The sequence below is a fragment of the Homo sapiens genome, chromosome 2, assembly GCF_000001405.40.
Source record: "Homo sapiens chromosome 2, GRCh38.p14 Primary Assembly".
Lineage (NCBI taxonomy): Eukaryota > Metazoa > Chordata > Mammalia > Primates > Hominidae > Homo > Homo sapiens.
The window spans coordinates 231,873,603-231,934,656 of record NC_000002.12 but is presented as its reverse complement, the minus strand read 5'-3'; the positions used below and the strand labels follow the sequence as shown (position 1 = coordinate 231,934,656).

General features: G+C 50.0%; 1 protein-coding gene and 1 non-coding gene across 3 annotated transcripts, besides 6 other annotated features; both read left to right on the top strand.

The window, feature by feature from the left end:
- Positions 6,917 to 7,571: an enhancer, noted in NCBI's record as "H3K4me1 hESC enhancer chr2:232791796-232792450 (GRCh37/hg19 assembly coordinates)". NCBI's record gives its function as "activates a minimal SCP1, AML or CMV promoter by ChIP-STARR-seq in naive H9 embryonic stem cells {active_cell/tissue: H9 hESC(naive)}" and the evidence as "EXISTENCE:reporter gene assay evidence [ECO:0000049][PMID:30033119]".
- Positions 7,973 to 8,192: a silencer, noted in NCBI's record as "silent region_12453". NCBI's record gives its function as "represses an Ori minimal core promoter by ATAC-STARR-seq in GM12878 lymphoblastoid cells {active_cell/tissue: GM12878}" and the evidence as "EXISTENCE:reporter gene assay evidence [ECO:0000049][PMID:35858748]".
- NPPC (natriuretic peptide C) lies at positions 8,261 to 12,848 on the top strand. 2 transcript variants are annotated; one of them, NM_024409.4, is made up of 3 exons: positions 8,261 to 8,497; positions 8,942 to 9,252; positions 12,342 to 12,848. In NM_024409.4, the coding sequence occupies exons 1-2, from the start codon at positions 8,408 to 8,410 to the stop codon at positions 9,230 to 9,232; spliced, it is 381 nt and encodes a 126-aa protein (NP_077720.1). In that variant the 5' UTR covers positions 8,261 to 8,407; the 3' UTR covers positions 9,233 to 9,252; positions 12,342 to 12,848. The 2 variants fall into 2 exon arrangements, with proteins under 2 accessions (NP_077720.1, XP_011509547.1); XM_011511245.4 differs by having other exon boundaries at positions 10,192 to 12,848.
- Positions 9,148 to 9,197: a silencer, noted in NCBI's record as "silent region_12452". NCBI's record gives its function as "represses an Ori minimal core promoter by ATAC-STARR-seq in GM12878 lymphoblastoid cells {active_cell/tissue: GM12878}" and the evidence as "EXISTENCE:reporter gene assay evidence [ECO:0000049][PMID:35858748]".
- Positions 9,278 to 9,367: a silencer, noted in NCBI's record as "silent region_12451". NCBI's record gives its function as "represses an Ori minimal core promoter by ATAC-STARR-seq in GM12878 lymphoblastoid cells {active_cell/tissue: GM12878}" and the evidence as "EXISTENCE:reporter gene assay evidence [ECO:0000049][PMID:35858748]".
- Positions 28,291 to 28,908: an enhancer, noted in NCBI's record as "H3K27ac hESC enhancer chr2:232770459-232771076 (GRCh37/hg19 assembly coordinates)". NCBI's record gives its function as "activates a minimal SCP1, AML or CMV promoter by ChIP-STARR-seq in naive H9 embryonic stem cells {active_cell/tissue: H9 hESC(naive)}" and the evidence as "EXISTENCE:reporter gene assay evidence [ECO:0000049][PMID:30033119]".
- Positions 28,909 to 29,527: an enhancer, noted in NCBI's record as "H3K27ac-H3K4me1 hESC enhancer chr2:232769840-232770458 (GRCh37/hg19 assembly coordinates)". NCBI's record gives its function as "activates a minimal SCP1, AML or CMV promoter by ChIP-STARR-seq in primed H9 embryonic stem cells {active_cell/tissue: H9 hESC(primed)}" and the evidence as "EXISTENCE:reporter gene assay evidence [ECO:0000049][PMID:30033119]".
- On the top strand, positions 42,359 to 42,415 carry MIR1471 (microRNA 1471). The gene has a single exon (NR_031717.1). It is a non-coding gene; the product is annotated as a microRNA 1471 (primary transcript).
- The last annotated feature ends 18,639 nt before the right edge of the window (positions 42,416 to 61,054 follow it).

Below are 61,054 nucleotides of genomic sequence, written 5' to 3'. Positions count from 1 at the left end.
CCACCTCCTGTGCTCTGGCCTCAGACCACTACACACTGGCCACCGAGAGAGCTGGTGTTCTGAAACTAGAGCTCTTGCCTTCCCAAAACTTCCAGCCACAACATTCCCAATCAGTCTGGCCTCGTCCTTTCCAGACTTCCCAGAACTTAAAGGGAAAGAATGGGAAAAAGGGACAATGAGGTCCCAGAGAAATGGCCACTGACAGATATGGCAGAGGCCCCAGGGCTCTGAACCGCCCCCCAACCCCGAAAACGGCCACAGGTGGTGGAGGAGCTGTGTCTGTTTGTCTGCCAAGCCACACACCACATTCCCATGGGAGCCCACTGCGCGCGGGGTGGAGACAGCTGTTCCTCTCGGCACATGTGCTCTCGGGGAAGCAGGGTTGCTCGCTCCCCAGCCCGGTCCCTGTGGCTCGCTGGACTTCAATCCACTCACTCATGTGGCTGCAGCAGCCTGCTGAGCCCATGTGGCTGAGGGCAGACCATGTAGCCAGCGGGGGCCTCCACAGCCCCATCTGCAAAATGGGGCAGCTGGTCACTTTGCCAGCACCTTCTGTCTGAGGGCAGAGGAGGCCTGTCCCTGCTGTGCCCTGAGGCCCGGTGCAGTGCTGGGAGTCAGTCGCTGTGCATTTACTGGTCACCTACCAATTTAGCAGGCAGTGGGCTGGGAGGTGGGGCTACTGAGGCGGACACAGGGGTTCCCTGGAGAAGCTGGTGGCGGGAAAGAAGGAAGGTTTGTTGCCACCAGGGCTGTGACAACAACATGCTCGGGAGCTGAGGGACTCCACAGCTGGATCCTGGCTGCCTGTGCTGAGCCAGGGGAGCAGCCTGTGGGAGCAATGGGCACAGTCCCATGGAGGGCAAGCCTCAGGGCTCAGCAGAGGGGGCACACCCTGGAAAAGATTCCCGGGCCCTCTCACTTCCCTTCAGGTCCTGGCCAGGCCCTTCTGCCAGAAGCACTCCTGAGGGTCACACGCTCCTCTCCAGCAACCTCACCTCCCGGGAGGTTCTCAGGGAGCAACCCAGGCACACCACCCGTCTGCCCACTGCTCTGCTGCCCATGGAACTCAAGGGGACAGACAGAAAGTGGCATGCCTGGGATCCAGGCAGGGTCTAGCATCTGGAGGTCTGGGGACAGGCTGCCCAGAGTCTGACACGACTTCTCTGACCCTGCAAAGTTTCCTCCGGTCACAGGAAGGAGCAGGGCTCCAATGTCTGGGCTCCGTCCTCTGAAGCCAGATGCCCTGTCTCCCACCCTGCAGACTCCAGGCCTTCCCCCGCCCTCCCCGGCTCAGCCACCACCCAGCTTTCTGGATTTTCTTGTAACACCTCACTCGCCACCCTGTGTCTGCAAGCTCAGTGAGGCCTGTTCTGCTTGAGGAACACATTTGCATCTAATGGGGTAAGAAGGTGCTGAAGTTAGAAATATTTGCTTGATTTAGTAATGCATGTGAGCATATGTCTCATTCATTTTACCTACGTGAACGCTCCCCCTTCAGGCTGCAAGCTACGGTCAGCAACTAATTCTTTAGAGGCAGTGTGATCATTAGAATCATCTCCATCAAATGATTTTGAGTGTGATTTTTAAAGACAGCAGTGCTAGCAGTCGGCCTGGGCCCAGTCCTTGAACACTGCCCTGAGGATTTGCTTTGCTATTTCCATAGAGGAACCATTGGGGACCCCTAATTTTGCCTCTCCACATGTTATCCCCTTTGCCTTTCTATCCATCCCTGAGGGAAGAAGGCAAGGACACCCCCAGATGTCCTCACTGTCACATCAGGGGCTGTCTGCGAGGGCAGTAGGGCTCTGGCAGAATGGTTATTCCAAGAATGGAGTGTGGGGGAGGTCAAGCAGTGGGCACCGAGGGCATGGAGATGCCTGTGGCTGATGTGTAAGCAACAGAAGCCGGCTCTGGCTGAGGGAAGTGGAAAGGAATGCATTAAAAGGGCATTGGAGGCCGAGCGTGGTGGCGCACGCCTGTAATCCCAGCACTTTGGGAGCCCGAGGTGGGTGGATCACCTGAGGTCAGGAGTTCGAGACCAGCCCGGCCAACATGGCAAAACCCCATCTCTACTCAAAATACAAAAATTAGCCATGCGTGGTGGTGCAAGCCTGTAATCCCAGCTACTCGGGAGGCTGAGGCAGGAGAATCGCTTGAAGCTGGGAGGTTGCAGTGAGCCAAGATTGCACCATTACATTGAGCAGTCAGGAAGGCTCGGGAATAACTCACCCAGGGTCAGTTGCCAACATCAAGTGTGGATCAGGTGGAGGGAGGACCTCAGTGCAAGCCATTGGGGCCAGCCTTTATGTGCCAGCCTTTATCAATGACAACTCTGTCACAGAACAGTGGGTCCTACTGCCACCACCACCCTGCCCAGGAACTCCTCTTGTAGTATGATTCAGAGCATTCCCTGAAGACCCGGCTTCTCTGAGACGATGGCACCCAATTTGAAACTCAGGGCTGGTGCAACGGAATTGGGGCAGTCCAGGTCACATACCCAGGCACAGGTTGCAAGGGTGCCCGAGAAAGCAAGCACATGATGATTCGACTTCTCCAGTGGGCTGTGATGCCGGGCAGCAGCAACCATGGATGGACACGTGCTCACGTCACATGGACACTCGCCTCTACTCCTTACCACCTCTGTGGACATCGACATCCTTAATCAGCTGCTTCCTGGGAAGTTCTGAACCCTACACGACTCTAAGCTGGGATTTTATTTCATAAATTATTTCCCCCACAAGACAAAACAGGTCATCATTTCAGGAGAACGACCTTTCTTCTCCTTGCCAAGTGTACACTGGACATCAGGGACCACCTTGGGCAATCCTCGGGAAACATTTGTTGTGTAAGGTTACACACTGGGCCCAGAGACAATTCACACAGGCATAATGGTGGTTTTTTGAACAATTTATGGGCTTTGGGCTTAAAAGTGTTTTCTAATCCCTGTGGAGCCCAGATTGCAAAAAGTTTGTTCCCTCCAGCCCTCATCAGCATCTGGCTTGGTCATGTCCGCTTCTTACAAGTGTTTTCTGGTCATTCTCATCTTAGAAATTGACCGCTCACCAGGAGGCAGCGGGTGATGACACACTCACGGGGCAGAAGTCTGCAGAGAAGTCTCTGGCTTGGAAAATCCAGAGACACGGCTCCCTTGAGGTGACTGGTGGTCCTGGATCCTAGCAAGTCCATTCCATGATCCCTTCTGGGAAGGTGCCAAGTTAGGGGGCTTCTGTAAGATACTTGGTGGTCCCTTCTATCCATAGGGAGAAGCCCCCTCCTCCTTGAAGACTGTGGCCCCTATCAAATCTGAAAAAAGGTCTCCAAGACCAGACAATAGACATTCTCCTCCAGGTACAAACCAAGAAGGTGGGCTCACTGCAGGGACCCCCCAGAGCAGGAAAAGAGCGGCTCACTGCTTGGAAAAGCTCCATATGACCAACATTTTACCAGAGTCTAGCCAAGGCAAGCTTTTGTCCCTAGGGCAAGAATTTGGCAGCAGATCCATTTGCTCTGCAAACATCTGGTGCAGGCTCTGAGCTGAGGTTGGGGTGCTGAGCTCTTTTCTGCTGGGGAGGCCCTCTTGCTCACTATCCTGCTCACTTTCTCAGGGCTGAAGCCTCTCACTGCCCCACTCACCTGCCCTTTGACAGCCAGATGGAGAGCTGTTGATTCCCCCAGGGAAGTGAGCCTATTTGTGGAGGACCTGTCTTTTCTTTTTGGCAAGCAGGGGAAAGGAGGAATGAACTCTGACGTCATGGACTGCGTAGGACAGTGGGGTTGGAGGCCATCTGGAGCAGGTGCTGGCAGGACCCCTGGGAAAGGGAAGGAGGGCAGCTGGCTCATCAGATGGGGGTGTCCTGGGGTCAAAGACTCATGGTACAACGAGGTTAAGCTTTCCTGGAATCTCTGGCCCGTGAAGGATGAATGACGCTTCCTTGGCCTCCATCTCCTCCAGTACTCCAGTCCAGCGCCATGGGTGCAGGACTCCTGGAGGAAGGTACCAAGCTCAAGGAGACCTGGCCATGCCCCGGCCTCTGTGTGCTCTGAGGGGCTGCACCACTAAACAGTCCTGGGGAGTTTCGGGGGCTGTGGGGGTCCTCTCACCCAAAAGTATGTGTGGACATGCAGTGACATTCAGATCTCTCTTCTGCCTCAGCTGTCTCCTGCTGTGTTTGGCCAGGGAGAGGTTGGAAGCCTCTTATCAGGCCCCAGATTCACTCTGCCCTGTCTAGAAGACAAGGACAGTGTTTTTCTAATTACAGGTGGTGAAACTGAGGGCCCAAAGCAGTGACGGGACTTGGCCAGTGTCCCGCAGCAATTTCCCTGCCTGACCTCAAGACTCGCTCACTGCCTGTTTAGTGTCTTCTCTGAGAAATTATGCAGCTGGAAGGGGGCCCCGGGATAAACAATTGCAGAGAAACAGATGGGCGGCTCTGCAATCCTCCCCTCCAGTGTGCCTGAGAGCCCTCCCCTGCAGCCCTGGGGCCAGGAGGGGGCGCTGCTTCGCGGGGCTCCTGTTCCTCCCTCCTGGGGACCTAGGCTGGACAGTCCTGTCTTAGCTGCTCCTTCCCCAGCCTCCCAGCAGCCCTTCCACACGCCTTTCTCCCACCAGGCATCCTGACCAGGGCCCACTCTCATTTTCTATCACATCCTGATTCCTGGCCAGACATCGCCTGTCCCAAGGAAGGGCCCCTCTCCAGTAGGTGTCAGAGTCGCACCTTGCCCTTCTGGGAGGAGGGAAAGAGTGAAAAGGGGCCCACAAAACGGGGTCCCGCCCTTCAGAGGGCCAGAAGGGAGAAAATGGTCCCACCCATGCAACTCTCCGACGCTGAAGGCCCTGCATACCCCCAGCCTACTGTGGCAGAGCTGATACCCTGGACTCGCCCATGCAACTCTCTGACACTGAAGGCTCTGCATGCTTCAGGCTGGCTCTGCCTCCCACTTCCTGCTCCCTCCCACTTCCCCCACACCTAGCTGACCCCCTTCCCCTTGCCTCATCTTCAGGCACCCCCAATAAGCTCACTTGCCCTTCCCACCCCCAAGAGCTCAGCAGGCTCCTCTCTCTCCATCACACCCCCCACCTCCAGAACACCATCGACCTTAGAATTGCCTCTCCCTAGTCTGCCTCCTCTGGGCACCCCTGCCTGAAGCACTCCACCCTCCCGAGGTCTGGGCACATGGGGTTCTGCAGTCTCATCGGCCTCCCCTGCCCTCTGTGTTGCCCTTTGGTGAGGCCTCTCATTTGGTTTTTCTCAAACAGCACCCCTCTAGGCCTGACTCTAGTACATTCCACTGTTAGCCTGGTTTTCTGTCGAGGTTTTCCTCTTCTCTTCCCTTCTCTTCCTGTGTTTCCAGGCTCAGCACAGACTTTTCCTTCTCCAGGAAGCCCACCCTGCTAGTCCAGGCTGGAGGAGGAGCCCTCCTTGGGTGGCCTCAGCCTGACCTGTCCCCTTCCCTGTCATTGTCCTTTTCAGCCTACAAAGCTCATGTCTGTCTGCTAGGGGGTTCTTCCCGGCTGGATGGAACCCTGCAGGCTTCAGGGATGCTCAGTAGATACCGGGAGATCAGCGAGATCAGTGAGAACGACATGATTCCTTACAGAATTACCGCGGCCTTGGGGCCTTTTCTCCCTCTTTTGCCGTTAGGAGGAAATTTAAAATTGAGCAGTCAATAAAATGACTTGAATAGCTCATATTCAGCTGCTCAGTGAGTTCAACTTTCCCAGGCCATGCCCCTGGGGCCTGGGGCAGAAGAAGCAGACTTCGTAAGGGAAAAGCAACAAAAAGGGACCTGAGTTCCAAATCTAGGCTCAGGAGGAAGAGTGGGCGTCCTCTGCAGCTCCCCAGGCAAGGAAAGCAAAGGGAGAGGGGAAACCTTCATCTCCAAGGCAGTTATGTGCTGATGGCACACCTCCCGGTGGCCCCTCCTGCCCAGGCCTCTGACTCTTACCCACCCTGCCTCCCAGGCCCCAGCTAAGCAGAAGCTGCTCCACAGCCTGCCCCCCGGGAAGCCTCCCTCTGCAGATGACCACCGCCCAGTGGTCAGGAGTGGCAGCTCACCAGATTTCCCTTCCAAAGATGGGAAGGTGAGTCCAGGGAATCGGCTCTGCCACAGTAGGTTGGGGGTGTCAGTTTTATTAATTTAGCCTCAAAGTTCAAACAGAGAGGAGACCTAGATAGTCAATCACCTGGACGCGAATGTGTCTAGGAACACAGAAGACAGGAAGGACCAACCTAAGGACGTTCAGACAGAAGGAAGTAGCCATGAACAGCGGAAGATTTCCTTAATAAGGGGCTTTAGAGGATGTACTGCTGGCCCCTGGAAACCAGCCCAGTGCTTGACTCTAGAGTCAGTCTGTGTGGCTCTGCCTGACTCTTTAAACAGGTATAAAGAAAGCAAGTGTCAGAGAAGTTCCAGATGGTAACATCCTTCTTTGCACAGCAGGCAAAAAGCAGAGGGAACTTTCACAGCCCACCTGGATACCCCTCCCTATACTGCTTTCTAGTTCCTCTTCCTTTCTCCTCAAATGAAAGAGTGGTGCCACTCTATGGGTGTTAGCACGGAGAGGAATTGGGGGGCTGCGTGGAGGTGGTGACTCAATTCACCAGAATCCACAGAAGGTGCCCTGTTGATGTCTGGATCTTCCTGGAGATCAGGAAACTTTGCTGCCCCAAACTCAGACCTCAGGTGTTAGCTGTTTCCTAAGCAAAGTGACCTGTGTAGTGGTTGCTCCAATGTTGTGAGTCAGGGTATGAGAGTGGGAAGGGGTAGCCTGAGAAAGGTGCCGACAGAGCAGACCATGATGCGGCCGCCTTAGCAGCTCTGGGACCAGGCTCACTACCACGGAGGGAAGAGGGAGGCTTGGAGGGAACCTGGTTCTCCAAGCCCCTCTTCACTCCAGTTGCCTTCCTGCCTCAGGCACAGCTTCCTCTCCCTGGAAAATCTCGTCTGGGCTACTGTCTCCCCAGAATCGCCTTCACGCCTGGGGACAGCCACTGCACTCCTGCGGCAACATTTGTTCTCTCTCCAGCCTGCGTCCTGCTCAGCAGCAGCCAGTCATAGATTCCTGCTCTTCAATCAATTCGGGGGATCTGGGCTCTCCGCCTCTGCGGCCCACACCGCAGTGCCCAAATGCCCACCACACTCCTTAGTGTCCAAGGGACCGAGAAGCCCAGTGCAAGGAGAGCAAGTTCGTGAGTGGTAGGGATATGTGGCCATGTCCCGAGAGCCACGGGGACCTCTCTACAGTCAAAAACGGGAAGTTGACCACCTGTCACGGCTGGCAGAGGCTGGACTGGGCCGCTGGCTAGGAAGCTCTCTCCCCAGCCTGTGAAAGTGCACAGGATACTGGAGCGGGCTTCCCCCAGCAGCGGATCCTCGCGTGGGTGCAGGCAAGGTCAGGTGCGCATTGTTCCCACAGAGGGAGTTCACCAGCGGAGTCAGACCCCGGGACGTTCTGTGTGGCCGAAACCGGCTGAACGTGAACCTAGAGCAGTAACTGGCGAGCATACGATGCCGCGGAGCACACGCATGAGCATGAATATCTTGGTTCCGCGCTCGCAGTCCCCTCGTTCCCGCCTTGCGCTCAAACACTCAGGCTGGCGACACCCCTGCACTCTCCAGTGTGGAAGACTTGCGCTCCCCCCTGCGGCCCAGGCGAACCCCGCTCTCCCTGCGCCTCCCACCCCAGTCCTCCAACCCCATCCTCTGCCTCCCCAACCTAACGACGTCGCTGTGGTCTGCGCTCCCGCCCTGACCGGCAGGTGAAAGGCGGAGCTGCAATGCCATCCCGCGGCTGTCAGGTGCCCAGGGAAGAGTTTGGCGACAAGCAGGGCTGCGTGGATTTCGGGCAGCGCCAACTTTATGCCTGTATGACTTTGGGCAAGTGACTTCATTCCTCTGAGCCTGTCTTTGCACCTGCAAAGAGGGCTACGTATCCCTTCCAGGTAGAGTGAGTGCGATGAGGACCTAGTGGGTGCACAGGGCACCAGGCGCACCGATGCTCGGCAGGCCAGGGCGCGCGCTCGCTGCAAATGGAGTTCCCCTGTGCGCTCAGCTCTGCAGCTCCAAGTGCAGCCTGGAGCGAGCCCGCCGAGCCGCGGGATCCCTCCGGGGTGGGATAAGGGAGGGGAGCCCCCGCGGCCCCCTCCCGGCCCTCGGCGCGGCCGCGTGCGTGGTGTCATTGGCCCGGGCGGCCCGGTGGGCGGGAGGATGACATCAGCGGCAGGTTGGATTATAAAGGCGCGAGCAGAGTCACGGGCTCAGAGCGCACCCAGCCGGCGCCGCGCAGCACTGGGACCCTGCTCGCCCTGCAGCCCAGCCAGCCTGCTCCGCATCCCCCTGCTGGTCTGCCCGCCGACCTGCGCGCCCTCGCTGCCGCCCGTGTGCGCCCCTCGACCCCAGCGGCACCATGCATCTCTCCCAGCTGCTGGCCTGCGCCCTGCTGCTCACGCTGCTCTCCCTCCGGCCCTCCGAAGCCAAGCCCGGGGCGCCGCCGAAGGTGGGTGCTGTCGTGGGGACGCCGAGCCTGGGAGAGGCGTGGGAGGCTGGGGGCTTGGAGAATGCGGCGCGCAGGACCCAGGAGAGAGGGAAGGCAGGCGGCTGTCTCCTCCGAGATGCGCGTGGGCGAGAGCCGGGGAGCCCTCGAAGCGCGGATTCGGGGGTCCACTTCTCCAGCCTCCGGAGAACATCGGCCCATGCGCAGCCCCCTACCCCAGTGTGGCCTGCCCGGCGAGCAGCAAAGGGAGGGCAGGGGGCTTCCGGAGGGAGCGGCGAAGGCGGCCGCGTGGCAGGTGGATGCGGGGCCAAGCTGGCCGGCATCGGTGGGGGCGGCTCTGGGCTTGGGAGGGACACCCCGCGCCGGCGGGCGCGTGGGGCTGGAGCATCAGAGTCCCCCGTGCTGCAGCCGCGTGTCCCTTCACCTGCCCGCTCTTTCCTCGGACAGGTCCCGCGAACCCCGCCGGCAGAGGAGCTGGCCGAGCCGCAGGCTGCGGGCGGCGGTCAGAAGAAGGGCGACAAGGCTCCCGGGGGCGGGGGCGCCAATCTCAAGGGCGACCGGTCGCGACTGCTCCGGGACCTGCGCGTGGACACCAAGTCGCGGGCAGCGTGGGCTCGCCTTCTGCAAGAGCACCCCAACGCGCGCAAATACAAAGGAGCCAACAAGAAGGGCTTGTCCAAGGGCTGCTTCGGCCTCAAGCTGGACCGAATCGGCTCCATGAGCGGCCTGGGATGTTAGTGCGGCGCCCCCTGGCGGCGGTGAGTACGGCCCACCCGACGCCCAGCCCCAGCCCGGCCCGGGACCGCCCGCCGCCCAGCCGGCCTTCGGAGGCGCGCGAGCCGCCTTTGCTCAAGTTGTGCTAGGCGTTTGCCAGCCGCCCCCTTTATTATCCCACTTTACAGACAAAGAAAGCGAAGGATAACGTGATCGGGGAACTTTGGCAAGGTCAGAAACGGCTCAGCCTGGTTGAACCCACCTGGCTTCTTCTGGAGAAGCAGAAACAGGCTTGGTGGTGTCTCACCCACCCCTGAACCGTAGCTGAACTAGCAGCACTGGCCCCTATTGGCCAGCTGGTGGGGGGATTGAGAGGAGATCATGGGTTTGTGGGAGCAGAGAAGGAAGGTTACACCCACAAGTCCAGGGGACATCGATCATCTGCTGGCCACCATGCCCCCTGTAGTGAGAGTAGCCCTCTGCTGGCACTGTCAGAGCGCCCTTCTGCCTGGGACACTCCGATTCCTGTCCCTTCTCTAAACCCAGGCAGTGGGCAAACTGGTCTGTCCAGGGTCCTGAGGCAGCTGCAGCCTGGTGGCTTCGGGGGTGAATCTCAGTGCTTGTGGCACTATTTCAGGGAATAGGAAAGACACTAAAGTAAATATTATTTGCCCCAGCCTCGAACTCAACACGTCCCAGAGTCCCTCACCAACCCTGTCCCGACCCAACCGGTGCTCTGGGCTCCGTTTCTGGTGTGGGGTCTCACCCCGCACTAGGGCTGGAAACCTCTGCCCTACCGCCACCCCCTGCCGGGTGCCGCGTGGTGGTAATTTACTGCTGCAGAGAGCCTCACCTCTCCTCTTTCCCTCCTCTCTATTCCTGCCGCCTGCCCGTGCCCACTGAATAACATCCCAGCCTCTGACATTGACAGTCATGTGCGTTAGGATCAGGCTTACCTGGCTTTCTCGCTTTCTTGCCTCCAGCTCAGCAGCTGCCACTGCCTGTCCCACACCTTGACTGTCCCATCCCAGGCTACGGGCAAGCTGCTGTCTCCTCCCCAGAAACCCTTGTCAGTGTCGGATCTTCTCCCGGAGGGAAACAAGAGCGCCTGTCCAGCACACTGTCTCTTTTTTACAGTACAGAACACTTTTTCACAGTTTGTGAACCCATTCACCTCTCCATATTGAACAGCTTAAGGGCGAAGTGCTGGCCTAAGGCACTCTAGGACCCACTGCACCCCGAACAGACTCGTGGAAATATTTGTCAATGACCAGAGAAACCAGCACACCCTGGCCCATGGCCACTCCCACCTGCCCGAGGTTTTAACCAGTGCCCTTCCTCTCTTTGCAGCCAGACCTCACTCGGCTGTGGGCCTCTCCCCAGTTCTGCAAAGGCTGTAGTTGTCTGTGATCTTGACTCTCCCCTGCACAGGGAGAAGAATGATTCTGACACTTGGGGACCAGCCTTCAGTAGCTACCCTTGGAATGCCTTTGCTCTCTTCTCTCCTGTCTAAACAACAAAGAGACGGAGTCTGAGGCCTCAAATTTTCAGTTTGATTTAAGCATCAAGTTCAAACTTTAGAACCTGAGCAAATGTTAGTGACTCTCCATTGGTTCGTACCTGGAATGCGCATCCCCACAGGGGCTTTGTTCTTGGGCCTGGATGTCTGTGGTCACCAAGTGATGGCCAAACGGGTGGTGAAAGATGCTGTGTAGGAGGAATCCACATTGTTAAGAATTCTCGACCCCTTTGATCAGGGGGGTTCAATAATCTCCTACCAGCTCTCTTAGCATAGATGAACACTTACCGTCGACACCTTCAACACCGGCTTACGCCCAACACCAGCTGTTTTATTATTATTTGGGAAGGGCGGTGTGGATTTATTATTTGGGATTTTTTAAATGAAAAATAAAAACCCCACCCTCACTGCCCCCCATTCCCAGTGAGAGAGCAGAACATCATTCCTGCAGGCTCCTGGTGACGATGCCCAGGATATATCACTGGGCGTAAAGAGAAAGACAGCTTAGATTTTTCACATTAATGAAAACTCTTTGAGGTTGTGGCTGTTTCTCCACGCAGTGGGTGACCTGGGCTCTAAGCCACCGTAATGATGGTGGTTGATGGTTCTAGGTATTCATTGTAAAATGCTAATGACAGAGACTGGGTGTAGGTGAAACCTGAATGAACACTTTGCCCCTGGGGCCCAGCAACATCACAGACAGCTGTCATCTGTGTAAACTCACGGCAGAGCCAGAGAAGGGAGTGGGGGAGGGTTCATCAAGCCATTCTGGCCCAGGTCCCCTCTGTGCATGCTGTCCTTTGGGAGGGCACTGAACGCCCCTGAAGGCCACCTTCCTTGGGCCCCGGGGCACCCACACACCCATTAGCAGAGAGTTTACCCTAACAACACTCAGAGCCCATGACTGTGCATTTCCCCAAGGCTGGTGTGAGACACCATTTCCTCTGCTCCTGAAGGGGACCTGGACCCAGACCCTTTCCTCTGCACAACCAGCTAGGGAAGGAGGTGCTGTTTACTGGGTGGCAGCTGTGACCCAGACACTGCCGATGCCCGATCCGAGGCTCCCTGTTGAATCTGAAAGCCAGCCCTAGGAGGTGGCTATTATCCAATTTTATGGGTGAACACTCCCAGCTATCCAGGGTCATCCAGGGACCCAACGTCAGAGTAGAGATTTGAGCCCAGGATTCCTGATCCTGAGATGTCTCTCTTCTCCTTCCATCCATGGTCACTCAGACACACGAACCCCGGGCGAGCACTGACTGAGGGTTTGCGTTGTAGCAAAAAAGGGATGGGAGATTTTCCATTCTCTTTCTCTCACTGCGCTTCCCTGAGTGCCAAGGGCAAGGCCTGTGGTTAGACTGGGGGAAGAAGGAGTGTTGCAGACACGCTGGTTCCACTTGTACTGGGGCAGCAAAGCAGAAGGGGCCTGGGGAGTGCGCAATGGGGGGCTCCTCCCCTCTGCAGGAAGGCCTGGTTGGGGGGGTGGCGGAGGTAGGGGAACATCCCTCAAGCTGCTGGGAGAAGGGGAGGAAAGGTTCTAGAACCACCCTGCCTGCTAGGATTTCTCAGCTAAGGGGCCAGAACTGAGCGTCCCGTGTTCACTCTGTGTTTCAGGATCGGGAACTGGCTCCGTTGTGCTGAGGTCATCTTTGGTCATCAGCCTCCAGCATCTGGAAACACCTCCAACGCAATGTGGCTTTTACATTTCTTTCTTTCTTTCTTTTTTTTTCCTGGTACTGGGAATACACAACACCAGCTGTTTTATTATTATTTGGGGAGGGGGTTGTGATTTTATTATTTGTTTTTTTAAAATGAAAAATAAAAAGTTATATATTATATATATATTATATACATGAAACACACACACCTACACCGACTTGATGACAAGGGACAGTTTTTAAGAGACTGACAGAACCAGCTGTAAAACATTGCTGTTTGTAAATTCATGTCATGCATAAATGTATTTATGTTGTAAAGCTATTTATATTGTTTATAAAGAGATATTTATAAAAATTTTATTTATGTAACTAAATGAAAGAAGTCAATCATTGTAATGTTTTTGTCCTAACTAGTTAAAAAAAATGTAAAAAAAAAAAAGTCATTCCATGAATATCTTGAAAACTGTCTTTATTTACTTGTTGCCTGTATTTTTTAGGACTTAGGCTGAGAAAGAGGGAGAATGTGAAGAAAAGGCATTGCCTCCAAATAGGTCTGACAGGCAGATTCCCAATTCTGGATTTATCTGTGTCAGAATCCCCTGGAGACCTTGCTAAAAATACAGATTCCTGCCTTCTCCGAATCTGATAGGACTGGCTGTGTAAGTTTCGTCCCAAGTGATTCTGACCAGCTCAGCCAGGTCAGGAAGCTCTGCTCAAACACCTGACCGCTAGGAAGTCAGATGTTATGAATTAAATTAATGACGGCCGGGCGTGGTGGCAGGTGCCTGTAATCCCAGCACTTTGGGAGGCCAAGGTGGGTGGGTCATCTGAGGTCAGGAGTTCAAGACCAGCCTGGCCAATATGGTGAAACCCCATCTCTACTAAAATTACCAAAATTGCCGGGCGTGGTGGCAGGTGCCTGTAATCCCAGCTACTCGGGAGGCTGAGGCAGGAGAATTGCTTGAACCCAGGAGGCAGAGGTTGCAGTGAGCCGAGATCACAGACGGCACCCCAATCCTGGGCAACAGAGCAAGACTCCATCTCAAAAAAAAAATTAATTTTGAATTCAGCTGACTTAGGGTCCTGTAAATTCTACTCCATCTTCTGCTGTTAGTGGAAGAAATAGCTGCTAACTCCCTCTCTGTTTGGGGGAGATTTAGAAGGCTTCTGCATATCTTGCAGAATTGGCCAGGTCACCTTACGAATCTCAGCAACTCTGTTTTCTAGACTCGCTCACAAAGCCTAGGATGGGTAGTTTGTGCCTCATAATGAATGCCATGGTCAGCTGGGAGCCGAGACCTTGGAGAGAAGGAAAAGGCGTTATCAAATTTCATATCTGTAGTGTGCTGCGCTTTGTGGGAGGGTTGTGGGTTTTCTTTTCACTTGAAGCCACTAACAATTACATTTCCTATGCCCCATGGAGCTATGAGTGTGGAATTATGAATATAATTTAGAATTTATGAATATAATTTAGATTAGAATCTCTTCTCCTAAAACCAGCAGGAAACTTTGAAATAATTCCGAGGTACTCTCACTACATGCTTGGTTGGATGACAGCCCTGTGCAGCCTTCCCTGTCATCTGTCCCCTGTTAGGGGAAGGTGGGAACATACCCTCTTGGGCCAGTAACATCAGTGGATTGGGGGCACCCTGCTCAGGGGAATTGGGAGCAGTGTTGCCCTGTGCTCATGGGTCCGCAGGCACCGAGAGGAGTTCCAGAGGAAGTGTCACTGGGGAGGTAGCCAGTGTCACCTGGTCTTTCTGTGGGTGTTTGAGCCCTGGGACCTTTGTTCCAGGTAGCCCTCCAGCAGCAACCTCTCAAGTGTGTGAGTAGCCAACACAGTGACATTGCCCAGGTGAGAAATCCCCTTTTAGACATGTTCCTGGCTGGGCACAGTGGCCACACCTGTAATCCCAACAGTTTGGGAAGCCGAGGCGGACAGATCACTTGAGCCCAGGAGTTCGAGACCAGCCAGGGCAATTTAGCAAGACCCCCATCTTTACAAAAAATAAAAAAATAGCTGGGCATGGTGGTGGCCACCTCTAGTCCCAGCTACTCGGGGGAAGGCTGAGGTAGGAGGATTGCTTGTGCCCCAGAGGTCAAGGCTGCAGTGAGCTGTGATCACCCCTCTACACTCCAACCTAGGCAACAGAGTGAGACTGTTACACACAAACACACACACACGCACACACAAAAGAAAGAAAAGACACGTTCCAGCTTCTACAACTTCCCTCAAAAGTTCTCTCAACTTCCACAAGTGCCCCAGAGGACATTTCCAGTCCCCCTTCCTTGGGGACACCTGTGGAAGCCACCCAGAGCATGGCTACCTTCCTCTGTCCCACTCCCACCTCGGTGGCTGGAAGATTATGGGCCCGCATCACTGACGCTGAGGACTCCAGCACCCGAGCCTCGCCAGTGAGTGCCCCGGCTCCTTGTGCTGTCTGCAGACCCCTTACAGACCAGGGAGGGAGCAGGGGGTGGCAGAAGGTGACACTGCCAGCTTTGCTGGTGGCGAGGCAGGCACGTCTTCCCAAGGCCCAGAGGCAGAAGGGATGGCGAATTCTGGGATCTAGGGAACCCCCACTAGAAGCTAAAGGGTTTTCCCTGTGGACAGTGCCTGGCTACCATCTGGGCCAATATGGCCTCTCGGGCCCAAGCTACACATGCTGTCCTCCTAAGTGCTCTTGTCCTGCGTATTTGCCTGCAAACAAAAAGCACAGCCCTCCGCTGTCAAGGCCAGCCCCTCCGCCTGTTGCTTTAGGATACAGCCATACAGCCAGTCCTCCCCTTTTACATCCAGACCTGAAGTCCTGCAACTGCTTCCTCAGCAGCGACTGGAATATGTTGTCCCAGCCAGGGATTTCCGCAGGAAAGCCCAGAAGGAGTGACAAATATTCAATAACTAACAGGAAGTGTTTTGACACCTCCAGAGATGGCCCAGGTGCTGTTATCTGAGAGCTTCCAGCCTTGGGCCTCTGTCCTGGCCTCCTTCCTCTCAGGGAGCCTCTAATCTCCAAGCTGCCTGGAGCACCTGTGGCTTCTCTCCCATCTGAGGTGACAACTGCCAGGGCCAGCTTGGAGAAACAGCGCCCAGGTGGGGCTCGCTGGAGTCCCGGTCCTCTCAAAACGGGCATCTCTGCAGTGCGGGAAGACATATCTTGATCATCTCTTGGCCTTTTAGCTAAGATCAATTGTAGAAGAGTCCCTGGGAAACGCCACGGGGCTGGACAGGCCAGAGCACAGCAGAGGCAAAGAGAGTTTCGGGGGCTGGAGGGCCTCGTTCCCTTTCCAGCAGCACAGCCATTGGGGGAGGCAGGGGGCCCACAGGGAGGAGTCGCTGGGCATGCCTGGTCCCTGGTGCCGCAGCTGTTGACATGTGGGAACCCTGGCCCAGCAGCACTAGGCCCAGGAAGCCTACCTTGGGCCCCCACACACGCCTGGAGGAAAGGCCCAGTCTGTCAAGCCCATCTGAGGACATCACGTTGAGAGGCAGCGCCCGTGGGGCAGAGGTGGTGCACCTGCCATGGAGGCGGTGTGTGCCCTGGCGAGGTGGGGCGGTATCGCCAGGCCTACAGCAAGTGGTCTGGGAGCCTGCCTTCCCCACCAAACAAGCAAGAGGGCCTCCCCTGACAGTCATGACCTGCAAGGGTGGTGGGAGATAGGGCTCTGCACGGGTTGGGCGCCCTGGGGGTGATCAGAGAAGCCTCAATATCCAGACCCTGTTGGTGCCTTAGGAAGAGCCCTTAGCCTAGTCAGGAGAGTGGTAGGGGGAGGCTGAGTAGCCCCAACCCTCAGTTGTGAGGGGTAAGTGGGGAAGAAGCATCAGTGGGGGGCCCATCAGAAATGGGATTTGAGGCCTGGCATGGTGGTTCATGCCTGTAATCCCAGCATGTTGGAAGGCCGAGGTAGGCGGATCGCTTGAGGCCAGGAGTTCAAGACCAGCCTGGGCGACAGGGCAAAACCCCATCTCTACAAAAAATACAAAAATTAGTTGGACAGGGTGGTGCCCACCTGTAGTCCCAGCTACTTGGGAGGCTGAGGTGGGAAGATCACCTGAGCCCAGATTGCACTACTGCACTCCAGCCTGAGTGGCAGTGAAACCTTGCCTCAAAAAAAAAAAAAAAAAAAAAAAACCCAGATTTGACTCCAATGGTTCACATGAAGAGCTTTAAGAAAGCGACAATTTCCAGAGTCGGGGCAGCTGAGAGAGAGGTGCCCAGTGGGAAGCCAGTTTCTTCCCTGGGGCCGAAGGGAGGGAGCTGTCTTCAGAGCTGAGCTGGGTGGGGTGTCATCTAGCAGGAGCTGTGCCATGGGGCAGAAGCTGTGCCATGGGGCAGGAGCTCCTGCAGGGATGTGGAATGAGAACGATCTCGGCTTCTTTCTCCCCTCCCTTCCAGCCTCCTGCTGGTGTGTCCAATTGGCTAGAACCCAAGCAGCAAGCGGGAGGGGCCAGGGCAGGCTGTGACCCACCAGCACAGGAGCGCCTTGGTTGAAGTGTCAGCCAGCAACTCCCTCTCACAGGGATAAGGCCAGGCAGCAGGGCAGGGGTGGATACCACCTCTCTAGAGGCAATTTCTTATCTTGGTTGCAGAAGACAAAAGTGACCACATCAGAAGTATGAGCGCAGCGTGACTAGCAGGTCTGATCCTGGGAGTGACCTCACATTTATAGCTGTAATGGGCTTGCCTTGTGGATCACTGGTCCTCCCTCCCTGCCCCAGAGAATGCCAGTTGACAATGTCCCCTCCCTGATGGCAGAGTGTCTGATGTTCTCTATCCGATCCTGGTCCAGGCCCTGGACAGATGCCATTTGTTGTCCAGTGAAGGGACAGAAGCAGAAATGTTTCCTGGCAAGCTCCAGTCAGTTCCTCTCCAGGGCAAACCAGCCCTAGAGCAGCCTGCCTCACCCCCAGCATCCCCACGGTCTACTCTGTCCTGTTCGAGAATTTCAGTTTGTTTTTCACACCTCTGATTCAATCTTCCACCACATTTTCTATCTCTTTGTAAGTTTTCTGTATCTGATCCTTTTCCCCTTTTGTCTTATCTGGTTCCCTTTTGATCTCACTGTTGCCTTTTCATTTTAGCTCCTGATTCACAGAGTCCACGTCCTCCCGCATCCAACATCGAATGTAGCAGTTTACTGAGACTTTCTTCTAGATCCTTTTGCAGATATATTTCAGAGATCTGTTCTCTGTGTATCCTGAAGGCATGCGTGAGCACCCCATCTCACCTGGCCATTTTTGTGATTTGCAATCTGTGTGCTTAGTTGGAGAAAGATGTTGGGAAAATGGCAGAATATCAGATGGCAGGAAAAGAGCCTGCCCATCTCAGGAAGCATGAGAGGAATGGCTGGCAGCCCACCAGTCCTGGGACTCTGAGTGGAGACCCCGAGAACGGAGAAGTGAATGCTTTTACTCATTCCTCATTGAGGCATTTGGTCCATGAACCAAAAGCCAAGGCAGGGTCAGCTGTTCCTCTACGGCTCCTTCTAGTCTCAGTTCCTCCTCTTCCTGACTTGGCAGTGTCTGTCGGTCTCACTCTGGAGTGTTGTGAGTTTGGGTCCACATCGATGCCTCCCTGCATGGAGCCCCCCTCCAAAAACAGCTTTGAGGCCAGGCGCAGTGGCTCACGCCTGTAATGCCAGCACTCTGGGAGGCCAAGGCAGGTGGATCACTTGAGGTCAGGAGTTCGAGATCAGCCTGGCCAACATGGCGAAAACCCATCTCTACTAAAAATACAAAAATTAGCTGGGTGGCACAGCTACTCGGGAGGCTGAGGCAGGAGAATTGTTTGAACCCGGGAACCTGAGGCTGCAGTGAGCCACGATCGTGCCACTGCACTCCAGCCTGGGCAACAGAACGAGGCTCTGTCTCAAAAAAAACAAAAAACGAAAAACAAAAAAAAAAACCAGCTTTGGAGCCAGAAACTGTTTAATAAATTACATTCCAATTTGTGAGGATGGGAAGTTCAACCATTTCATTAACTTTTTAATTATTTCAGCTATCAGAATATGCTTTTGTTTTATTTTGTTATTTTCTGTTTATTTTTGCATGTATATTACTTCATAATTTTATTTATATTGGTTTTAATTTTCTGAACCTTTTCTCAATGCTTAACTGAACACATTCCAGAGTATGACTGTATCGATATCCCAAAGTTTTGATATGTGGCAATTTCACTGTTCTTAGCTTCTAAATAGTCTATTGACCTATTTTTTTTCCATAACAAGTGGAGTTTAATTTTTGTTTAATTCGTATTATTAACTTTAGTACTACTGAGGTTGGTTCAGTGATTGTATACTTTCTGCTTTATTATTAATTCCTATGTTTTAATCAATTTTGTAACTAGCACACAGATAGTTTGAAAATATAAAGACCTACTAACACAGTTCAAAATTCCGTAAATATTTAATCCATTTTACCTTTTATATTACCATGGCCCAATCTTCTGACCCTGTTTTTGATTCACTGAAGACTGATAATGATGTTGGAAAATGCACTGTGACTTTTTTCCCATTTATCCTCACATTCATAGTTATATGGTTGTTATTCAGTACAGAAGGTTCAGTATTAACATATCTATTAGGAGATGGGGGGTTATGCTGTGCTAACAAGCCATCCCCAAAGCTCAGTGGCTTAAAATGCCAAAGGTTTGTTTCTTGCTCATGCCTGGAAGAGACCTAGATTTCAGCAAACAGGAGTCATGCCTGCACCCACGTAGCCTGCACTTAGAGTTCCTTCATTTTATGCCAAGTACTTCCCAGTAAATTCTGTTTTGTCTGATGTGAACATTATCAGCCCTATTTTATTTTTATTGGTGCTTGATATCTTTTCCCAAGCTTTGATCCTTTCCCTTCTTGTGTGTGGGTTTTTTAAAATTTAGGTGTATTTATAATATATTAGGTTAAAATATATGTAATTTGAAAAATTTTGCTTTTTATTAAGGAGGCCTAAGTTGTTCACACTATTGCTTATGCTTGGACCAATGTCTTCATCTTGATTTTGACTTTCTGTTTTTAAGGTTCTTTTACATTTTTTGTTCCATTTTACTTGTTTTCTGTAGACTGTTGTGCTTGCTTTTATCTTCTGCAATGATTTGGAAAATAGACAGCCGGTGTGTAATTCTGTTGGAGGTTCCTTAAGGTTTTTCATGAAAATTATCAAACACACATTTATATTGCTATCCAAATGAAAATCACACACAATAACTTCAGGCTCCTTCAGAAGACAGACAAGGAATTTGGGCCATTTGCTCCTTCCTGGCCTCCTCTGTCCTTTCTGGGCCATTAACGTAATCTGAGGACTTTCTCCTTACCTGGTTAAAACCACCAAACCTCCTTTTCTCGCATGGGGCCCGTTCCACACTCATCTTCATCTGGGGCTGGCTCCCCGACCACTGCTTGTCCTCATGGCAACTTGGCCCTCTCCCAATGTCTCTGGGGTTTAGACTTCAGCCCAGCATATGGGGGGTGTGTGTGTGTGTGTGTGTGTGTGTGTGTGTGTGTGTGTGTGTATAGGGGTGGTCTGGATCGTTCTAGGCAGCACAGACCAATTCTCTGTGGAGTTTGACGACTATTTCATTTCTCCAGCGTGAGGGCAGAAGTGGCTCTGTGAAGCATCCCCAGAGAAACACACACCTGTAGCGACTTCCTCCACCCGAGGAGCCAGAGAGGAGTTGGAGAAGGGGCAGGCCTGTCATCCCCAGGCCTGTGCACAGCCTGGAGTCTCCAGATGTGAACAGAACAGAAACAAGGTTCCCAAGTGTCCTGCTTGTACAGTCAAGGAGGGTGGACAAGAGTCTCGTCACACTTGGAGGAACACCATGGGGCGGGACAGCTCTGCAAAGGATTCAAGGACTGCCCTGGGACAAAGGCAGACAAGGTGGAGGGGGCTGATCAGAAAGCACAGGCATCAAAATTAGCCGGGCATGGTGGGGCTGTCTGCATTGGGATCCTGGCGTTTGGATGCTGGGGTGAGATAGAGAACCTCGGGTAAGCTTTGAGCCCTGGGAAGGCCTGCGGGGCTCCGCTCCCTCCCGTCACTTGGTCTTCCCATCAGTGGGTCTGTGGACATAGCACGGGCTTCCTTCCTGGACACTGAGGGGCCCAGTGCTGGTGTGAATTCTGGGTGCAAGCAAAGAGAGTCAAGGTGAGCAAGCTGTGGCAGTGGCTTCTGGGCTCCGATGGACTGGACGCCTCTGGACAAGCCATTTGCCGTGGGGGAGGGCTGCCCTCAGGACACAGGGGTGGGCCTCCTTCACACGACCCACAGCAACAGTGGTACTCAGCACCTGGATACAAGCGGCCCAGCAGGAAAAACGTGGGTATAGATTTATGTCTACATTAAACATAAGCACATCAGTATTATTATTTTGAGATACATTTTCACTCTTGTCACCCAGGCTGGAGTGCAGTGGTGCAATCTTGGCTCACTGCAACCTCCACCTCCCAGGTTCAAGTGATTCTTCTGTCTCAGCTACCCAAGTAGCTGGGCTTACAGGCGCCTGCCACCACGCTCGGCTAATTTTCATATTTATAGTAGAGACAGAGTTTCACCATGTTGGCCAGGCTGGTCTCGAACTCCTGACTTCAGGTGATCCGCCCGCCTCGGCCTCCCAGAGTGCTGTGATTACAGGCGTGAGCCACCGCGCCCAGCCCACATCTGTATCATAAGATTACACATACACATATCCGTATCTGCATGATCTCTGTCTATGCTCATACTTTCTTCCCAGGCCCGGGGATTGTCTTGCAGACACCCCCGCAACTCAGAGACACGCCCCACACCCATGAACCCACATTGTTTGCAATGAAGACGTAATTCACACACACAATGTTCATAGCAGCATTATTCATACATAATTAAAAAGTAGAAACAACCCAAATGCCCATCACCTGGTGAATAAATAAAATATGGCATCTCCATGCAGTAGAATATTATTTGACAATAAAAAGAAATGAAGTACTGATTCATTCCATAACATAAATGAACCTTAAAAACATCATGTGAGCTGGGCACAGTTGTTCATGCCTGAACTCCAACACTTTGGGAGGCAAAGGTGGGAGGACTGCTTGAGCCCAGGGGTTTGAGACCAGCCTAGACAATACAGCGAGACCCCATCTCTACAAAAAGTTTTTTAAAAAATTAGCCAAGCATGGTGGTGCATGCCTGTAGTCCCAGTTACTCCGGATACTGAGGCAGGAGTGTCGCTTGAGCCCAGGAGGTCGAGGCTGCAGGGAGCCGTGATCACATCACTGCACACCAGCCTGGGTGGCAGAGCAAGACCCTGTCTAAGAAAAAATAAAAGGAAAAGAAAAGAAGCTGGGCATGGTGGCTCACGCCTGTAATCCCTGCACTTTGGGAGGCTGAGGTGGGTGGATCAACTGAGGTCAGGAGTTTGAGACCAGCCTGGCCAACATGGTGAAACTCCGTCTCTACTAAAAATACAAAAAATTAGCCGGGCGTGGTGCCGCCCGCCTATAATCCCAGCTACTCAGGAGGCTGAGGCAGGAGAATCTGTTGAACCCAGGAGGCGGAGGTTGCAGTGAGCCAAGATCGCACCATTGCTCTCCAGCTTGGGCAACAAGAGGAAAACTCCATCTCAAAAAAAAGAAAAGAAAAGATCATGCTAAATTAAAGAAGCCAGGCACAAAAGGCTACATACAATTATGAATCCTTTCATATGAAAGATCATGAATAGGCAGGTCTGAAAACCCAGAAAGCACGTCGGTGGCTGTCAGGGCTGGAGCGGGGCTGGTGAAATAGGCAGTAACTGCTGATAGGTACAGGATTTCTTCCAAGGTTAGGAAAACAGCCTCAAATTGATCGTGGTGATGGTTGCACAACTCTGTAAAGATATAAAACACAGGCCAGGCATGGTGGCTCATGCCTGTAATCCCAGCACTTTGGGAGGCTGAGCGGGTGGATCACTTGAGGCCAGGAGTTCAAGAACAGCCTGGGCAACATGGTGAAACCCCATTTCTACCAAAAATACAAAAAATTAGCCGAGTGCGGTGGCGGGTTCCTGTAATCTCAGCTACTCGGGAGGCTGAGGCAGGAGAATCACTTGGGCCTGGGAAGTGGAGGTTGCAGTGAGCCAAGATCGTACCATTGCATTCCAGCCTGGGTGACAGAGCGAGACTGTGTCTCAAAAAAAAAAAAAAAAAAAAAGGCCCGGCGCGGTGGTTCACACCTGTCATCCCAGCACTTTGGGTGGCCGAGGTGGGCAGATCACGAGGTCAGGAGATCGAGACCATCCTGGCTAACACGGTGAAACCCCGTCTCTACTAAAAATACAAAAAATTAGCCGGGCGTGGTGGCAGGCGCCTGTAGTCCCAGCTACTTGGGAGGCTGAGGCAGGAGAATGGCGTGAACCCGGGAGGCAGAGCTTGCAGTGAACAGAGATCGCACCACTGCACTCCAGCCTGGGCGACAGAGTGAGACTCTGTCTCAAAAAAAAAAAAAAAAACCCAACAACATTGAATTTGGATTCACTGCTTTAAATGGGTGAAGTGTACGGTGTGTGAACTATATCAAAATAAAGCTGTGACTAAAAAAAAGTTACTTCAAAATAGAAGAAAGACTCTTAGAATAAAGACTCCTGCACTCAGAGCCCCACCCTGTGTGTGAGACTAGACGTTTTCCAGGAGCGATGTTCCCTAAGCTGCATACAGGGGAGGGGGACCCACGCCAAGGTGTCAGGTGGCCAGGTCATTCCTGGCACCACTCCTTTTTCTAGGGGAACTTGGCCAAGTGTAACCTCAGCTTCTGTAAACTGGAAGCAATCATAGTACTACCTCGTGGGGGCTGCTACAAGGATGGCATGAGATGACCCGTATCCTCACTCTAAGCCTGACAGGTAGAGAGCTGTGGTCACTATGAGACCAGGTCATGCACCTCTGCCACCCAAGTGCCTGGGTTTCCCAAACTGCAAGCAAAATCTCAGTCCCAGGAACAGTGATACCCAAATCACAACAGCCTGGAGGACTGTGCCGCCTCCTCACAGTCACCTCCATGGCTTCAGGGAAATGCCAGAGACACCTCACCTGTGAACATGACAAGCCCATTTGCTTTCTTCCCTTTTCCTTCAGGTTGATAGTCCACAGCTCACAGCCCTCAGAGACGACCCTGGACCCTGCATGCTGGCAATTCCCCCCAGGGATGCTGCCCTGCACTGGGTCCTCCTGAGCTCCCGGGGTGCCCAGCTCTGGGGCTGCAGTGGGGGAGGATTCTGAGTCTCACACTGTCTAAGTGGTGCTGCTGGGCTGAATCTGTGGTCTTTGTATCACATGAGCTGCCGCATGGGCTACTGCCACCAGCTGCTTGGCCTTCAAGCATGAAGTCAATACAGGTGGGTGGGGAGGGGCAGAGGCGGAGGGTGGCAGATGACCCCAAGCCACTCCCTCCTTCCTCTTCAAATGCTTATTTCTGTCTTCACAGTGTTCTCATTCCCTACCCAACACACCCCGCAAACTCTCCACCTCCACCAGCCAAGCAACACGGGTCCTTGTGCTTGTCAATGCCTACGAAGAGCCGTGAACTCCCTGGTCCATAAAAGCGGTCCCATTTGGGCAGAGCCAAGATGCTCTGCTATACCCCAAAGGTGGCTGCAACTCCCTCAAGGGCAGGAATGGGGCCTTTCTTGTTTTGGTGTTCCCGACATCTAGCCCAGTTCCTGGAATGTCCCAGGTGCTGGCAGAAGTTTGCTGGAGGGCTCTTTGCAGAAGGCACAGAGGACCACATTCTGTTATCAGCAAGTCAAACCAATGTGGCTGGCCTGGGGACATTAGCTTCTGTCCCTTGATGGATGCTGGCCACCCTACCTTCCAAGACACTGCCCAAGAGAGGTCTCTTCTAAGGGAGTGGCAGGCACATGAAGAAGGAGAGACCTCCCCCGCCCCCGCAGGAAGCGCTCCTTCCCACACAGGCTTTCCTCCCTGCACATCTTCACGTCCAAAAGCCACAGAAATGGCTGCTCAGGGCTGGGCGTGGTGGCTCACTCCTGTAACCCCAGCACTTTGGGAGGCTGAGGCAGGCAGATCACCTGAGATCAGGAGTTCGATACCAGCCTGGCCAACATGGCGAAACCCTATCTCTACTGAAAGTACAAAAATGAGCCGTGCATTGTGGTGCATGTCTGTAATCCCAGCTACCAGGGAGGCTGAAGCAGGAGAATCATTTGAACCCGGGAGGCAGAGCTTGCAGTGAGCTGAGATTGCGCCACTGCACTCCAGCCTGGGCAACAGAGGGAGACTCTGTCTCAAAGAAAAAAAAAAGCCACAGAAATGGCTGCTCAATTTCTGTTGTTGTCATTATCAAAGTTTTAAGGCTTCCTTTATGATCCTGCAAAGCCCATTTCCCCTAGGCCGCCACATCCGTCCTCTGGCAACAATTCCCCTTGTGGTCCCTTCCTGTAATGAGAAGGTCTCTCTGACCGTTAGGCCTGAAGACAAACATCTTAGAATACATGTGGTTAGACAAACATCTTGGCCCCTCTGAGCCGCAGTTTCTTATCTGTCAAATGGGAATAATACCTAATTCAGAGGGCTGAGGGTGGGGGTGGGGAACCAGATGCCGGATGCTGTGAAAAGGTCTTTGCTGCTGGCACAGTGAATACTTAATAAGTGGCAAGACCAATGATAGGATGCACATGGATTTGGGAGGCTGAGGTGGGAGGATCACTTGACATCAGGGGTTCAAGACCAGCCTGGCCAACATGGTGAAACCCCGTCTCTACTAAAAATTCAAAAATTAGCCAGGCATGGTGGTGCATGCCTGTCGTCTCAGCTACTTGGGAGGCTGAACCTGGGAGGCAGAGGTTGGAGTGAGCTGAGATCGCACCACTGCACTCCAACCTGGGTGGCAGAGCAAGACTCTAAAAAATAAAATAAAATAAAATAGTACTTGCATAACATGCGTGGGCTTCTCCAGCAAAGTATACTGGATACAGGGTGAATAGGAAGCTACGGTCTTTCCTAGGTGATCATCTTTTCAATAATATATATCACCGAAAGAGAATTTTAAAGAGAATACGTGAAGCCACCCATATCTAGAGAGGTTGTAACTCACATAATGCAGACATGGATGCTGGGCACCCCACCCTCCAAGCTCATCCTGGATCCAGCCACATCTTGCCCCTCCTCTGCTCCCACCCTGCTCCAGCCACCTCCATCTCATGCCTGGGCAACTGAAAGAGATGCCCGGGCATGGAAGGGGAATCTCCTTGCTTCCAGTCCTACTCCCCTCTCTGCAAGCCTAAGGGATGAGTCCTACCGCAGGGCCTTTGCACTTGATGTTCTCTCTGCCTGGACAGCCGTTTCCCTAGACATTCTCAGGATGCATTCACTTACTTTTTCATTCAGATCTCCGCTCCAAAGCCAATCCCCCAGTTAGGCCTTTTCCAATATCTTATCTGGAAAGCCTTCTCCCCGCTGCCCACGCCCTGGTACTCCCCACTCTGCTTTCTTTTCCTTCTGACGTCATATTCTGTGCTTATTTGTTTATTGCTCATCTTTCCCATCAGAATGTAAATTCCATGGGGTGGAATTTTGTTTTGTTCCCACTGCAAGTCCAGTGTCTATACCCTAGAACACTTTTTTTTTTTTTGAGATGAAGTCTCGCTCTGTTGCCCAGGCTGTAATGTAGTGGTGTACAATCTCAGTTCACTGCAAGCTCCGCCTCCCGGGCTCAAGTGATTCTCATGCCTCAGCCTCCCAAGTAGCTGGGATTACAGGCGCCCACCACCACCTCCGGCTAATTTTTGTATTTTTAGTAGAGACAGGGTTTCGCCATGTTGGCCAGGGTGGTCTTGAACTCCTGACCTCAGGTGATCCGCCTGCCTCAGCCTCCCAAAGTGCTGGGATTATAGGCATGAGGCACAGCCTGACCCCTAGAACACTTTAAATGCTCAATAAATGCTTGTTGGCTGGGCATGGTGGCTCATGCCTATAATTCTAACACTTTGGGAGGCCGAGGTAGGCCAATTGCTTGAGCCCAGGATTTCAAGACCAGCCTGGGCAACATAGGGAGAACTTGTCTCTACAAAAAATTTAAAAATTAGCTGGCCGTGGTGGTGCAGGCCTGTAGTCCCAGCTACTTGGGAGACTGAGGCAGGGGGAAAGGATCGCTTGAGCCCAGCAGGTCAAGCTTGCAGTGAGCCATGATTGCACCACTGCAGTCCAGTCTAGGTGACAGAGCCCAGACTTCGTTCCCCACCCCGCCAAAAATTTCAGTGTTTGTCAAATGAATAAATCGTCATGTCTATGGCTGAGTTTTGGATAACGGCACAGTTCCAATAAAGCAAAAAAAAAAAAAAAAAAAAAAAAAAAAAAACCATGGAGTTTAATGGAAGTGTCTTTTACGCAGTGCTAAAAAAGTCTAATCTATACTTTTGATGGCTTATTGTATTAAAACCCCCACAAAGCTCTGTGAGTGGGAAGAGCAGCTCAGGCATCTCAGGGAGGTCCTTGGCACACATGCCTCGGGGCTTCGCAAACCACTCAGAGAAACTGCTGAGGTCAGTGGTGTTCTCAGAAAAGGGCGCTGGGGGCCATGAAGAAGAAAGTCAAATGCTCCAGGAAGTGGCAGGAAGCTAGATCACACAGGTCATTCCTAGACCCCTGGGAAGCTTGAGGAGGCCCAAAGACCACCTCCAAGAGAGCCTTCCCTGCCTGGAGCCCACTGTTCTGAAGGCACTTTCTAAGGCCACTGGGTGCTAATGCAGCACCCAAACACTGTTTGAAGCAGGTGTGGGAGGAGAGGCAAACAACCGCATCTATCATAAGTCTCTTTTTTTTTTTTGAGACAGAGTCTCGCTCCATCGCCAGGCTGGAGTGCAGTGGCGCGATCTTAGCTCACTGCAACCTCTGCCTCCTGGGTTCAAGCAATTCTCCTGCCTCAGCCTCCTGAGTAGCTGGGACTACAAGCGTGCTACCACGCCCAGCTAATTTTTGTATTTTTAGTAGAGACGGAGTTTCACGATATTGGCCAGGATGGTCTTGATCTCTTGACCTCATGATCCGCCTGCCTCAGCCTCCCATAGTATTGGGATTACAGGCGTGGCCACAGTGGAACTGTATTCTGCCTTTCATAGAACTTGTTTTTTTTTTTTTTTTAGACAGGATCTCACTCTGTCGCCCAGACTGGAGTGCAGTGGCACCATCTCAGCTCATTGAAGCCTCAACCCATCCTCCCACCTCAGCCTCCCGAGTAGCTGGGACTACAGGCACGTGACACTACACCCTGCTAATTTTTTTTTTTTTTGTAGAGACAGGGTTTTGCCATGTTGCCCAGGCTGGTCTCAAACTTCTGGGCTGAAGCGATGCACCCACCATGGCCTCCCAAAGTGCTAGGATTGCAGGTATGAGCCATCGCACCTGGCCATATAGAATACAGAACTTTTTTCTTTTTTTGAGACAAAGTTTCCCTCTTGTTGCTCAGGCTGGAGTGCAATGGTGTGATCTCAGCTCACTGCAACATCCACCTCCCAGGTTCAAGCGATTCTCCTGCCTCAGCCTCCCGAGGAGCTGGGATTACAGGTGACTGCCACCATGCCTGCCTAATTTTTTGTATTTTTAATAGAGATTTCACCATGTTGGCCAGGCTGGTCTCGAACTCCTGATCTCAGGGGATCCACCCGCCTTGGCCTCCCAAAGTGCTGGGATTACAGGCGTGAGCCACCATGCCCAGCCATAAAGAATTCAGACTTTTAATAGGAGTCTGTCTTTGTTTCTGACCCCAATGCTTTTACATTTCTTTATGTTCTGAACAAAAGAAGTACCACCAAATGCGTTCCACCACCACCAAAAGACACTGGCTCTGCAGTTGGGCAAGGACTAACCACAATGACAGTTCAATTTGGTCCAAACATGGTGGTATTTAAGGTTAGCCAATAATTCTCAACATATCGTCCGTCATTCTTTATTTTTTAAAGTCCAGTGAGGTCTGAATAGTATCTGTGGCCGACACTGAGAATCTAAAAGCTGGCAATTTTAAGGGGAAAACCACAGCCTCCTGGTGCCCTCTGGTGGTGAAGCAGTAGGACTGCATGAAATTACAAAGTGTTGAGTCAGTCGCTCCCAAACTAGAACATATTCAGATCTGTTAAAACACAACTTGCTGAAACTCACCCTCAGTTCTAATTTGGAAGGTCGGAGGTAGGACCTGAGAACTGGCATTTCTAACAAGTTTCCAGGTGCTGCTGCTGTTCCTGGGACTGCACTTGAGAATCACTGGTTTAGGTTACCTAGCCCAAACCTGCTTCTATCACAGTACTAGACTGCATGCTAGAACATTTTTTCCTTTTTTTTTTGAAATGGAGTCTCACTCTGTCACCCAGGCTGGAGTGCAGTGGCACAATTTCGGCTCACTGCAACCTCCGCCTCCCGTGTTCAAGTGATTCTCGTGCCTCAGCCTCCGGAGTAGCTGGGATTACAGGCGCGCACCACCACGATCCTCGGCTAATTTTTGAATTTTTAGTACAGACAGGGTTTCACCATGTTGGCCAGGCTGTTCTCAAACTCCTGACCTCAGGTGATCTGCCTGCCTCGGCCTCCCAAAGTGCTGGGATTACAGGCATGAGCCACCACACCGGCTAGAAAATTAACTAAAACAAGCATTTTTCTACACTTGAACAGTGGCTGCTGGCGATTTTTTTGTTGGTTTTCAATCTTCCAAATGTTTGCAATGTGGTTATAAATTTTTTAAAAGCAAAGCAAAACACCCAAAGGACATGATTCTTGTTGGAGAACTGTTACCACGGGCCTTTCCAAGAGGCAGGCACAGACCACTGTTGGCAAAGATGGACTGGTGCTTTGGATCGTGGGCCCCTCTTTGCCTTTTTCACAGCTTTCTGTCCAAGGCCCTGCTGTTCCAAAGACCACACCAGGTTGTGCCCAGACTCCCTGTGGAGCTGGCTCCCCAGACACAGCCCTAGACCCTGGAGGATCCACTTCTCCCCAGAAGCTGGACTCTCCCTCTGCCCAGGGGACTCCAGACCCGTCTCCTCTTGCCAACCCCAGGTGCTCGCTCTTGGCTGCACCCTGCTGCTCCTCAAAGAGCTCCTGGGAGAGGAGAGTCTGGCCTGGGCCCAGCCCAGCCCTGCCTGTCTGCTGAGGGGGCAGGGTGGGGCGCACAAATGAGACGCTCAACTCCCATGGCTCTGCTGAAAGAAGCCAGGCCCTCAGGCACTGGGAGAAAAGTGCCTTTGGGGGTGGCAGGGGCTTGGAATCAGCATCACCAAGGCCACAGGGACTTCGTCTGCACCAACTCTCTGGCTTAGGGAGCAAGGGTCAGCCACATTCTCTCAGATCAGTTAAAACCATGATGCCTCTCACCTCCCAGGATGTAGATCAGAAAGTGAGTGAAGGGGGAAAGGCACTCCAGACTTAAAAAAACAAAACAAAACAAAACAAACCCAGGGGAGGACCCAGTTGGCCTAGCTGGGGTCAAGGACCCACCCCTTGGGCAGTCAACTGTAGTACACGGGTTCTGTGATGAACACCCCTCACCCCCAACATGAAGGCCTTTGATGGGCTTCATCCTAAACGAGGCTGAGCAGACAAAGTGAGTGTCCCAGGGCTGGATGGGGACCGGAATATGACTGCCCCAGAACCTGGCTCCCAGGGCTGCAGCAGTGTCCATGCCTGGCTCCACCCCCACCAGGGTAGACAGAAACCACCTGGGCTCTGCACACAGCTGCACTGCGCTTCCTGCAGCCAGGTATTGTGGTGGGGACATTGGAGATGGGGCAGCGCCTCAGTCAGGCCACCTGACCAGCGCACAGTGACCCCAGCACTGCAGGTGCTGGTGGGGTATACCACCCCCCAGAAGACAGGGCTCCTAGAAGGCCTCAAGGTGGCCAAAGTTCCTGGAACTGCCAAAGTCCCTTATCGCCACCCCTTCCACAGGAGGCCACAGCCACTTTCTCCTCCTCCGCCGAGGCTGGGGAGGTGAGAGAACTCTGCTCTGGCCAACGCCCTGGAGACGGCCTCCTGCTAGTGACGGCTGGGCCCTGACTGGGGCAAGGAAGAGCTCTGGGCCGGCAGGCGGCTGGGTCGTAAAAGTGCATGCACCTGCTGGGCATCCTTGGGCCCTGCAGGCTGCACCCAGCCCCAGGCTGACATCCTGTTCTCAGTCCCAGCGAGGAGCCTTCCCTCCTGGATGCTTGAAGGTTCCAGCCTGCTATGGTCTGAATATGTCCCCCAAATGTGTGTTGGAAACTCAATCCCCAAAGCAACAGTGTTGGAATATGGGAAATGTTTAGGTCATGAGGGCTCTGCACTCATGAATAGATTAATGCCATTCTAAAAGGGCTTGATGGTGCCATTGACTCCCTCATCAAGAAGGGAGTTTGGTTTCATTTTGCCCTTCCAGCTTCTGCCATGTGAGGACAGAGCGCTCCTCCCTCTAGAGGATGCAGCATTCAAGGCGCCATGTTGGAAGCAGAGAGCAGACCCTCACCAGACAATGGACTTGCTGGCAACTCACTCTTGAACTTCTCAACCTCCAGAACTCTGAGAAAATAAATTTCTGTTCTTTATAAATTACCCAGGCTCTGGCATTTTGTTACAGCAGCACAAAGTGGGCTAAGACATGGCCTCCTCCTGGACGTACGGGTGAAGCACTGGTCATCTCTGCCAAGCATCCCTGCCCATAAGGCCCAGCTCCCCCCACAGCCAAGGCCTCCCCATGCACATGGCTCGTGTCCACAGACACCTTGCTGGAGAGCACGTGAAAAGGCAGGTGCTGACCTTGCCCAAATGCCCACATGCCCCTGTTCAGTAGTGGAAACCCACATTCTCCCCTTCAGGCCAGGCTGGGCCACGAAGAAGTCAGGCCTTGCCTGTCCCCTGGATCCTGGGTAACTATAAGATCTGCTTAGAAGAACTCTGGAGGCCAGGTGTGGTGGCTCACACCTGTAATCTCAGCACTTTGGGAGGCCGAGGCAGGTGGATCACTTGAAGTCAGGAGTTTGAGACCAGTGTGGTCAACATGGTGAAACCCTGTCTCTACTAAAAATAAAAAAAAAATCAGTTGGGCGCAGTGGCAGGCACCTGTAATCCCAGCTGCTCAGGAGGCTGAGGCAGAAGAATCACTTGAACCCGGGAGACAGAGGTTGCAGTGAGCCGAGATGGCACCACCGCACTCCTGCCTGGGCGACAGAGCAAGATTCCATCTCAAAAAAAAAAAAAAAGAAAAAAAAGAAAAAGAAGAAAAGAACTCTGGGGCCTGGAAGCCAAGGAGTAACATCCATGCTAAGTGCAATCAATCCCAGGCCCTCAGCAAGATGTGGGTCCCAAGGGCAGCTGGCTGTTGGGGATGGAGTGGAGGCTGGTTATCAATAATTCCAGGTCCTTCCATCATTTGCCGGATTGGCTCAGCAGTCTCACAATGTGTGACAGGCAGAACATTGAGTCCCCAAAGAAGCTCACGCCCTAGTCCTAGAGTCTGTGAATGTGTCACGTGACATGGCAAAAGGCCTGCAAGAGTGAGTTATGGATACAGACCCTGGGGTGGGGAAATGATGCCAGGTAGTCTGGTGGGGCCTGATGTCATCACAAGCGTCCTTAAAAGTGGAAGAGGGAGCCAGATGAGTCCATCAGAGGAAAAAGTGGCTGCAGAAAAAAGGCAGGAGATGCAATGCTGCTGGTTTTGAAGACGGAAGAAGGGGACCCAAGTCAACGAAAATGTGGGCGGCCGCAGGAGCTGGAAAAGGCAAGGAAGCAGATTTTCTCCTGGAGCTTCCAGAAGGGAGCGCAGCCTTAACAACGCTTTAATTTTGCCCATGAAACCCATGTTGGACCTCTCATCCGCGAGAACTGTGAGATAAATCTGTGTGGTTCAAAGCCACGACATTTTGGTAACTTGTTAGAGCCACAGTGGGAAATTCATATGCCACGACAGCCTGGCTGTCCAGAGAGGACAGTGCCGAGCTGCCAGCGACATTTTTATTTTTTATAATAGCTTAACTGGGATATAATTCACATACCACGTACTTTACCATTTTTTTAGAAGTGATCTTGCTGTGTTGCCCAGGCTGGAGTGCAGTGGCGTGATCATGGCTCACTACAGCCTTGAACTCATAGGCTCATGCCATCCTTTTGCTTCAGCCTCCCGAGTAGCTGGGATTACAGGTGTGAGCCACTGCACCCTGCTAATTTACCATTTAAAGTATACAATGTACTATACAATTTTTTTTTTTTTTTGGAGGCAAAGTCTCACCCTGTCGCCCAGGCTGGAGTGCAGTGGTGCAATCTCGGCTCACTATGCAACCTCTGCCTCCCAGGTTCAAGCGATTCTCCCCGCCTCCCGAGTAGCTGGGATTACAGGCATGTGCCAGCTAAATTTTGTATTTTTAGTAGAGATGGGAGTTTGCCATGTTGGCCAGGCTAGTCTCGAACTCCTGAACTCAACTGATCCTCCCGCTTCTGCCTCCCAAAGTGCTGGGATTACAGGTGTGAGCCACCGTGCCCGGCCCAATTCACTATAGAATTTTAAGGGTTGTTTTGTAACTTCTGGAAATGGTCTTCATCTTTTAACCTCTGAAATATCCATCACTAACAAACCTCCAACTGCATATCCAGAGGCCAAGAGAAAATGTTTGTGCATATGACCAATGGTTATGAAATAAAAGACTGATATCAAATAGCTCATCCCTAATGAACTTCTGACTTCAAAGATCTGGCGTTTGGTGAACAGCAGTGAGTGTGTTATTAGCTCAACACCTGGCAGCTGGGATCCTCTTAGGAGGGCCGCTGTCTTGAAGTAGAAACACCTGGAAAAGGTGAGGTTTGAGGACGCGGAAGGGCACAGGCACCCAGTCATCAGAGAAGGCGAGCTGAGTTTTCCGCGAGATGAGGAGGAGACTGGCTGTGCTCCGGGGAGGGAGACAGAACAAAGAGAGGGGGAACAGGGAAGCCAGGGGAGGAGGCACTGGTGAGATGGGAGGGTAGGAGGATCATCCAAGGCCAGTAGAGACCAAGAAGGAGGTGGGACCCTGGCACAAGGCACATCTCAGGGACTTGGTGAATTTGCTGAGATGTGAGTCCCCTTTCCTGTCAGGGTGGGCCCTTTGGGGGACGGGGGATTAAGGAGAGCCTGAGCCTCACACTTTGACTCCTGCCCTCAGAGCCACACTGCCCCCAGGGGCCACACTGCACAGTGACGTGGGGGAAAGCCGCTGCATTCGGAGCTGCTGAGATCTTGGGCAGGGCTTAAAACTCCTCAGGGCGTGGAATGGGGCCCCAGGCTGAGCTTTTATCAAATCCAAGGGGCTGAGAGACACCCCCACCTCCCACCAGCACACACACCCCAAGCTCACATATGCTGGTATACAGGTGGGGAAAGGTCGATAATATTCTAATATTCTAGCTGTGTCACAGTTTTTTGCCTTGAGCCAATAATTAGTGGCCAGCTCAAAAAATATAATCTTTTCAATCACTAGGTAAGCAGTGTCCTCTCACCCCCTTCCGTGCTGCTTGGGTCCCCACCAACCGCGACAGACAGCTGCTTGGGTCCCCACCAACCGCGACTCTACCGTCCCCTCTGATCCCTGGGACTGTAAGCGCCGGCCTTGGCCACTGCTGGTCCTGCGGCCTCTGGCACCAGGCACCAAGGCGCCGCCTGGCGGTCAGAATGGGCGTGGACGGCAGAAGGGAAGTCCGTGCTCTCGCCGGCTGCTCCTTGAGCCAGCAGGGCCACTGGGGCCAGCTTCTGTGCGGTGCATTCGCACGACCACGCCCCAGGTGAGCTGTCCCTGGACACCCAGAAGCTGTTCTGAGCCCAACTTCCCAGAACCAAAACTAAGGTCCGCTGTTTCTCTCCACAGGGTTGGTCAGATTTTTTTCTTTTAAACCTTTTGCAACAAAAGGGATCTAATTACCTTCCCTTGGCCCAGGCCATTGTCACATTCCTTTGTCCAAGCTCAACGCCCACTTGCCCTTCTTATTATTTATTTTATTTTTGAGACCGTGTTCGCTTTTGTTGCCTAGGCCGGAATGCAATGGCGCGGTCTCAGCTCACTGCAACCTCTGCTCCCGGGTTCAACCGATTCTCCTACTTCAGTCTCCCAAGTGGCTGGGATTACAGGCGCCCACCACCACGCCCGGCTAATTTTTGCATTTTTAGCAGAGACGGGATTTCGCCATGTTGCCCAGGCTGGTCTCAAACTCCTGACCTCAGGTGATCCACCCGCCTTGGCCTCCCAAAGTGCTGGGATTACAGGTGTGAGCCACCGCGCCCAGCCTTTTTTTTTTTTTTTTTGAGACAGGTCTCACTCTGTTGCCCAGGCTGGCATGCAGTGGCGCAATCACGGCTCAATGCAGCCTCAACTTCCCAGGCTCAAGTAATCCACCTCAGCACCACATAGCTGGAACGACAGGCAGCGCCACCACACCCAGCTAATTTTATTTTTTGTAGAGATGGGGTTTTGCCATGTTGCCCAGGCTGGTGGCACCTTCTTGAAAGGGAAGGGGCTGAGTGTGGTGACTCATGCCTGTAATACCGGCACTTTGAGAGGCCTAGGTGGGAGGATCCCAACAGCCACTCAAGGCAGGAGCCCAGGAGTTCGAGACCAGCCTAGGCCACAGAGTGAGACTGGTCTCCACACAGACAAAAAAACACCACAAAGAAGAGGAGGAACAAAATATAAACTTAACCTCTAGCAGGATACCTTAACATACCTACAATCCCAGGTTTAATTTTCAGGCAAAGCTAGTGAGCATCTTTGTATACTTTAAATTGCAATGTGTGCTTATTGAATTATCTGCTTTTTATCTTGTTTGAATTATATAAAATATTGGCGGTACAGTCATATATTTTATACTTCGACTAGCACAAACATTATTTTATCATATGTCAAAAATAAATTTAGAAGCTCAGCTTCATGCAGACAGCAATTTTGCCTGTTTTGCTCATCTCTGCATCTCCAGGGTCAAGAAAACTGCATGTCCCGCAGTAGACCCTCAAAACATACTTGTTGAAGGAGGAAATTAACCAATTAATTAATCAACTTCACAAATTTTTAAAATACATTAAAATGTCTGTGGTACTATAACTCACAGCTTCCTTGTAATACTAAAGAAGTAATAATACAATGCAGTCATTTTCACATTCCTTTTTAGATATTTAAGCTATCAATTGTGCTTTACCTTGAATAGATTGTTTCATTAAGAAACAAAATTGGAGATTCCTAAGACATTCAATGTATCTTCCCCTGAGACAAGAGCATAATATGTTAGTATCGATAATTCTGAAACTTTTGAAGTAATGGAAATTCATTGAAAAACAAATTAATCATGATGGCCCAAAGAAAACGATAATGTAATAAACATTCAGCAAATTACAAGGTAACCCCTTACTATCTCCATGACATTGGGAAGGTAACATCACTGAATCCAAAACTCCTCATTTGTAAAATGGATAACATCTCACTTTCCTATTTCATGGAATTGCCACGAAGATTAAATGGGATCATGCATGATAGAATTTTGCAACCCTTTGTAAAACATCACTGAGCACTAAGCCTTGCTTAAAAACAATGTGTGGCTGTCTGATTCTACATACCAAAAATGGATATTTTAATTTTTTAAAAAGTCAGTCAGATAAACAATACTCAACCAGATATTTGCTATCATGTGTGTTTCTTTGAGCTCCATTGCTTGTGTTTACGGCCATCTGGATTTCTTCCTCAGTGAATGACTTGTTCTTTGACCATTTTCTCTATTTAAAGTAGCTTTTTATATATTTGGCACATTTACTCCTTGTCTGTCATGTATTTTGCTATTATTTTGCCCAGATAATGTTATTTGCCATATTGAAGTTTTAGATCTTTATTTATATGTATATGTATATATGTATAAATTCAACTAGAACATTATTTTATCATTTAGCCATGCCTAATTTTCTGTTTTTCTTCTTTTGTAGAGACAGGGCCTCACTGTGTTGCCCAGGCTGGTCTCAAACAGTCCTCTCACCTTGGCCTCCCAAAATGCTGGGACTACAGGTATGAGCCACCATACATGGCCAGTCTAAGATTACATCGAGTTTTTTTGGTTTTTTTTGAGACGGAGTTACGCTCTTGTTGCCAGGCTGGAGTGCAACGGCGTGACCTTGGCTCACTGCAACCTCTGCCTCTTGGGTTCAAGAAATTCTCCTGTCTCAGCCTCCCTAGTAGCTGGGATTACAGGCGCCCGCCACCACGCCCACCTAATTTTTTGTATTTTTAGTAGAGACGGGGTTTCATTCTGTTGGCCAGACTGGTCTTGAACTCCTTGTGATACCCTACCTTGTTTTAACCTGATTGTCTCTCTTAGCTGAGAGAGCCAGACAGACTCCATTTTAGTTCCTTCACTTACAGCCCCTTTACCTCCCTCCCTTAAGGGCATAACTGGTGCAAGCTGACTCCATGCACATCCAGGAATGCACTTACTGAGAAGATATTGAGGCAAGCTGAACCAGCAGCTCCTGGGGACGCTCGGTGGATGGCATCTAGAGCCCCTGCCTTTATATCTTTGTGATAGTTTAAGCCCCCTGCACCTGGAACTGTTTATTTTTTCTGTAACTACTTCTGTAACCAATTAATTTTTTTAACTTTTTGCCTGTTCTGCTTCTGTAAAAATTGCTTCAGCTAAACTCCCCCTCCTCTAGTTAGACCACGGTATAAAAAGAAATCTAGCCCCTTCTTCGGGGCCGAGAGAATTTTGAGCGCTAGCCGTCTCTCAGTCGCCGGCAATAAAGGACTCCTGAATTAGTCTCAGAGTGTGGCGTTTCTCTACAACTCGCTCAGTTACAACATCCTGACCTTAGGCTATCCACCTGCCTTGGCCTCCCAAAGTGCTGGGATTACAGGCATGAGCCACCACGCCCAGCTAATTTTGTATTTTTAATAGAGACAGGGTTTTGCCATGTTGGCGAGGCTGGTCTCAAACTCCTGACCCCAAGTGATCCACCGGCCTCGACCTCCCAAATGCTGGGATTACAGGTGTGAGTCACTGAGTCCTGCCATGAATATGCATTTTTTTATTCTTATATGCATTAAAGGATCCTCAGGTAACGCTTATATACATCAAAGTTTGAGAAGCAGTGAAGATAATGATATATGTTTTTTATAACCTTTATCGTATTAATGCAGTAAATTACAGGACCACATTTTCCAAATTTTTAACGACTCTTACACTCCTGTGATAAAACTATGGCTTAAATATTGATGAATAGAATTTGCTAATATTTTATTTAGGATTTTTATGTCAATATTCAAAAGTAAGAAAGATTGATCTGGCTGGGAGGCCTGTAATCCCAGCACTTTGGGATGCCAATGTGGGCAGACCGCTTGGGCACAGGAGTTTGAGACCTGCCTGGGCAACAAAATGAGATCCTGTCTCAACAAAAAATAAAAAATTTAGCTAAGCATGGTTGTGCACCTGCAGTCCCAGCTATTCAGGAGGCTGAGGTGGGAGGATCAATTTAACCCATAAGGTTGAGGCTGCAGTGAGAGGTGATTACACCACTGCACTCCAGCCTGGGTGACAGAGCAAGACCCTGGCTCCAAAAAATAAAAAAAGAAGAAGAAAAGAGAAGAGGCTGGACACGGTGGCTCATGTCTGTAATCCCAGCACTTTGGGAAGCCGACATAGGTGGATCACCTGAGGTCAGGAGTTTGAGACCAGCCTGGCCAACATGGTGAAACCCTGTCTCTACTAAATACAAAAAATTAGCTGTGCCTGGTGGCAGGTGCCTGTAATCCCAGCTACCTGGGAGGCTGAGGCAGGAGACTTGCTTGAACCCAGGAGGTAGAGGTTGCAGTGAGCTGGGATCGCACCACTGCTCTCCAGCCTGGGCAACAAGAATGAGACTCTGTCTCAAAAAAAAGAAAAGAGATTGATCTGTGTAATTTTTTGTGCCAACTTGTCAGGTTTTGGTACCAGGGGTTATTTCTGCATATTCATTTCTAATTGTGTATACTTTTTCATGGTAAAACTTGTCAGGTTTCATATAATAGTATTGGTTGTTTTCAAGGAATAAGCTTCCTTTTCCCTTTTATGTTGACTTCCTATGTATCTTAAAGTCTATTTAAAAAAAAAAAACAATCTATTGGAACTGCTCCTTTTTTAACCACTTCGCACTGTTTCAACTATTGTAGCTCTATGAAATATTTTATTATTTGTTACCAGAAGATTTTGGTAAATCCACTAAACCTTCTAAAACGTCCTTTTTCTTTCCAACTTTCTTGCTCCCTACAGGCTTCTGGTAGAACGTCAGGAGAAAATGACATCACCTTGGAAAGGTCTCCCTTTGAGCTGCTCAGTTGACCAGCGGCTGCTTGCTGTGTAGGTATGCGGGCTCCAGTCTGACAGGCCTGAAACACACTTACCTTCGCAAATGTCTTTACCACATGCTAAGCGCGCCTGAAAAGGAGCCTGGGATTCTGGGATCAACGCAGCCAAGAACACTCTGTCCCATCTTCCATCTTAATAACGAAACGCTGACTGCCTGCTAAAAGATGCACAATTTATTTTAAATATATGAATAGGATGATTGTTTAAAGAGTTCCAGCTGGTTAAATTTAAGTTCCTGCAATAAAACTCTCCTCCGGCATTCTCTGGCTTCGGGCCTCGAAGGGCTACAGGCCCTCTGCTCTGAATTGTGAACTGCGATCTTGCGCGTTCAGGTTTTCCGGTAGTGGCTTTGCTGTTCTAAGTCAAGGCATCAGTGACTACCTTGACCTCAAGAGGACTTCTTCCACTATTTGAGCAACCTGCTTCTAGACCATTCTTGCCAGTTAGGAAAAGTTTTATTCAGTAAAATATTTTCAGTGAACCACTGGACAAAAACCAGGTGGCTGCTTTCCTTTGATCAGAGAAGTCCTCACTCCCTGTATGAGTCTGTTCTCACACTGCTATAAAGAAATACCTGAGACCAGATAACTTGAAAAGAGGTTTCATTGGCTCATGGTTCTGCAGGCTATACAGGAAGCATGAGGTTGGCATCTGCTCGGCTTCCAGGAGGCCTCAGGAAACCTACAATCATGGCAGAAGGTGAAGGGAGAGCGAACACCTCACACGGCCGGAGCAGAAGCGAGAGAGACAGCAGGGAGGTGCCACCCACTTTTAAATGAGCAGATCTCGCGAGAATGCACTCACTCTCACGAGAACAGCACCAAGAGGGAAATCCACCCCCATGATCCAACCACCTCCCACCAGGCCCCACCTCCAACACTGAGGATTATAATTCCACAGGAGATCTGGGAGGGACACAGATTCAAACCATATCTTTCCCCTTCTTCTTTGAATGTATTCGTTTCTTGACATCCACCTGCCAGGGGAGAATGGCCTTCAGGAGCTCGAAGCAGCCACAGGTGTCAAGTCGGGGCTTTCCCAGGCCTCCTTCAGCAGCTTCTCAGGTTCATTAACAAACATGGCCTGGCCTCCAGGTCAGTCTCCGTTAACGCCTCAAGGCTGCCTGGACTCTTCTCTGCCTCTGTTGCCCCTGCAAGGAAACATTCCCTCAGCTTCCAACATCCCCCTTTGTGCCAGGAGTCACCTGGGTCCTGTTAACACAAGGATGGACCAGGGAGGGTGCCCAGAGCTGACATGGGGTGACAAAGGGCACCAGGACTGCATGTCAGAGAGATCTGGGTAAGAAGCAGCTAGGTACCACATCCTACTTCTAACCCAGAGGGATGGAGCGGAGTAGGGCGAAGGCACCAGAGTGACAGAGAGGGTGTGAGAGTGAATCATGGGTGGGCCCCATTCCTCTCTGACAACCTGTGTTCAGAGAAGCGGGAGATGAATGGGACGGCTGGTTGTCTTCATGAAGTTTAGGAGTTAGGTGGAGAAAAACAGTCAGCAGCAGAACTTTACATATGGTTTAAGAATGGCTGCAATGGAAGATTTTTGTATTTGTTTTTGTTTTAGGTTTTTTATTTCTGTTTTTTTTTTTTTTTTTTTTTTTTTTTTGAGCCAGGATCTCACTCTGTCATCCAGGCTGGAGTGCAGTAGTGCCATCACGGCTCACTGCAGCTTCGACCTCCCAGGCTCAAGTGATCCTCCCGCCTCATCCTCCCGAGTAGCTGGGACTATGGGCATGTGCCACCACACCTGGCTAATTTTTTAATTATTATTTGTAGAGATAAGGTCTCATTATGTTGCCCACATTGGTCTCGAACTCCTGGGCTCGAGTCCTCCCACCTCAGCCTTCCAAAGCGTTGGGATTACAGACATGAGCCACTGCTCCTGGGATGGAAAATTTGTTAAGGGAGGAGGGGACAGGTGAGGAAAATTTGGTTGCAGTTCAAGTGAGAAGAGCCTTCACCGTAGAGCAAAGGAGAGTGGACTTAAGTATACAGGCAGTGGGGGAAAGGCGTGATGTTAGAAGTTTATTCGGACAGCAGCTTGTAGGATGTCTGGAGCCATGTACTCTGCTGTTCATGCTGTGATCACCCTGTTGAGCCTAAAAACATTGTATCAGCCAGGTTTCTGCTGAGTCCTACTGGATAACAAACTCCACAATCCCCGTGGCTTAGAGCAGCAATCATCTATATCGCACTCACAAATGTGCCTGCTGGCCAGAGCAGCTCTCCTTCAGGCCCTGGGTTGCATTTAGTTCTCTTCATGTGTCTCTCATTCTGAGGCCAGTGGCTACCTGGGGTATGTTCTTCCCATGGAGGAAAGCAGAAAGTGCAAGAGGGGTGGGTGGCAGCACTGACACTCTTTGGAACTGACATACTGTCACTCTGCCCACACTCCAATGGCCAAAGCATGTCGTATAGCCAAGCCCAACATCCATGGAGCAGAGAAATACACTCTGCCTACTCTAGTGGGAGACACTTTAGCGTCTTGCAGCAAAGGGCATGCACATAAGATTGGAAATAGATCGAAAGGCAACAGTTCATAAAATTCCTTTCAGCCATGATGCTTGGGGGAAGCAAAGACCCATAGAGAGATGCCAGCAGGGATGCTTGCACGCCCCAGACCAGGCAGCTCCAGGAAGTTCCTTTTCATACCTTTCTCTGGAATGCACAAAATGTCTAGGGTTGTTATCCAATAAAAATGCAACTCCTTTCTATCCTCTACTTCACTGTAAAAGTAGCTAATATTTACTAAGCAGTTACCATGTGCCAGCCACTACTCCAGTAATTAGCATAAATCATCTCCTTTAACCCTCACAAGTCTATTAGGTGGTTACTATTCTTTCTTTTTTTTTTTTTTGAGACGGAGTCTTGCTCTACTGCCAGGCTGGAGTGCAGTGGCACCATCTCGGCTCACTGCAACCTCTGACTCCCTGGTTCAAGCGATTCTCCTGCCTCAGCTTTCCAAGTAGCCGCAATTAAAGGCGCCCGCCACCACGCCCAGCTAATTTTTGTATTTTTAGTGGAGACAGGGTTTCGCCATGTTGGCCAGGCTGGTCTCGATCTCCTGACCTCGTGATCCGCCCGCCTCAGCCTTCCAAAGTGCCGGGATTACAGGTGTGAGCCACCGCGCCCGGCCGGGTGGTTACTATTCTTATCCCCACTTTGCAAATGAGTGAAACCAAGGCATAGACTCTAGATCACACAGCTGGTAAGAATGAGAACGGGATTCAGACCCAAGGAGCCTTGGTTGGAATTTCCTCTATGAACCGCCCTTTTTCGTGGAGGAGGTTGGGGTACAGAGCTCGCCATCGGAACTTAGGACAAACACTTAGGGGTCTTAGTTAGGGGAAATTGGGACTATTGTGCAGGTGCCTGGAACAGGAAGTAACCATGAGACTAGAGGAAGGGAAAGAGATTGGGAGACAGTTTTTAAAAACAAAATAAAGCAAAGGAACAGAAAGCTTTAAAAGCCCTTGAGGATTTCTCTGAAGTACTGAACTATGGAGTTTCAAGAGCTGCTAATATCATTGCATTCCTACTTCAGCCTCTACCTGGCGAGGGACTTGCATTTCCTGTGGGTTCTGGGATGGTTTTTATCCCATTCCCGGCTCATCTCTCACGCGGACGAGCCCGCGTGTGGAGCCAGGTGTAGAGGCGGAGCACAGCTGGCTCTAATTTGAGGGGCCTTCTGCCTTTAAAGATGACCTCACTCCATTCCCTTGACTTTTTAATGTGCAATTCATGCCACTTTTCCAAAATTTGGGTAATGATTTATTGGCTTTCTTTCCTGCATTATCCTGTAGCACGAGGGACTTTTGTTTGTTTAGGGGCTTAATAACTGTTCTTGATAGAAGGTTTGTAAATGTATCTTCTATAGGAGTGACCAAAAAGAATACTTTTTTATTTCCACCATCTGGCCATATTTCAGTCTTGGCCAAAGAATTTCTTTCCACCCTCCTGTGTCTCCTACATCTTGCTCTGAAAGGCCAATGTAGAATAAAGGACAGATGGCTAAGGGCCTTTAGTGTCAACAGACCGAGATTTGAAACTTGCCTCTGACCCTTAACAGCCGTATGACTTTGGGCAAAATGTGTAGACGGCACTACTCGGTCCTTTCCAGGAGCAGCAGCGAATCTCACTCTGAGGGGAGCACTCACCCACGCAGCCCTTGGTGAAAGAAGCAGACTCAAGTTGTTGCTAGTGAGGGCGGCCTTGTTCCCTACTCCGCAGCCACCGCTGATTGGCCATCGCGGGAATCTGACCTCTGAGTGCCTGACATGAAAAGGGAGTGGGCACTGATTGGGCCAATGAGGTTCTCTCTCAGAAATCTAAACTGAGGAAAAGAAGGAGTGAGTCACACACAGAGTAGAGGGGTTATCAGGTCCTGGGATCAGGGTCCAGCCCATAGCTGAAGTCCGAGGGGAGTGGGTGGATGGGCAGAAAGAAGACTCGGAGGGCCGTAGGCAGGCGAATATGGTTTTATTCAGCAGCCGCTCTCTTACACAGCTGATGCAAACTAGCTCTTTTACAGTGTCTGCCATGTCTTGGCTGCTTAGTCCTGCAGCTCCCATGCACACCTGTGCGGCCAGCTCTCCACTGCCTTCAGGGTCAGCAGCTTAACTCTTTCTCTCTCTGGGCATGAGCAAGCCGAGCTATGTCCTGGCTCCCTCTTGTCCATCTGCAAGACAGACAGCTTTGGCTCTCTCTCTATCTCTTTCTCTGGGAGCCAGCACACCTGCACAAGAGCCATGTCCAGCCATGTTGAGCCAAGCTGAGCCTCAAGAGCCCCTGTACAGCATTAGTAGGGCAATTATACCTTCTACAGACAATAGTGGCTCAGAGCCAAGTATGAACTTAAACAAACAGGTTGTGTAACAAGTGGAAGTGTGTGCCTGCGCGCCAAACTCGCTCAGACATGCAGGCGTGGATATCCCCCTCACCCTATTCCTTGACCAAAGCACATCCATGTACCTTACAGGAGTAGACCAGGGTCCAGGCCCTGGTGAGTAGCCTGGTCTCAGTAGGTAGTGATGGAGCTGTTTCACTGCAAAGATTCTTAGAGTCTTAAAAATTTCCTAGGTCTCCATCCTAGAAACTTCCCCTTGCAGCTTCCTGAATGTGTTCCATACCTCAACATATCCTGCTTCCTTTTTTTTTTTTTTTTTAAGACAGAGTCTCATTCTGTTGCCCAGGCTGGAGTGCAGTGGTGCAATCTTGGCTCACTGCAACCTCTCCCTCCTGGGTTCAAGTTATTCTTCTGCCTCAGCCTCCCAAGTAGCTGGGATTACAGGCATGTGCCACCACGCCCGGCTAATTTTTGTATTTTTAGTAGAGACGGGGTTTCGCCACGTTGGCCAGGCTGGTCTTGAACTCCTGACCTCAGGTGATCTGCCCACCTTGGCCTCCCAGAGTGCTAGAATTACAGGCATGAGCCACCGCGTCAGGCCCCTACTGTCATTTTTGAGGTCCTCCCTATGCCCCCTTCAAACTCAGCATCCTGGTGTGCTGAACAATGTGGCCCTCCCCTGCACTGGCTTCCAGGCCTCTCTGGGCAACCTCCAAATTCAAAAACATGCTCTGCTGAACAGAGGGTTCCCCATTTCTACCTTTTGGAAGCACCAAAGAGCTTCCAGAGGCACTGCCGCCCTGCTTTTCTTTCTCACTTCCCCACAAGCCCCCATGAAGGGAGGAGAGCTATATAAAGATGTGTTTCCAGTCAGGCGCGGTGGCTCACGCCTGTAATCCCAGTACTTTTGGAGGCCGAGATGGGTGGATCACAAGTTTGAGAGATCTTGACCATCCTGGCCAATATGGTGAAACCCTGTCTCTACTAAAAATACAAAAATTAGCTGGGTGTGGAGGCACGCACCTGTAGTCCCAGCTACTCGGGAGGCTGAGGCAGGAGAATCGCTTGAACCCAGGAGGCGGAGGTTGTAGTGAGCTGAGATCATGCCACTGCACTCCAGCCTGGTGACAGAGCGAGACTCCGTCTCAAAAAAATAAAATAAGGTGTAGTTCCCTGGTGATATGAAATGGGTGGCTTCCTTCATGCCCCTCCCCATCCCAGGCACAAGTGGCTACAGTTACCTGTTTTCTTTTGCTTCTTTTGTGGTAAAATATACATAAAATTTACCACCTTAACCATTTTATTTATTCTTTTTTTTTTTTTTTTTTTTTTTTGACAGAGTCTTGCTCTGTCACCAGGCTGGAGTGCAGTGGTGAGATCACAGTTCACTGCAACCTCCGCCTCCCAGGTTCAAGTGATTCTCCTCCCTCAGCCTCCCAAGTAGTTGGGACTACAGGTGCCTGCCAGCATGCCAGGCTAATTTTTGTATTTTTAGTAGAGACGAGGTTTCACCGTTTGGGCCAGACTGGTCTCAAACTCCTGACCTCAAGTGATCCACTCACCTCAGCATCCCCAAGTGCTGGGATTACAGGTGTGAGCCCTTAACCATTTAAATTGTACACCTGGCCCTTAACCATTTTAAATTGTGCAGTTCAGTGGCATTAGATAGATTCATAATGTTGTGTAACCAGCACCACCATCCACCTCCATAACTCTTTAATATTGTAAAACTGAAACTCTATGTCTACTAAATAGTAACTCCCCATTCTCCCCATCCCTCAACCTCTGGCAACACCATTCTACTTTCTCTCTTTATGATTTTGACTACTGTAAGTTCTTCAGATAAATGGAATCACAGAGGATTTGTCTTGTTTTATTGTTGTTTTAGAGATAGGCCCTCACTCTGTTGCCCAGGCTGGAGTGCAATGGCACAATCATAGCTGGCTGCAGCCTTGAATTCCTGGGCTCAAGCAATCCTCCCACCTTAGCCTCCCAGTAACTAGGACTACAGGCACCCGCCACCACGCTTGGCTAAATTAATTGTCCTTTGGTGACTGTCTTATCTCATTTAGCATATGTCCTCAAAGTTCACCCATGTTGTAACATGTGCCAGAATTTCCTTCCTTTTGTAGACTGACCAGTGTTTCCTTTTATGTGTAATTACAATTTGCTTATTTATTCATCCATCAGTGGACAACTGAGTTGCTTCCATGTTTTAGCTGTTGTGAATAATGCTGCCCTGAACACAGGTGTACAAATATCTCTTCAAGACCCTGTTTTCGAGTATATACCCAGAAGTGATGATAATTCTCTTTTTAATTTTTTGAGGACCCTCCATAATATCTTCCACACTGGATGCACCATTTTCTTCCTTTCTTTTTCTTTTTCTTTCTTTTTTTTTTTTTTTTTTTTTTTGAGATGAAGTCTCCATCTGTCGCCCAGGCTGGAGTGCAATGGCACGATCTTGGCTCACTGCAACCTCTGCCTCCCAGGTTCAAGTGATTCTCTTGCTTCAGCCTCCCGAGTAGATGGGATTACAGGATTACAGGCACCCACCACCACGCCCGACTAATTTTTTGTGTGTTTTTAGTAGAGACGGGGTTTCACCATGTTGGCCAGGCTGGTCTCTGGTCTCAAACTCCTGACCTCAGGTGATCCACCCGCCTCAGCCTCCCAAAGTGCTGGGATTACAGGCGTGAGCCACCGTCTGTTTTATTTTTTACCTTTCTCCCTAGACTACTCAGCAGAATGTACCATATTACATCCCCACCAACAACACACAAGTGTTCCAATTTCTCCACATCCTCACCAACACTTGTTATTTTCTGAGTTTTTTTTTTAATGGTAGCCATACTAATGAATGTGAGGTGATATTTCATGGTAGTTTTGATTTGCATTTCTCTTTTCATTATCTGACACCTTTAGTAAAATAGCACAAAATAGCCATTTACAAAATGCCCCAGAAGCCAGAGGACCTGGGGGTTTATGGATCACTCAAATAGACCCCTACCAGAGCCGAAAGAGTCCGCTGCAGAGCCCTGCCCTGCAGGTGGCTACTAGGATGGGGGATCTAAAGTCTAATGAGTGTCAGCACAGTGCCCAGACACTGGACGCCGATCAGTACTGACGCTGGAGTAGCCATGAGGCAGAGCATGTGGCAAATGAGAAAACAAAGAAAGGACTTCTTATTGAGATGAACAAAAAGCACCCTTGTTGATCCAGGGGCTGAGAGGGCACATGTATTTGTCAGGAGAAAATAAGATGACCCTGAAAGAGTCACCCCAGCTGTAACAAACACCAATGTCACCCTCTCAGCACGGCCTTCAATGCCTTGGACACCAAAGCAGCATGAATGTGATGTCATCAGGTGGATGACACTTGTGGGGTTGTGAAGAATCCCCAGAACAATGGTTCCAAGGTAAGGGTTACAGAATGTGTCACTGTGCTCCTTGGCACGAACTCTCAGAACAACTGAGATAGAAAGGCTGCCAAGAAAGAGAGGCCAGGCATGGTAGCTCACACCTATAATCCCAGCACTTTGGGAGGCCGAGGCAGGTGGATCACCTGAGGTCAGGAGTTCAAGACCAGCTTGACCAACATGGTGAAACCCTGTCTCTACTAAAAATACAAAATTAGCCAGACGTGGTGGCAGGTGCCTATAATCCCAACTACTCAGGAGGCTGAGGCAGGAGAATCGCTTCAACCCAGGATGCTGAGGTTGCAGTGAGCTAGATCACACCACTGCACTCCAGCCTAGGCGACAAGAGCGAAACTCCTTCTCAAAAAAAAAAAAAAAAAAAAAAAAAAAAGACTGTCAAGGAAGAGAGTCTGGTCCAAGGATCAGAATCATACATTCTTTCCCCTTCAACAGAAGTGTGCTTTTCACTTATTCATTCAAGCATGTTCAAGGACTGTGACATTTCCATGCTGAATTTGACATTTCCAATCCAGCGTTTGCGAAGGGCGCTCTGGGTCTCTTGTGATAATCAGTGTGATATCTGGGGCATGAGGGAATCAGTAAATGCCACCCTCAAATGTGCCACTTCGGCATAAGAATTATTTTGTGCCAAAGTCATTTGAGTTCCTGAAATCCCTTGTCTGCCTAAAAGCAGAAGCTCCCAAAAGAACTCAATTGCCATAAATCCCCTCCCCAGGAGTACCTCTAACAGACACTGGCACAAACTATCACATCTCACGTTTATTCTCCTAAGGGCTCACTTACATTTCCAAAATGTCATTTGCTTTTCCCTAAATGCCCCTTCCCTCCCTCTCTTTCTCCTACTAAGTTGGATATAGTATCTAGACTCCAACTTCTACCCGTTTGAGTTACTCATCTCTGAATGCTCCCATGTGCATGCATGATACACATGCTAATAAACTTCTTTTTTTTTCTGCCTATTAATCTGTCTTCCATTAGTCTAATTTACAGAGCCCCAGCCAGAGAACCTGGAAGAGCAGAAAAAAAAGATGTATTTTCCTTCCCTACAGGCACAAACCGTTATCTGTTCACCAACCAATTTCCTCTTCTTCCCAGGCATTGCAAGACTTCATTTCCCAGCCTCCTTTGCAGTTAAGTGTGGCCATATGACGGAGTTCCAGCCAACAGAACATGAGCAGAAGCAACCCGTGCCACTTCCTAGCACATGAAAAGTTTGTGTGTGTGTGTGTGTGTGTGTGTGTGTATGTTCATTCCTCCATGTTCTTCACCCTCAGACAGCTTGATGTGAACAAGCATGGTGACCCTGGAAGCAACATGCTGAAGATAGCAGAGCCACAAGATGGCAGGATCCTGGGTCTAAGAATCAGTGCTGAGTGCCAGCCAGCTGGCCACAGTATGCACTTTGGACTCCCTATCATGTATAAGCAGGATATATTTTGAGGTTTATTTGTTACAGAAGCTAACATTTCCTTAAATAAAGCCCTTTAGAAGATATGTTTAACCACTACAAGAAAATGTAATTCTGGCCAGACATAGTGACTCATGCCTGTAATCCCAGCACTTTGGGAGGCAGAGGCAGGTGAATCACTTGAGCCTAGGAGTTCAAGACCAGCCTGGACAACATGGCAAAAACCCCATCTCTACATAAAATACAAAAGTTAGCTGGGTATGGTGGCATGTGTCTGTGGTTCCAGCTACTCAGTAGGCTGAGATGGGAGGATTGCTTGAGCCTGGGAGGTGGAGGTTGCAGTGAGCCGAGATGGCGCCACTGCACTCCAGCCCTGGGCGACAGAGAGAGAACCTGTCTCCAAAAAAAAAAAAAAAAAAAAAAAAAAGTAATTCTGTTCTAAACCTTCAAAACTTAGATGTATTTGTGTTGTGGTAAATATCTGTTCCTTTTCTTCTTTTGAGACAGAGTCTTACCTTGTCACCCAGGCTGGAGTGCAGTGGTGCAATCTTGGCTCACTGCAACTTCCACCTCCCGAGTTCAAGTGATTCTCCTGCCTCAGCCTCCCAAGTAGCTAGAATTACAGGCACCCACCACCACAGCCAGCTAATTTTTGTATTTTTAGTAGACATGGGGTTTCACCATATTGGCCAGGCTGGTCTCGAACTCCTGACCTCAGGTGTTCCACCCACCTTGGCCTCCCAAAGTGCTGGGATTACAGGTGTGAGCCACTGCGCCTGGCCCTGTTTCTTTTCTTAAAGCTGCCCAGACTAACTTGATTTTGCCAAATGCTGGAAATTAACATATATTGCTAAGTGCATGGAGAAGAACAGTAAACTGCTTCACCTTCTTGGCATACAAAGGAATCACATCTCTGAATGTCCAGTCACATGTCTACAAGCTCCTGTTACCAGGAAAGTCAGTACCTCCATCCATCTTGAGTCCTCCCCACACCAGGCAAGTAGATTCTGCTGCCATCTTTGCCTCTGCTGCTGCCCCCCAGTATCACTGCTGAAAACTCGTCCCGCAGTCTGCAGGACACCTGTGGACCATTGCGGTGATGCCCCTACTGTTCATACTTCAATGGTAGCCCTCGTTTGGGTTCCCAGACCTCAGTTTCCTTAGGTCACCTTCGCAGACTTGAGAGTCTCCCCAAACCTCCATACCAGCAGGGTGGGTGAGCCCTGCAACTCCCAGCCTCAGCTCACATTGTGCCAGGAGTGGTGCAACCCTTTCACAAGACCGTGGCCAGAGCCCTCCCACAAATCTCCTGACTTAAGATCTTGACCTGGAAGAGACAAATGGGGTCTTCATTCTTCCCTTCCAGGAGACTAGTTTGCTTGTGCCAGAACTCAGCTCACCAGGGAGCCAGCACCTGCTAAGCCGGTTTGACACCAACTCCCACCTGGAAAATGGGAGCTGATTCCCCTTCCCTTGTAAAATGAAGAGGCCATCCAGCGATTATGACCAGAAACCAGATCTATGCCAAGATGTCCTTCTGTCCTTCTGTTTGTTTAAAAACGCAGCTGGGAGCTTTATCTTCTCTATTAAAAGCAATTGTTGCAGATTACACTGAGTTGAGAGGAGTAGATGATGAGCCCCTGGGAAGAAAACAATTTCCATTTGGTTACAAAAACATACAAGCAGACTGCTGAGAAGCTGATACCCTCGTTTTGCTTGTAGAACATATTTTGTATTAGTTCTTTCCTTTTTCAGAGTGTATTAATTTGCATTTGCTCCTTTTTAGAATTTGGCTAATGACTTATGAATTTTTTAAAGACCAATTCTAAGGGAGTTTTCCCTTAAAAAAAAAAAACACAGCATTGTGCTATTTCAAGACCATCTCAGATGAATGAATAAATAAATAAACATAGCTTTAAATCCTCCAAACAACCACCCCAAAAAGAAGCTGTGGGCCCAGCATAACCAGTCTTCCCACACTAGCCACCTGTGCCCTCTTACACCCGCCCTCATCCCCAAGTGCTCTGGCCTGAGGGCAAACAAAACCGACAGCTTGCCTTTTTCTCCATCAGGGTGGAATTCTGAAAAGAAATTTGACTGAAGACAAGATAGAGGGAAACAAGGACCCTCTAAGAAGCATGAGACCAGATGGATTTACAAAGTATGGTGTGAGACGCCTATGGGGCACACTCACTGCTCACCCCGGCTTAGCACCTCTTTCTCCCTGGAGGCCGCATCTGCTGGGGATGCATTCCTGATTTTGAGCGTTCTCTACCCCAGCCAAGTATTTCCAGAGTACTGGTTCCAGCAAAAACTCCCATCAGAAGTCCATGGCCAGTGGGTGGCCATGGGGTCAGCAGAGCCTCCTGCCTCAAACCCACCCACCTCCCAGTACATGATGAGAAGGAAGAGCCAGGCTGCCTGGAAGGACCTGTTCCCACTTCTCCATGCCGTCCCACTCTGGCCCGCTCTGCAGAAGAGCCATTTCCTCCCATGTGCTACTGATTAAGTTTATCAATTCTCTCTTCTTCCTACATTTTGTTTAGATTTATTACTTCCTTTTTCTCCATTTTCTTGGTTCATAGCTTAAAGGGAACAAAGTTCATTAGGTATCAGCTTGATTTATTGTTTCTCGTTTCTCCCTCTCTAATATAAGCACTGGGAGCCATAAATCTCCTCTAAGTACTGCATTGGCAGCATCCCAGGAGTCGAGATGTGTCACTTTCATGGTTTTGTTCCTTAAATATTCTGCGGAGTCCTGAATGTCTTCCCTAATGAAAGGTTTATTTAAGAAAAGATCCGCTTTGCTGAATGCAATAAGAAACAGCTGAAAAAGACATACAACTAGAGGAAGAAAAAGGAAAGAGGTAAAATTATCATTTGTCGATAATGCAGTCTTATAGCCCCGATAACCAAATGAAAAATTCCTAGAATTTTATTAAGAGTGAAATTAGATAAAGTGAATGGATAAAAAAGAAACATTCACAAATCACTTCCTTTCCTCTATACCAACAATTAGAAAATAAAAGAGGAGGGGAAAGACCACCCCCCCCACACACACACAATAGCAACTGTAAAAATCAAACACCCTAGAAATAAGCTTAACAATAAATATGCAGAAACTCTGAAAACTACAGAATTTTACTGAGGGTTTTAAAGGAAGACAAGAGAAGTGTGCTCATGGTGAGAAGCCTCCATGTTGTAACAATGTCTTTTCTTTTTAAATGGATGTATACATTTAATGTGATGTCCACCAAAATTTTAATGGAACTTTTTGGGAAACGAGCCCAAATAATTCTGAAGCTCATCTGGAGAAATAAAGAGACGATGAGACAATTTTCCCCACCTTTCCCCCTGGGGAGGCGGCCAGAGCTGGAAGAGGAGGACTGGGGTTTGGGGAGACAGACGGGGGCAGAGGACTGACTGGCCACCACCCCAGCCCTGTGGTCCCTGTTTTCGAAGTGGTCCTGGAGACTTTGGCGGCCTCCCACTGGGGAGGATGTGAGTCTATTTCAGTCATTCACCAAATACTCACTGAGCCTCAGGCACGATTGTAGGAGCTAGGGCTGGGGCAGTGAAGAGGACAAAGTCCCTGCCCAGGGGGATCTTAGGTTCTGGTTGGGGAGGCCGATAAAAGATTAGCAAATATGAAATTTCACATCAAGGATGCTGTGAGGAAAACTAAAGCAGAGTACGGGAACAGAGGCTGTGCTAATCTAGCAGAGTGGGAAGGCAGGGGAACCACTCTTAGGAGATGGCAGAAGCCCCTTTGTGATGGGATGGGGGTGGTGGGATCATGCAGGTGAGGGCACCTTTAGAACTGGATCCATGGGAAGAAGTGGGAGGACCAGGTGGGAGCAGCTGCACCCTAGACACATCACTGTCTCCTTCAGAATATCCCATAAGGTGTGGCTCCACGTGGCTCCATGCAGTCCCACCTGATTCGTGAAACCCCTGCCCTGAGCCAAGTCAGGTAATTCCTCTCTCTAAGAATTTGAAATTCAGGCCGGGCATGGTGGCTCATACCTGTAATGCCAGCACTTTAAGAGGCTGAGGCAGGCGGATCACCTGAGGTCAGGAGTTCAAGACCAGCCTGGCCAACATGGTGAAACCCCGTCTCCACTAAAAATACAAAAATTAGCCAGGTGTGGCGGCACATGCCTGTAGTCCCAGCTACTCGGGAGGCCGAGGCAGGAGAATCACTTGAACCCAGGAAGTTGAGGTTGCAGTGAGCTGAGATTGCACCACTGCACTCCAGCCTGGGCGACAAAGCGAGACTCTGTCTCGAAAAAAAAAAAAAAAAGAATTTGAAATTCGGACACAGGCCTGAGCAGAGTCCTTGAGTAAATGGGGCACTGAGTGGCAGGGTAGGGGGCAGTTAGGCTCTGAGGGGGAATGGGTAGGCAGGACACCCTGGCCAGTTGAAGAATGGGGCAACTGAAGACAGGAGCCAGTGTGCAGATAGGAGCTGCAGCATGGGAGGGGCCGAGGAGAGAGGGACAAAGAGACAGAGCGAGACACCAAGAGAGACAGAGGAAGATAGAGACATAGACAGAGACAGACGAGGACAGAGAGACAGAGGGAAATAGAGACATAGAGACAGACAGAGAGATACAGGGAGACAGACAGAGTTGGAGACACACACACATATACACACACACACAAACCCACCCAGAGAGAGAGAAACTACCCATGACTTTCTTAGGGCAAGTCAGTGGTGGGTTTCACAATAAATTCCACGAGAATCCATCTTTTATCAATTGGTCACTACATGACCAACTCACCAAGCTTAGTCAGTACACTGATTTTCCAGTCACCATTTTAGGGAATATGCTTTTTACATATTTAATATTATTCTTTACTATCTTACTGGCATTTTAAGAAATGTTTAAATTGTTGAGAATGAGAGGGTCAACTTAGCTTTTTTCTGATCACACTCTTTATATAATGATATTCCAAATTCATAACATATTCGATACAAGAATCTTTCAGTTTATACTGATTTCTCTTGAATTATTTTAAAAGTCATTTTCTGTTTTGCCAATATTTAGCGTTTTTATAATTCTTTTTACCAGTTTCTCTGAATGACCAATTTGATGAATTTAGCAAATGGACAGCCGATTCATTGCTTCTCGCTATTTATGAAGTTGACAAGCAATTTATATTTTATGTAATGGTTTTAAAAGAATTTGAAAGCAGTTTTGATTTTGTCTTCAGATGGCATTTGAAGGAATGTTCAGTTCTGTCCCAGAGCTACAGAGAGAGGGGAGAAAACATGAGAATCAGCACCCAGCACATTTGGGCTGCAGATTCCAGAAAGGGAGGCGGGGGCAGAGACAGGGAGAGGGTTTTGTTAGCTAGGAAGAAAGAGGCAATGGATCTTGGGTCCTGGCCACATGCAGGAACAAATGAAGGTTAGAGCAGACACACAAAGAAAGGGGAGTAGTTGTGGGGTGAGACCTGCAGGAAGGCCCTGGAGGAAGGACAGAGACCCCAGGGTGACTTGGTCTGGGCAGCTTTCCTGTCTCAGGCTTGGCATCCTAGAAACAAGCCCTATGTGAATCATTGTTCCTCGCAATGGGAGAAAACAATGTAGAGTACAAGTAATTAAATATTTACCAAACCCCAGGCACATGTACAACTCGATTGTTTCTGCTTTTATGCCCCTCTATAACAGTGTTATAGGCCGGGCACGGTGACTCATGCCTGTAATCCCAGCACAGTTTGGGAGGCCAAGGCAAGTGGATCATTTGAGGTCAGGAGTTCCAGACCAGCCTGGCCAACATGGTGAAACCCTGTCTCTGTTAAAAATACAAAAATTAGCTGGGCATGGTGGTGCATGCCTGTGGTCCCAGCTACTCAGGAGGCTGAGGCAGGAGAGTCACTTGAACCCGGGATGCAGAGGTTTCAGTGAGCCAAGATTGCACTCCAGCCTGGATGACAAAGCGAGACTCCAACTCAAAAAAAAAAAAAAAAAAAAAGAAAAGAAAAGAAATAAAAGTTATATTGAAAATAATTGGACATTGAGCTTTTCCCATGTTTAGAATTATTTTCTTAGGATAGTATTCCTAGAAATTAGTGGGTCAAAAAGTTAAAACATCAGCGTTCATGCCAAATGGCTTCCCCATTTGGGGTAAAGGGATTTTACCAGTTGATCCCAGAAACATCTGAGAGAGCCCATTGGCCTATACCCTCAATGCCCACTGAGTGTTTGCTCCTTAAGAAAATCCTACGGTTGGCCGGGCACAGTGGCTCACACCTGTAATCCCAGCACTCTGGGAGGCTGAGGTGGGTGGATCACAAGGTCAGGAGATCGAGACCATCCTGGCTAACACGGTGAAACCCTGTCTCTACTAAAAATACAAAAAATTAGCCGGGCATGGTGGTGGGTGCCTGTAGTCCCAGCACTTTGGGAGGCTGAGGCGGGCAGATCACAAGGTCAGGAGCTTGAGACCATCCTGGCTAACATGGTGAAACCCCGTCTCTACTAAAAATACAAAAAATTAGCTGGGCATGGTGGCGGGTGCCTGTAGTCCCAGCAACCCAGGAGGCTGAGGCAGGAGAATGGCATGAACCTGGGAGGTGGAGCTTGCAGTGAGCCACAATCGTGCCACTGCACTCCAGCCTGGGCAACAGAGTGAGACTCCATCTCAAGAAAAAAAAAAGAAAGAAAATCCTATGGTTTAGTGATCTACAGCTGAGAACTATGGAGGATAGTTTTCATTTCGCTCTTGAAACACATATCAAGCCCTACTGTCAACAGTCTTTCCTGTCACACATCTCACTGATTCCAACTCAGGGAGGGAGCTATGTCTTCTGGCAGCATTATTGCATTTGAGTCTCTTCTCTTTGAAATCCAATCTCCAATCGCTGAACCTGGAGATCAACATCAGAAAAAAAAAAAAAAAAGGCCGTGACTATCATAATTGTATGCAGTTAACATTCTCAGCAAGTAGACTGACCGGAAAAGGAGCTCCTATCGTGGAAGGAAATAATCGTGGGAGAAGCCCGGAGTATATTTTCTTTCTTTTTTTTTTTAATTTTGTAACAGAGTCTAGCTGTGTCACCCAGGCTGGAGTGCAGTGGCACGGTCTCAGCTCATTGCAATCTCTGCCTCCTGGGATCAATCGATTCTCCTGCCGCAGCCTCCCAAGTAGCTGGGATTACAGGTGCCCGCCACCACATCTGGCTAATTTTTGTATTTTTAGTAGAGACGAGGTTTTTCCGTGTTGGCCATGCTGGTCTCAAACTCCTGACCTCAGGTGATCCGCCTGCCTCGGCCTCCCAAAGTGCTGAGATTACAGACGTCAGCTACCACGCCCGGCCAGCCCGGAGTATATTTTCTAAAGTAGGAAACCTGGAAGGAGAATTACAACAAAATCCTTACACACATGGATTTTTAAAATGACGAGAGTGGATGGGAGACCTTGAGTCACTTCCCATCTCTTGATTCTACTGTCTCTCTTCTGCACCAAAGAGGAACAGGTGTGTATGTCGGTTAAGGGGTTGGTGGTGGCCTGAGTGGGGTCAAGAGGGTGGGGCAGGGCAGGGCCCTGTGTGAATCCTGATGTCTTTGTACAAGTGACTGTCCTCAGCCAACAAGAGACAAGTTCAGAAACTTAGTCTAAAAAGCCACATTGTTTTCTGCTTTGAAATGCTTTTAATTTAATAATCTAATTTAAAGACAGGGCGGGGCATGGGGGCTCACACCTGTAATCCCAGCACTTTGGGAAGCTGAGGCCGGAAGATCACTGGAACCCAGGAGTTCAAGACCAGCCTGGGCAACATAGTGAGACCCCCGTCACTACACAAAAAATACAAACAAATTAGCCAAGTGTGATGGCACATGCTACGGTCCCACCTATTCAGGAGGCTGAGGTGGGAAGATCACTTGATTCCGGAATGTCAAGGTGGCAGTGAGCTGTGATTGCGCCACTGCACTCTAGCCTCTAGCCTCAGCAACAGAGCAAAACCCTGTCTCAAAAAAAAAAAAAGTGTGTGTCAGAGCATATGAGTGTGTGCATATTCCAATCATGCACCTGCGTGCACCTGGGAGGGCAGGGGTTTAAGTTACAAATTCAGCACTGTCACTCAGTTACAAAAACACCCTCACACTCATTGCCCCTCTCAGCAGAAGAAAATGCTCTAGAGAAAGCTTTTGCCTTCACGCTGGTACAGAGTGAGAAAGCACTGTCAACATCTGAGTGGAAAACCCCAACATTCCGCGGCCTCGAGCAGGTCTCTGCTGGAATCCTGAGGACAGGCTTTGTTCCTGTGTCTGGCCAGCTGCCCAAACACTGACAGTCTACTGTTCTAAAATCCTTAGGTATCATGAGGCTCTGGGTGACCAACAGGAGTGCTCTCAGAGTTTGAGATCCCAAAAAGGGGGTAATAAGGTCTCTTTGCAGGGCCCAGACCCGAGCCCCCAGGATCCCACCAGGGCCTCCGGACCTTTACAGAGGGCTCTCTGCTCATCCAATCCAGGTTTCTCCTCCACTCTGATAGGGGAGGGCTCCTTCCCATCTCCTGGAGGTCCTGTTGCCTCCTGGTCTCATCTGCCCTCTGGCAGAGTCCTGGAGGAAAAGCCAGGAGCAGCAGGTGGGGAGGCCGAGTGCCTCCGCAGAAAACTGCAGTCAGCCAGGCGCGGTGGTTCATGCCTATAATCCCAGCACTTTGGAAGGCCAAGGCAGGTGGATCACCTGAGGTCAGGAGTTCAAGGCCAGCCTGACCAACATGGTGAAACCCCCGTCTCTACCAAAAATACAAAAATTAGCCGGACGTGGTGGTGGGCGCCTGTAGTCCCAGCTATTCAGAAGGCTGAGGCAGGAGAATCGCTTGAACCTGGGAGGCAGGGGTTGCAGTGAGCCAAGATAACACCATTGCACTCCAGCTTGGGCAACAAGAGCAAGACTCTGTCTCAAAAAAAAAAAAAAAAAAAAAAACTGCAGTTATAGCAGGAAGCACCAGGAGCTGGGAGTTTGTTCCTTGAACCCAGGCAGCTCAGAGGAAGTCCGGCTCTCCAGAAGGAAGGGATTCAATGTTCATTCATTCTTTCATTCATTGAACACCTACTGTGTGCCAGATACTCTGGTAGGTGCTTGTGTAACCGTAAACATAAATTTTTTTAAAAAAATGTAAAATTGGCTGAGCGCAGTAGCTCAAGCCTGTAATCCCAGCACTTTGGGAGGCTGAGGCAGGCGAATCACCTGAGGTCAGGAGTTCAAGACCAGCGTGGCCAACATGATGAAACCCTGTTTCTACTAAAAATACAAAAAATTAGCCGGGTGTGGTGACGGGTGCCTGCAATCCCAGCTACTCGGGAGTCTGAGGCAGGAGAATCGCTTGAACCCGGGAGGCAGAGGTTGCAGTGAGTCAAGATCGCACCATTGCATTCCAACCTGGGCAACAAGAGTGAAACTCTGTCTCAAAAAAAAAAAATAAATAAAATTTTCCCTGATACCAAAAGTGAAAGAGAACTTTCTGCTAGAAAACATGAAATTGACAAAGTTCGATGGCTCACACCTGTAATTTCAGCATTTTGGGAAGCTGAACCAGGTGGATCCCTTGATCCTAGGAGTTCGAGACCAGCCTGGGCATCAAGATGAAACGCCGTCGCTACAAAACTTAGCCTGGTTTGGTGGCGCACACCTGTAGTCCCAGCTACTCAGGAGGCTGAAGTTGGAGGACAGATCAAGCCTCAGAGGTTGAGGCTGCAGTGAGGCAAGATCGCACCACTGCACTCCAGCCTGGGCGACAGAGTGTGAGACCTTGTCTCCAGAAAAAAAAAAAAAAAAGCTGGACACGGTGGCTCATGCCTGCAATCCCAGCACTTTGGGAGGCCGAAGCAGGTGGATCACAAGGTCAGGAGTTCGAGATCAGCCTGACCAACATGGTGAAACCCTGTCTCTACTAAAAATACAAAACATTAGCCAGGTGTGTTGGCGCATGCCTGTAATCCCAGCTACTCAGGAGGCTGAGGCAGGGCAATCGCTTGAACCCGGGAGATGGAGGTTGCAGTGAGCCGAGATTGCGCCATTGCACTCCAGCCTAGGTGACAGAGCGAGACTCTGTGTCAAAAAAAAAAACGAAAAGAAAAGAAAAGAAAAGAAAGAAAACACGATTGGAATGCTTTCTCTGTCTCTTTGAGATGCATGTAAATCTTTTTATTTTATTTTATTTTATTTTGAGATGGAGTATTGCTGTTGCCCAGGCTGGAGTGCAGTGGCGTGATCTTGGCTCACTTCAACCTCTACCTCCCGGGTTTAAGCGAATGTCGTGCCTCAGCCTCCCGAGTAGCTGGGATTACAGGTGTGCACCACTATGTCCAGCTAATTTTTTTGTATTTTTAGTAGAGCTGGGGTATCACCATGTTGACCAAGCTGGTCTCAAATTCCTGGTCTCAAGTGATCTGCCTGCATCGGCCTCCCAATGTGCTGGGGTTACAGGCATGAGCCACAGTGCCCAGTCTTTGTAAATCTTTTAAAAAGCCAAATGTAGGCTGGGCATAGTGTCTCATGCCTATAATCCCAGCACTTTGGGAAGCTGAGGCAGGTAGAACACTTGAGGCCAGGAGTTTAAGACCAGCATGGGGGATATGGCAAAACCCCATCTCTACAAAAAATTCAAAAGTGAGCTAGGCTGGTGGTGCATGCCTGTGGTCCCAACTACTCAGGAAGCTGAGGCAGGAGGATCACTTGAACCCGGGAGGTGGAGGTGGAAGTGAGCCAAGATTGCACCACTATACTCCAGCCTGGGTGACAGATCTTGTCTCAAAAAAAAAAAAAAAAAAGGCATTCTTGGTGAAACTTAGACTAGTTTGTTTTGTGACACTCTTGGACTCTCCTGTTTGTATTTGAGGGCCATACATCTAAGAGCCATAAATAGAAACCTTCAATGCCAGGTAATAAACTTTCAATCAGTGTGTCATTTAGTGACAGAGATGAGGGAATTTTTGTGAAAGTACAAGTGGGGATATTGTATTCCTATATAAATTATGATTGAGGCCAGGTTAATTTTTTCTAAGGTTACATATGGATGAGAGAAAGGGTGTGTGCATTTTTATGAGGTCATGGACGGTCAGGGCTTACTAATGTCTCTGAATAAGTATCTTATGCATGGCATTTAACCCTCTCCCAGCTACCTCTTGGAGAAAAAACCAAACAGGTGGACAGCCACCCACAGCCTGCCATTCCTGTGTCAGAGCCCTTGCTGGAAAATCCACTCTCCCATGTGGAGGAAGGTCCATGAACTTGCTCCTCATGGCACAGAATGACTGATAGTCACCCTCCTGTCTCTTGGATGCTGGGTCAAACAGTGAGGAGTGCACGTGCCTGTCTTCATAGGATTAAAGGCACACTTCAAGTCCCAGGCTCCGAGGCCCTGTTGTAGCACTAGATTAGCTCTGTGAGAGTCTGCCGGCACTCCCTGATGCTTCCAATAAGGCTTTCCTCAAATCCCCAAGAACGTAGAGATGGAGAAAAGTCTGCCTTCCAAGAATGATCAAAAAGAGTCTGGAAAGGAAACTGCACAGCTATGTAAGCCCATCTGACAGACCCAGAAAGGCTCCCAGGACTGGAAGGCTCTGCTAGGAGCTCCCCAGTGGAAGAGCCTATCTCAAAACAGATGGCGTCCTCCAGAAGAGTGCCGGGCATGGACGCACAAAAGGAGCCCCCATGGGGCCTGCAAAGTCTTGTTGTGGGCAGCAGCTCTGCCATGGCCTCTAGCGTTCTTGCCCCCTGGGGAAGGCTACCACTTTGAGAGATGGGTGTGTCTCCCGAGTAGACTGGATGCCACTGCCAGTTGATTCACGAAGTCTCCTTGTCCTTATCCCATCTTCCGCAAACAATCTTCCGTTTATGGTTTGCTTTTCCAAATATGGGTCAACTGCAGAGAAAACAATTCACAGATTGTGAGGCCAGGAGAGTTTTCTAATTCCTCTGGCATCAACAATTTCTCACACACACAAAAAGAACTAAATTGGCTTTTTTGGGTTGATACATCAATCTCATAAATTTAATGAACACGAATCTGTCCCAGAGAGAGGATGGGCCAGGTAGACCCACTCAGGGTTCTGCCTAACCCATGCCTGACCATCCACCAACCCCTACAGCAAAAACAGTAAGTTACCATTTGTGTATAAGTTTTTGTGTGGACAAATGTGTTCGGTTCTTTTGCATGTACATCTAGGGGTGAAATTGTTGGGTCAGATGGCAATTCTATGTTTAATATTTTGAGGGAGTGCCAGGCGCTGTTTTCCAAAGTGGCTGCGCCATTTTACATTCCCACCAGTCGCACGTGAGGGCCTCAGTTTCTCCTTGTCCTCACCAACACGTGTTACTCCTTGTCTTTTCATTATAACCATTCCCGTTGTGAAGTGGTATCTCATTGTGGCTTTGACTTGCATTGCCCTGTTGGCTAATGATGTAGAGCATGTTTCCACGTGCTTATTAGACCTTTGTCTATCTATCTGCATATATGAAATATCCATTCAGATCCTTTGCCCATTTTTTAGGAGAAAAACATCCAAATTGCTTACAAATAATTTTTATTTTTATTTATTTATTTATTTATTTTTGAGATGGAATCTTGCTTTGTTGCCCAGGCTGGAGTGCAGTGGCACCACCTCAGCTCA

Coding starts and splice junctions, on each gene's coding strand:
- NPPC (NM_024409.4), top strand. CDS start 8,408: ATGCATCTCTCCCAGCTGCTGGCCTGCGCCCTGCTGCTCACGCTGCTC. Junction 8,498..8,941: donor AGCCCGGGGCGCCGCCGAAG/GTGGGTGCTGTC, acceptor TTCCTCGGACAG/GTCCCGCGAACCCCGCCGGC.